At 35.9% G+C, this 63541-nt stretch overlaps 7 protein-coding genes and 1 non-coding gene across 14 annotated transcripts; 3 read left to right on the top strand and 5 right to left on the bottom strand.

Annotated features, from left to right (window-relative positions):
• Window positions 1-5488: 5488 nt before the first annotated feature.
• Window positions 5489-7737, bottom strand: ENODL17 (early nodulin-like protein 17). The gene is made up of 2 exons (XM_086636453.1): window positions 7460-7737; window positions 5489-6103 (listed from the first exon to the last, which is right to left on the bottom strand). Exons 1-2 carry the CDS (start codon window positions 7641-7643, stop codon window positions 5781-5783), a joined length of 507 nt encoding a protein of 168 aa, XP_086492579.1. The 5' UTR covers window positions 7644-7737; the 3' UTR covers window positions 5489-5780.
• A 9904-nt stretch (window positions 7738-17641) lies between these two features.
• Window positions 17642-21716, top strand: LOC147543145 (Tetratricopeptide repeat (TPR)-like superfamily protein). 2 transcript variants are annotated; one of them, XM_086636985.1, is made up of 3 exons: window positions 17782-20162; window positions 20569-21079; window positions 21184-21716. In XM_086636985.1, exon 1 carries the CDS (start codon window positions 17861-17863, stop codon window positions 19649-19651), a length of 1791 nt encoding a protein of 596 aa, XP_086493111.1. In that variant the 5' UTR covers window positions 17782-17860; the 3' UTR covers window positions 19652-20162; window positions 20569-21079; window positions 21184-21716. The 2 variants fall into 2 exon arrangements, with proteins under 2 accessions (XP_086493110.1, XP_086493111.1); XM_086636984.1 differs by having other exon boundaries at window positions 17642-20162; window positions 20569-21716.
• LOC147543146 (xylan glycosyltransferase MUCI21-like) lies at window positions 20200-22823 on the bottom strand. Of its 2 annotated transcripts, none has more exons than XM_086636986.1 (2): window positions 22344-22823; window positions 20200-21633 (listed from the first exon to the last, which is right to left on the bottom strand). In XM_086636986.1, the coding sequence occupies exons 1-2, from the start codon at window positions 22531-22533 to the stop codon at window positions 20321-20323; spliced, it is 1503 nt and encodes a 500-aa protein (XP_086493112.1). In that variant the 5' UTR covers window positions 22534-22823; the 3' UTR covers window positions 20200-20320. The 2 variants fall into 2 exon arrangements, with proteins under 2 accessions (XP_086493112.1, XP_086493113.1); XM_086636987.1 differs by having other exon boundaries at window positions 22461-22780.
• A 752-nt stretch (window positions 22824-23575) lies between these two features.
• On the bottom strand, window positions 23576-23649 carry TRNAE-UUC (transfer RNA glutamic acid (anticodon UUC)). The gene has a single exon. It is a non-coding gene; the product is annotated as a tRNA-Glu (tRNA).
• A 3065-nt stretch (window positions 23650-26714) lies between these two features.
• On the bottom strand, window positions 26715-28786 carry LOC147543148 (uncharacterized). Of its 3 annotated transcripts, none has more exons than XM_086633874.1 (3): window positions 28693-28786; window positions 27169-27362; window positions 26715-27039 (listed from the first exon to the last, which is right to left on the bottom strand). In XM_086633874.1, the coding sequence occupies exons 2-3, from the start codon at window positions 27343-27345 to the stop codon at window positions 26947-26949; spliced, it is 270 nt and encodes an 89-aa protein (XP_086490000.1). In that variant the 5' UTR covers window positions 27346-27362; window positions 28693-28786; the 3' UTR covers window positions 26715-26946. The 3 variants fall into 3 exon arrangements, with proteins under 3 accessions (XP_086490000.1, XP_086490001.1, XP_086490002.1); XM_086633875.1 differs by having other exon boundaries at window positions 27169-27365; window positions 28695-28736; XM_086633876.1 differs by having other exon boundaries at window positions 27169-28021; window positions 28081-28720.
• A 760-nt stretch (window positions 28787-29546) lies between these two features.
• On the top strand, window positions 29547-31167 carry LOC147543149 (large ribosomal subunit protein uL6m-like). The gene is made up of 2 exons (XM_086633879.1): window positions 29547-29626; window positions 30536-31167. Exon 2 carries the CDS (start codon window positions 30568-30570, stop codon window positions 30874-30876), a length of 309 nt encoding a protein of 102 aa, XP_086490005.1. The 5' UTR covers window positions 29547-29626; window positions 30536-30567; the 3' UTR covers window positions 30877-31167.
• A 353-nt stretch (window positions 31168-31520) lies between these two features.
• Window positions 31521-36426, bottom strand: LOC147543150 (uvrB/uvrC motif-containing protein). 2 transcript variants are annotated; one of them, XM_086633877.1, is made up of 9 exons: window positions 36201-36426; window positions 35449-35916; window positions 34688-34747; window positions 34398-34492; window positions 33987-34159; window positions 32631-32743; window positions 32257-32302; window positions 32009-32049; window positions 31521-31918 (listed from the first exon to the last, which is right to left on the bottom strand). In XM_086633877.1, the coding sequence occupies exons 2-9, from the start codon at window positions 35782-35784 to the stop codon at window positions 31763-31765; spliced, it is 1020 nt and encodes a 339-aa protein (XP_086490003.1). In that variant the 5' UTR covers window positions 35785-35916; window positions 36201-36426; the 3' UTR covers window positions 31521-31762. The 2 variants fall into 2 exon arrangements, with proteins under 2 accessions (XP_086490003.1, XP_086490004.1); XM_086633878.1 differs by having other exon boundaries at window positions 35449-35937; window positions 36201-36376.
• A 7086-nt stretch (window positions 36427-43512) lies between these two features.
• Window positions 43513-50971, top strand: LOC147543151 (SNF1-related protein kinase catalytic subunit alpha KIN10-like). Of its 2 annotated transcripts, XM_086632709.1 has the most exons (13): window positions 43513-43856; window positions 43956-44024; window positions 45195-45388; window positions 46332-46516; window positions 46587-46769; window positions 46886-47017; window positions 47575-47760; window positions 49162-49251; window positions 49324-49407; window positions 49602-49742; window positions 49829-49984; window positions 50235-50366; window positions 50701-50971. In XM_086632709.1, the coding sequence occupies exons 3-12, from the start codon at window positions 45199-45201 to the stop codon at window positions 50346-50348; spliced, it is 1461 nt and encodes a 486-aa protein (XP_086488835.1). In that variant the 5' UTR covers window positions 43513-43856; window positions 43956-44024; window positions 45195-45198; the 3' UTR covers window positions 50349-50366; window positions 50701-50971. The 2 variants fall into 2 exon arrangements, with proteins under 2 accessions (XP_086488835.1, XP_086488834.1); XM_086632708.1 differs by lacking the exon at window positions 43513-43856 and having other exon boundaries at window positions 43902-44024.
• Window positions 50972-63541: the final 12570 nt, after the last annotated feature.

Here is a 63541-nt window from a genome sequence, read left to right on the forward strand (position 1 = left end):
AATTAGTACTCATCATTTATATGCCAAAACAATGAAATCAAAATGATTTTTTATACTCACGAGTTGTTCTGTTTTGGGCAGTTAACTTTGATTATCTTTGGACTTGATTTCAGTGGTTGTTTAGTTAGTCCAGCTTCATTGATCATGTCAACCAACATGACTGCGAACTTCTTTGCATCTTTCGCACTTCTCATACTTAATTTTGGAGTTTTCTTCAAAGAATCATAATGATACCATACTGCATCAACTCTATCAAAAACAACAAGATGCCAATGGTAACCTTCCTTACTCTTGTCATCAATACTTGTGTTTAATGGGAACAGGAACCAGTCACGTTTCTTCTTAAAAGCTTCTTTGAGTTTCTTAGCAAGTAGTTGTGACATGTTCCGTTGCGAAGCTTCAAATTGCATTAAAGTCTACATGTAAATTAACGTTCATCTAATTAGATAAATAATCCAAAACTAAATACAAAGTATAGTAGTCTGAAATATCTTACCCATATTGTTGAGCTGAAAACTGCCATATCCTTGACTATTCCCACTCTGTATTCTAGATACCAATCAATAATTTGACTATCAACAAATTCGTTCATAATCAAACTCTCGATTTGTTCTCCACAGATCAACAACTGTTGGTTTTTATCCCAAGCAATTGAACTACAAAAAAATATTCAAACAAAATCACTTATTTTGCAACCACTTGCAACACTATTTTGCAACTATATGTTTTGCATCCAATGAGTTGCAAACAACTGTTTGCAGGAAAAAAGATGCAACCAACTGTTTGCACATACAGAGTTTGCAACTAATTGTTTGCAGATATATGGTTGCAACTGCAAATGCATACAATTTGCAACTCACTGTTTGAAGAAATATAGAGTTTGAATTCACTTTGTAAAACTTAAAAGTAATGTACTTACTTCTTGTCTGCCAATGCATAGAATCCTTTAATTGTTTTGAGTTCCTCTCTAGTGAACAAATTCCATATTTCAGAACTTTCTCATTTTTCGAAATCTCCACTTCCTTTCTTACTAGATTCAATTTCTTTGTTACTAGTTTCACTTCCCTTTTTACCATCTTCAATTGCTTTCTTTTCTGCACTTTCCTTTGTTTGAACACTAATTTTCTCAACTGATGAAGCTGCTTTCTTTTCTGTACTTTCATTAGTTTGAACACTAACTTTCTCAATTGATGAACCTCTTGATTTGTTTTTAACTTTTAACTTCTTTGTCTTGACTTGATTGGTTGGTGTCACGAAGTCTGAAGTTTCATTGAACTTTCTTTTTTGATACTTAGACGTATCAACTTCTGTGTTCAACTTAGTCATTTCATGACTAACAGTAACATTCTTCTCCATACTGATTATATTTGACTTTGAAGCCACATTTTTTTCAGGGCTCTTCATTTTTGATGTGTTCTCCTCAACCTCCTCATTGCACTTAGCTTCTATTGCAGTTTTTAGTTCTTCAATATCTTTATTTAGAATCATGTTTGATTCTCTTACACAACATATTTCCTCCTCCAACTTCTCGATTTCTTCATTTTTTATCTTCAAATCTTCCTTCAACTTCTCGATTTCTTCATTTTTTATCTTCAAATCTTTCTTTTGATCTTCACACTGAACTTCTAACTTTTGAACTTTATCTTCAAGATGTTTCAAATTAGAAACATCAATTTCATCAGGCATAGTCAATATCCCACCAGAAATTAGAAGTTCTTCACTTTCTGAAAGAGGCACAAAAAAAATCTTCGGAGAGCTGAAATTCAAACAATGTATTTTGCAAATTACAAAATGCATTCAACATCGCAAACAATCTATAAAAAATACAGTATGTAACCCTAGTACACAAGTTAATGATTTGCAAAAGTAAACATAATATACCTGGTTAGTTGTCACATCTTCCAGAGCATCAAGAAAATCTAACTTCATGTGGTCAAGACTCCATCTAATAATGTGAGGACATCTATCCTTCTTTTGATGTACTCTTCTATGAAGATTAGCATGTTCGCAAAACCAGAACTGCATAATTTGAACACAAACATATTAGGAGGAGAAAACTATGTAAATTTGCATAATGTGAATGAAGATGAACAAAAATTAATTTACCGATAAAAGAAGAAGACATCCTGAAGCTTTTGCTGGTCTGTCGACATTCTCTTCAATCGACCTCATCATGTAATTATGTATTACAGTAGGCCATGAAATTGAGTTTATACCTTCCATTGACCTCAACAAGTTCGTGAATGATGTTTGTATAGTCGTTCCAGCTTGTGTTGCAAACAGGAAAGAGGAAGAGATATGCATGATCATTAACTTCACAAAATCTTCTGTGTTCTTGTTTTCTTCTACAAAGAAACTTTCAATTGCTGATTCTATGGTTGTTATAGAAACTTTATACGCCTTCCCGAAATATCTACTAACAAATTCTTCATCCTTTTTTCCTTCAAATGGTGAAACAAGTACACCTTCTTTTGGCATTCCTAGCAGAATAGCCACATCGTCTACCTTGAACTCTATATCTAACTCACCAAATTCAAATTTTCCCTTTTCTACTTTGTATCTTTTGACCAACTCATAGATAACTGATATTGGTCGTTCTAAATTGGCTGCTTCTATTTCTTCATTATAGAAAGCTTGAAAAAGTGAACCAAAAGGAGTTTCCGAAAGTGAATTACAGTGTTCAAATTTCATTTTACCACCTATCTTTTTCATGAACATTGCTGTTTTCCTCATTGTGCTCCTGTAGTTGTAAGTGTGATATTCTTTTTTCACAACTTTTTTACTAACTGTTTTCATCACTTTTGAAGTATCTGATATCACAATATCTGTACTATCGGATTGCATAGGCTCGGTACTATCTGATTTCATCATCTGATTTCCTGCTATTTTAGCTTTCACCATTTTCTGCATAATCAATCAAGAGAACCAATTTTCAGCAGTAAACAAAACTGTTTTCAGAACCATTTTTGCAGTTTTTATTAATGCAAATAGTGTTTGCATAACTCATTTAAAATAGTTCTAAGCAACAATGCTCAAATACTTCAGTATTCATTAATGCAAATAGTGTTTGCATAACTCATTTAAAACAGTTCTAACCAACATTGTTCAGACACTTCAGTTTTCATTAATGCAAATAATGTTTGCATAACTCCTTTAAAACAGTTCTAAGCAACAATGTTCAAATACTTCAGTATTCATTAATGCAAATAGTGTTTTCATAACTCCTTTAAAACAGTTCTAAGCAACAATGTTCAAATACTTCAGTATTCATTGATGCAAATAGTGTTTGCATAACTCCTTTAAAACAGTTCTAAGCAACAATGTTCAAACACTTCAGTATTCATTGATGCAAATAGTGTTTGCATAACTCATTTAAAACAGTTCTAAGCAACAATGTTCAAACACTTCATTATTCATTGATGCAAATAGTGTTTGCATAACTCCTTTAAAACAGTTCTAAGCAACAATGTTCAAACACTTCAGTATTCATTGATGCAAATAATGTTTGCATAACTCATTTAAAATAGTTCTAAGCAACAATGTTCAAACACTTCATTATTCATTAATGCAAATAATGTTTGCATAACTCCTTTAAAACAGTTCTAAGCAACAATGTTCAAACATTTCATTATTCATTAATGCAAATAGTGTTTGCATAACTCCTTTAAAACAGTTCTAAGCAACAATGTTCAAACACTTCAGTTCTGCCACTGCAAACAGTAAATAGTGTTTGGAAAATCCACTTAAAATAGCACAAACAATAAAATGTTTCTAAACCAATTGATTGCAGTTTTATTAATGCAAATAGTGTTAGCAAAGGGTTTGTAAGCTCTAGTTGCAGATCTATTTTTGCAAATCATGATCTCAAAAACCACGATCAAATATTTTCGGTTTACAAACCCTATTTGCAGATCTACAACTGCAAATAGGGTTTGCTAGTCAAAGATATATTAGGTTTTAAAGACATTAGGTAAATCTGCTACTTTAAAAGTTGTTTGTAAACAAAATTCATAAACACAAAATCAAATAAATAGGATTTACAAATCTAAAGAAATCGGAACAGAAAGTTGGATAGAACCAAAAGAAATCGAAACATTTAGTGAAGATATACTTACTTTAGTGTTGATTTAGTCGATTGTAGAGAGATTATAATCTTTAGAAACCCTAAAATTCGAGGAAGAATATGAAGAAGAACGAAGATTTTCGAATGGGAAACTGAAAAGTCGCTGAATCGCGAGGGAAAGAAGAGAGATTTGATTTTTTATTTCTGAAAATCCCTTTATATATGTTGGATAGGCGCGTCATTTCCAAATTTGTTAAGGGCAAGGATGACAATTCAGAATTTCGGGACACTCTCGGGATCTTTTTGACCTCTTTGATAATTTCCAAATGTTATGTGTCTTTCCAACTATTTTGCATATTTTTTTGACCTAAATAGTTATTACATCTAGTTACATTAAGATAGATTGCATGTCAAGTACATATATATATATGTACAACATTTTACCTTGAATTTGAAATGGCTTGCATTGCCTTGAGAAACATTTAAAATTATATGCGAACTTTTACCCAAAAATGATATGATTTGTCATTTTAACAAAAAGAACGAGAAAGACCACTTTTCCATTTTGAAATTCGAATTGGTATCACTTTCGAGTATGAGCGTGAGTCGTGTACACGGAGATAAAGGTACAGACATGTTGATATCATCAGTAACAATTTTTATCTTTGTGTAAAATTTGAAGTGTTGAAAAAGAGATTGTCCTAACCAAGTAAATAATATGTCTCGCAAATCGTCCATATTAGTTTTCAAATATAAATTTATGACATTTCTAAAAAAACATATATATAAATTTATGTGAAATTTTCTCTTTTCCACGTTTGATACAACAATCATTGTGGTAGAAATAAATGTCCCGTTCTCAGTTTTCATTTTTTTGTGAAGGGTCCCCTTCTTAGTGAAGCTTCATAAAGATTGGGATTTTATGCTGCTCATTAACTTCCTGAGGCATGAGACAGCCAAACCGTATTTGACAGTGAACATTCAGCAATGTGGGACTTTTATGTCCCTCTGCTGAGAGAGATGGTCCTAGTTACTCGAGGTGAACTCCAGAATGTTCTCCTGCGGGGCATTACAGAGAAAATAGCCAAGCAACTCTCTCCTGTGTTTGAGATTCCTGTTAGGAGGAATAGTATCCTCCCTCAAGGTGATTCCTTTTCATTACCGTTTAAAAACGTGTAAATCATGTTTTCATCAAGTGTTCGAAAAGAAAGCGGAAAAGTGGGGCAATTCAGCTCTAGTCTACTGAGTGAAAAAGAAGCACAAAGTAATAGGGCTAACGTTACAACCCAGTCTTATTGCATAAACCTAGAACTAGATATAAACGTCGAAGAAGTTTCTACGATTTCAATTCATGACCTATGAAAGACGATCGATCATGTGGGAAACCTAGAAAAGATCAATATGAACACAAAACTATGAGAGAAGTTTTAGTAAGAAATTCACATTCACAACATCAATCAATTAAATGTTTAACATAAGAAACCTTCTCTCTATCGGATGCATCCGTGGTAGTCTCACATTTCATCACCATAATAAATAACTAGGTTGGAACACATAACGAGTGCCATCCTACTTCCCATCAACATAATTCTACTAAACAAGTACAATAATGGGGTGGCAAAAACCCTTACCCCAGACAAAAACCTTAAATTGTCAATCAACAAACTGAAACCCCAATCGATTTGCAATGGAAGACGAGTAATCACTTCGGGATTAGCTAACACATGTGGAAAAGAAAGGTCCATACCGCCACGAAAGCAAGAGCAGCTCGAGCAGAAAGGGTTGGAGAACCATTTTTGTGAGTTGAGGGAGCTGCTTTTGGAGGTGGTGGTATTTTTTCTACCTTGACGGCAATCTTCATTCCGCTAAAGCAAAACCCTTTTCCGCTTATGAAGTAACGAGGCTTGGTTACATTTAGTGGAACAACATCTCGACCTGCTCCGGTTGTCCAACTGTGGATCGGGTCATCGGAATTGCATGTTTCGTAATTAGTCTTGTTCACCTCCAAAACATTGTTTTGGTTCCTGTCATACACAAAAACTGAAACATGGAAAGTACATAAGGTTACAAACATTCAAGAGAAGCGAGATGAAACTTGTCATTATCACAACTTAAACAAGAGAATGTCGACGGGGACTTTGGGAAAATATTTCAGTCCGTTCTTTCACGAAAAAAAACAGATAAATATGTTTGGTTAGGCTGAGGATAAGTCTTCGTAGCTTAACATCAGTTTCTTGCATTGTTCACTGACATAATAACAAGTTTCAGATTAACAACGATTTGATAATAGATAATCCACATAAGCATATTCCGTTATATTACTAAGAACACATTGACATATCATGAACCAAAAGCTACAAAATCCTAAAACAATTGGTTATGCAAATGCGGTTTTTGTGAAAATGCTTATCCTGACGGAACCCGAGATAACTCGAGGTTATATGTATATACTAACGGTGTTTCATACATTACGCATTAAAATTAACAACTCGCCTTAGGATAAAACCTGCTCAACTCATCATAGTTTGGTTAAGTAGTTGGTTGCAATCCTTGACCAAGTCTGATGGAACAATGAAGTATTTAGTAAGCAATAACAAATTGCTTGGAGTTAATCGATGCTAGCTATGATATAGAAAAATGATAACTAAAATGGTCAAGATCTAACTCCAGTTCCAAATTTGAAACTAAAATAAAGCGAAGTACTTCAAAATGCTCGGAAATGATGAACCCCTCAAGTAAATAGATCTTTACCACAAAATACAAAGTTGAAACGACTGTCCAATACAATAAGAAATGGTTAGATCAGTTGCTAGTTACTTGAATCGGACGAGAGTGGAGGGCAACCCTAGTTTTTAGACACAAATCTAGATCAATAAGTTGAGCATTATTTCTAGCAATACCTAAATGCCCATCTACCTCTTGATTAAAACAGAGATCCAGATTGGTTTTGGTTAAGAACAGATTAACTTAATGCAGAAACAGGAGAGGTTTAACTAGAAACCTAAATAAGGATCTGTGAATTCGAAAACATACTAGTAATTATTAAACAGTATCAGAATAAAAAAAGAAAGCTAATTGCATTAAGCGATCCGATTTATAAACTAATATTGATCATCAAAATAGAGAACAGCAAAGATTATGACAACTTAACTATTCAATCAACTTCAAATCCCTAGATTGAGAATTACTTAAAGTAGTAAAAGATATATAATACTAGGCATTTTAAGCAAAAAAACAAAATAAACCCCAGACTCAAATCTACTAAATAGAGAAATCAAGAAATATACATCTAGATCTGCTGGTAATGAGCTAAAATGTTGGTAAAAAAAGGTCAAAGAGAAGTTAAAATTGAACAAATAAGTGAGGATCTGAGAGAGAGATTGATGATGAACTTACAAAGCCAATCTCCAAGATAGAAATGTATATCTTGAGCCCAAATAGTGTAGTTGACATTAGGACTCCATCCTTTATTTGATCCGACGATGTATCTTTTAGCTGAAACTTCAGCTGGTATCATCAATAGTAAAGCACAAACAACCATCAGAACTAGCTGATGAGGTGAACTTCTTGTGACCTCCATTGTTGTTTTTCTCTCTCTCTCTCTCTAAGACTTTCTCTCTCTAGAACTCTCTCTTTCTCTCTCTAAAACGGAAAACGCACAGCTAAGAAGTGAGGTGGGGGATTATTTTCTGGAACACTCTTGATAGTTTTATTCTGGAAAAGGAAAAGGATTACGATGATGACATGTCAATCTTTGAATACCAGAAAAGGAGAGAAATAATTAGTACTAGTTTAACACTTAACTCAAAAGAAGGGGTTAACTGTTAATTAATTAATTAATTAATCACCATAATCAACGCCTTGAAATCTCCGTCTTCATTCAAAGATTTAAACAGATAAATCACAACTAGTTTCATTTCATGTGTCACTTTTCAGAAAAGTGTGGAGGTTGTTTTGTATAATCACGTGACTGGGTCCCCGCCCTTTGATAGAATAATGCCCTAGATCTAACGGCTCTATATTTACATTTTATCCATATCCTCTCACAATTTATATATGGTCTTGGAGCAACTCCAAGTCCAACCCCAGTCTGTCTTAGGCCGAAAAAATCACTTTTTCACCCAAAATTTTTAGTCTCAGCTCAATCTAAAAAATTCAGCTCCAACCCCAGCCTCTCTTGAGGCCGAAAATCTGTTTATATAGGAAATGCGTGTGTGGCGTTTTTGTTGGTGTGCGAGAAACTTGTGTGGTTTTGTGTCTATACAAAACACGTTTTTGAACTATTTTCGAAATAATATTTTTTTTCCAAAGTCGAAAAATTATTCGGAGACCGACACTTTCGTTAATGTATTTTAATATTTTAATGCAAAAGTCGGTTTGTATTAATATATTTTTATTATGGGTTATTCCCTAATGGCCCCCAACTTTGTGACCAGCTTCCCGCCTGGCCCCCTACTTTAGGAGAAATACTCATATGGCCCCCTTCCGTTATAACACCGTTACTCTCTCTCCTCCATCTCTTTTTCTCTCTCTGCCATGTCACGCCACATCATCTGTTACGCCACCTCATCACCTTCTCCGGCAGAGGTCGTCGGCCGGCCAAATTTCCGGCCGACGACTTTCAAACTAAAAAAAAAAAAAATTATCTTCTTCTTCTTCCTCTCTCTCCTGTTTTCTCTCTCCTATTTTCTCTCTCTTCTTCTTCCTCTCTCTCTCTCATCTTCTTCCTCTCTCTCTCTCTCTCTAAAATGGCCGGCGAAGGGGGGAACCCTTCGCCGGCCGTCGGTCTGGTTTCCCCAGACCTTCAGATCGTCGGTCTGGGATAACCAGACCGACGGTCGGCGAAGGCTTCCCCCCTTCGTCGGCCATTTTAGAGAGAGAGAGAGAGTGAGAAGAAAGGGGAAGAAATAGAGAGAGGAAGAAGAAGAGAGAGAAAATAGGAGAGAGAAAACAGGAGAGAGAGAGAGGAAGAAGAAGAAGAAAAAAAATTTAGTTTGAAGGTCACCGGCCGGCGACCTCTGCCGGAGAAGGTGATGAAGTGGCGTAACAGATGATGTGGCGTGACATGGCAGAGAGAGAAAAAGAGATGGAGGAGAGAGATCTAGTAACGGTGTTATAACGGAAGGGGGCCATATGGGTATTTCTCGTAAAGTAGGGGGCCAGGCGGGAAGCTGGCTACAAAGTTGGGGGCCATTAGGGAAATAACCCTTTTATTATTAATGTTGGTTTTGATTTTTAAGTTATTTTTAATTTTATATTTAGATTTGTAGTTATTTTTATTTTACCAAAAAAAAAATTAAACAAGATCTGGCTGTTGGATAATCCAACGGCCAAGATCAACCCCCAACATGACCGTTGGGTCCCCAACGGTCATGTTAGGGACTGCTTCAGTCGCCCCTAATGTTAGGGGCGACTGAAGCATCGCTGGGCCTCCGCCCCAGCCGGCCCGTGTTGGAGATGCTCTTAGGATGAAACCACCATTATTTACGGAAATTCAAAAGTCACATGTTCGATTATTAGTAGCATAGTTAGACTATTTGAATATCAACTACGGTAAGAATGATGTAAATGTTATTCCTAATCCTTAAGTACGAGTATAGGTCTAGACCGTCTAGTCATCTAAATATTCACTTATAATGGCTAAATCTAAGAAAAATAATCTTTCTCCGCAAAAAAAAGGGTTATTTCTCAAATGGCCCCCAACTTTGTGACCAGCTTCCTGTCTGGCCCCCTAGATTAGCAAAAATACCCATATGGCCCCCTTTTTCAGTTATCTTTAACTTTCCGTTACTCTCTCTCCTCCATCTATTTTTCTCTCTCTGCCACATCATCTGTTACGCCACCTCATCATCTTTTGCGGTGAAGGTCGCCGACCCGCCAATTTTCAGGTCGGCGACCTTCAAACATAAAAAAAAAAATTCTCTCTCCTCTCTCTCTCTAAATTTTTTTTTTTAGAAATCTGTACTCTCTCTCTCTAAAAACTCCGGCGAAGGGCTTTCCCTTCGCCGTAGTTTTGAGAGAGAGGACAGATTCTTTTTTATTTTAAAAATGAAATTTTAGAGAGAAAAAAAAAAGTTCATGTTTGAAGGTCGCCTGCCGGCGACCTTCACCGTAGAAGATGATGAGGTGGCGTAACAGATGATGTGGCAGAGAGAGGAAAAGAGATGGAGAGAGTAACGGAAAGTTAAAGATAACTGAAAAAGGGAGTCGTATGGGTATTTTTGTTAATCTAGGGGTCAGGCAAGAAGCTGGTCACAAAGTTGGGGGCCATTTGAGAAATAACACAAAAAAAAGAGAGAAAAACAATTGAGAAAGGAAAGAGAGAAAGAAAGTTAAGATGGGGGAATAGATTCCAATGTTTCATTTTAAAATCAACCAAGTGAAACCAAGTTAGCAAGTTTTATGGCTTTATATTGTTAGGTGGATTTACTTGTTGGCATTTCTACTTAGAGATGTTTGGTTGCCAATCTACCAAATAACAATTAATTTTACTTCTTAATTGCTCCATTACTTGTAACTAGTCAAATTATTTTGGGTTTAGTGAAGCTTAAGAGAATTAGGGCCTACCAGAAAACAAGAACACCTCTTGACAAGAAAAAAAAAGACTTAACAAAGCACAGGCGGTATTTGAGTTTTGATAGTTAAGACCGACAGTCTTTTTTTTTGTATATAAAAATTCAGTGTCTTCTTTGATGTGATAAAAGTCGAAGTATTATATCTCTACAGGAAGAATTTACATGTATGCATATCAATAGATAAAATCCTCTCCCCAACAAAACTATGCTTAGTTGTCCAATGTAATATCATCTTCATTTGTTTAGAGTTCTCCTATAATAATATATTTTAAATACACACATTAAGCACTAATTTCTTTCAATCTCAACAAGACCATGATTGACGTGCAAAAATAGAGCATAATTATGAAAAACGTATTATTTTAAAATAGTATTTGATAGGTAGAAATAAATCAAAAATTGCGACCTAAATCGAAAGAGAATCCATCTAGTAGGACAATATTCCTTATGTTGTAGAGGTAGGCAAATCATGTCATTATACTATTCTTACGCGGTCTTGCCATCTCATCTTAGACCAAATATTGTCGACCCTTTGATTTTGAAATCCGTCTTTGGTGGGTGGATATGATTATAAATACTTAAAATTGGGAGAATGTTAAGATCAGCCAAGGGGTCGGTGTTTGGTCCAGCTGGGGAATGCATGATAATAGGGGAGGATTAATCAGTAAATGTGGAGAGACAGATACCTAATGTTGGACTGACTGCTCTTTAGTATTTTAACAATCCCATAATATAAAACTGATAATTCCACAGACCAAACAAATTTAGGATCATAAAAATCTTGATTACTAGACTTTGGACTGAATCAACATTTTGTTTGATTCAACTTAACTGATACTATATAGTTTCTCATTATCCCGAAACATGAAACTAATGCGGGCTAGATCTAATTGATGGTTAAGTCGGTCCAAATTTGGGGTTCGAGATAACGAGTTTGAACCGAAGCTGAGAGCAAGAAAACTCAATCAATAATGTTGAGATAACTCTAACATTACTTGTGGAACAGCATGGTTGGGTGTAGAAGTGTCAAATGTCAAGGAAAGTTTCGCCTTCTCGTAAACTAGTATTTTGGGGTGAGAGAAGTTAATATGTTACTGATATATGTCCCGATAATAACAAATGGGTAGTTTTAAAGGCGCCCTCTTTAAAGTGATATTGGCATCCCCAACGGCGGATCCAGAAATTCCTTCCAGGGGAGGTTAAATATGGTGGTCAATACGTGGACAACTGATTTACTCATATGGACAACTATTTTTGGGCCGGTACAAATCAACTATGCTTGACTTCAATGACTTTGATTTAATAGGCGGACAACTCTATAAGGTCTTGATACTAAAACAGAAATTAATCTGAGGACCTAAAGAAATAAAATAGATTAAAAATTGAAGTAAAGTTTTCAAAAATGATTTAAACTAAAATCACTTATAAATGAAAAACTAGTATCTTATTTGACTAAAAAATTATAGATGAAGTCTTAAAAGAATTACATAAATAAATTACTCTCAATTCAATTCTAATTTAGTCTTGTATTTGTTACTTCATATTTATTTAAAATTTAATTATATTATGTATAACAATGACGAACAATACAAACTCGAATTTTCATCCTAAAGAAGAAGAGGAAGTCTAGAAAGATGGTGCGGTATATCCTACAACAATAATTACAACAATTAAATTTATTTAGGGAAAACACTAAAAAGTATAATTGTCAAACAAATTTATTTTAGTTGAGTAATCTTAGTTTTAATTGATAAAATAAAATCAAGCTAAAAAAGATTGATGCAATAAGTATTTTTTGTTTCTGGTAAATAAAAATATTGATGGAAGAAGAGTAAAAGAAAAAAAATGAAATTTTGAGAGAGTTTGGAGCCAAAAGGATTTGAACCCGTACCAATGGCACCCCGAATCCAACATCCTTTTATTGGACTAAACACCAGTTTTGTACATAGTCTTCAAAGCGGTAAATACTATAATATTCAAGACAGTATAATCATCTTCCAACACTAAACAGTTTGGGCTCCGTATAGGGGTGAGGAGGGTGAGGGGGGTGGCAATAGACTCCCCTCACCCCTATGTGGATCTGCCATCAGACATCCCCGTCGAAGCGAATTTTAGAGTGAGATTATGAAGGGAAATGGACGCCAATAACACTTTATAGATGCACCTCTAAAATTACCCGTTACCCATCGCTTGGGAAAGGCGTGGGGTTTGGCTTACATGAATCAGGGAATGTTCCACCTCTTAACCAAACTTTTAAAGTGAGAGAGAGAAGTTCTAAGACCACCTAACAGATAATACATGGTTGAGGTTGAGATAATGAGCCCGCACCAAAGTCCAAGTTAGCCCATGACCGGGTAAGAAAACTCTTTTGATAGTGTTGTTTCTTATTTAGTAAACAATCTCTGTAAGGGGGTTATTTGTTCAGAGGTTTTTATTGAGCAAACCCAGTAGAGGCTCCCAAATGAAAGACTCTCATCTCATTTTGGGAACCTCTAAATTTTTGGGAGCCTTTTGAGTTCTCAATTTCAAGAGTTGTCCACAAAAAAGGGATTCACGACTTAGATTTCATTTGTTTTTATACGCGCGTGATGTACATGCGTGACATTTTCAACTATAAATTATTGATTCCAAATTAAAATTTTGATTTGTTTGCTTTTCATGAGGTTGTCTTGGGAATCCGTTAAAATTAAAAAAAAAATGGAGAAGAAATTTTGGCAACAAACTAATTGTTGACAACAAACTAGTTGTTGGGACTTCTCAACACGTAGTTGGGGAGCATCGGGGCTCCCATAATGGACAAACCTAGCTAGGGCCTGGTGTCACGGGGCAAGTTTTGGCACACGAATTTGCCTTAAATATATGACCATTTCATTCTTTGGTGAAGGATTTTAGAATATTCTAGAGGACGGGACAATTCAAAAACATCTGAAATCTTATGGAGAACTTTGGAATGTGAAGGAACATTTTGGAAGATCCAAAAACATGTTGGACTAATGTAGGGTCCTCTTGTAATCTCTTAGGTACTTTGAGATAGAGTGTTCCTTGTATGATTCTGACACCAAGGAACTAAACTGATTTGCACGAGTCAGTGTGTAGTACTTGGCAACTTAAGGTAAAGACTACCTTGTGCTCGACTTAGGTCGGTCTTGAGCATAGTCTCGCGCGGATAATTGGCGTCAGTGTCGAGTCAAACTTTACTTTGTTACACTACGCTCCCAAATTTTTGAATTTGGGATCCCAACCCTCTACTATCGAGTTTGCTCATAGAATTCAAAGTTATTATCAGTTTTAGAACTTTGAGACTCGAGAAATTTTCTTCGAATTTTGGAAAATCAAATGGAAGTCATAAAAATCAGTGGTTGACATTAAAACCAAATCTAGAAAATAAGTTTCCTAAGAAAATTGGATTTAATTTCTTATTGTTATATAAAATATTTGACAACTCAGACAAAAATCAAACGTTTTATATCATGATCCATGATTCTATTGCCCTTTTTGACATCACTAAATAGTTAAAGCTAATATGAATTTCCCAATTCAAATATCACTTATTCTTATTTCTTCTTTTTATAAAAATTCATCTTCTTCTACCGTTTGATGTGAAGTTTTTTGTTGAGATTGTTAGATGTGAAGTTGGTTTCGGTTATTAGTCAGACGTGTATCTGTCTGCTAGAGAAGGGAAAGTTTGAATCTTATCAATTAAAAAAGGGTTATTTCTCAAATAGCCCTCTATTTTATGACCAGCTTTCCGCGTAGCCCCTTACTTTATCGAAAATATCCAGATGGTCCCATTTTCGCCGTTAACGTTAAATGGTCGTTAAATTCCTTTTCCCTCTCCCGAAACTACCCTTCCGCATCGTCAGTCACATCTGACAACACCTCTGACCAAAGTCGTCCTGTCCGTGCCTATTAAGTATTGCAGACGTCATCAAGGTTGCCTCTTCCTCGCGCCCGTCGTTTCTCGATGGGACATTTCATCCGTCGTCACCTTCTAAAAAGTCTAAAACGAATCAGTTAACACCAACTCTTTTCCCAATTTCTTTCATTCTCTCTCTAACTCTGCTTCCTTAACCGAACATTCTTCTGATCTGATTTTTTCTTCCATTGACGACGAACATCATCATCATTATTCTATAGAAGATCTGATAGATGTTCAAGTTCACTATGGTGGTGGTTTTCTTTATAACACCGATTTCAACTATGTTCAGTACGCACAGTACATCAGTGAAGATGTAATCATATTCCAAGACACCGATGTTCTTCTCACGAAGGAGTGGACATACTTAAAGTTCCTTGACGCCACATGCAAGGGGTTTAAGTTGCCGGAGGGAAATATTATGCTTTATTTGTGGGCAATTATTCAAAGTGGGGAATGGATTGGTCTACTTTCAGACAATGAAACATTAAACCTGATGTTTGCGCGGGCTAGAACTTATAGAAGAGAAGAGGTTCAAGTCGTGGGATGGTTTAGGATTGATAGAACGATACATGGGTCTATATAGGGATTAAGGAAAGGGAAGAACAAAAGAAGGGAAAAAGGAAATTGTTGACCAGGTGAGAAGAAAGACGAAGACCACGTCTGATTATACTTATATAACTAATAATTAAAAATAATATATATTTTTATTTTTTATTTACTATATATCAATATATATTATTTAATATTTATATTAAAAATATTAAAAAAATAAAATATTATCATTAATATTAAAATAATAATATATACTATTTATATTTCATTTATATAAGTATTATCATTTATATTAATATATATATATATATATATATATACATATTATATTAATAATAATATTTTAGAGGTGTCAATGACTTGGTCAACTATTTTTTTAACTTAAATATGTCTAAAGAAGCTACTAATTTGGTGGAGACATTTAGGTAACTTTTTGTTGTATTTAATTTTTACACGTAAAGATAAACTTATTCACAACAATGACTCGTATGGTTCCATCCAAGTCGTTAGAAAGTTGTCGGACCACAAAATAGTTGAGAAACGTATTCATCACAATGACTCATATGGCTCAATCCGAACGGTTGGAAAGCTACCGGCACACTAAATAGTCATTGCAACCTGCGTGAGTTTAAACCTAGTCACAACTAGGACATTTTGAATTGTCATCACCCATCTGTTGCACTTAAAAAGAGTTTGAAGGAGGACATATTTTTAGATTTAATTATGTAATGAAGAAAAATATGAAATAGTATATATATACTACATCATTAGATAATATAACTATTATGCAATGCAACGATAAATCAAGGTAATATTACGACCAAATTCATTTATATTAAAATATATATTATTTGATTCTAACAATAGATTAAAATATTATCACTTATATTTATTACATATGATATAAAATATATTTATATGTATAATATGTATATTAATATGTAATATTACTATATATATATATATTACTTAATATTTATAATAAAAAATATATATTAAAATTAAAATATTATCATTTATATTAAAATAATGTATATTATTTATATTATCATTTATATTAAATATATTTGATATATATATATATATTAAAATATATATTTGATTCTGATGATAGTAACTATTTTTTACTTATTTGTCTGTTATTATTATCATTTATAAATGAAATATAAATAATATATATTTTGGTGAGAGAGAGAATTGTTTGGCCGGAAGGTTGTCGACCAAAATTTTCTAGTTGACGATCTTCAATTCAATTTTTTTTCTTTGTCTCTCCTCTTCTTTTTCCACCTTTCTCTCTTCTTTTCTCCATTCTCCTTCTCTCCTTTCTCTCTCTTCTTTCTTTATCTAAACACTTCGACAAAGGGGTTCTCGTTAGCCGGAGCCCGGAGGTCTGTTCACTAGATCCGAACCACAACTTCGAAGGTCTGAGTCAACACCTAATTTGATGAAACCACAACCTCAACTGTCAATATCTATATTTTGATTAGGGTTAACTCCATTTTGCCCCCTAAAGATGACCAATTCACCAAATGGGCTCCTAAAGATGACCAACTTCAAGGTTGGCCCTTTTTTTCATTTTTCTGACTACTTCTCTGTTAGAAGTTAGTGCCTCATCATTTTCTTACCCGTTTTGCCCCTCTGACTAAAGATTTTTGTCTGCTCCAAATTTAATTAGTTGGTTCATCAACAATCATTGAAATCGAGATTAGGAATGTAACCACCAAACTCTTTGTCAACAACTACTTTAAGAACTCCCACAATATTATCTTTCGTTTTTTGCATGGACTTCAGTTAATTGTTCATTGTACTTCTCAACTATTGTCTCTTCAGTCGAAATCGGTTGTTCTCTTATAATAAATTTATCAAGAGTTCTTCTTTGTGACTGAATTAATATTTTTTTCTTACCTCTTCTTGGAGAAGATAAATTGAAGTTGTAAAATGAATTTTTTTTCTAAACTGAAGTAACAGTGTAAGAGAGAATTTGATTGTGGAAAAGTAGAGAGAGAGAGAAAAAAAAACAAAATTTAAATGGGGAAGTAGTGAGAGAACGAGAAATAAAATTTAATTTTATACACAGTAACGAAGGAATCACATTTATACAACATACAACAAAGAGAAAGGAATAGATTAGTAATTGGTTGCATCCATTTTTGACTTTTCAAACACTATTACGTTAGTTCCCCATTAAAGAAAGAAATTGTGGGCCATATGTGGTGGGAACCCAATGCGGGCGCCCAACCTATACATCGATTCAACCGCTCAGCCTATACATTGACATGAAATCCACAAAAATCTATACAATGTCAATGAGAAGTACATTAAGGTTTATACAACGTCAACAAAAATATTATTGAAATAATAACAAGAGTCCATGAAAGTCCATGGAATTGTCAATGGAAATGTTCCTGGTGTCGCTATTGTCAATGGAAATGTAGAGACATAAAGTCTATGAATGTCTGCCAATGTCCATATTGAATACCCCCTCCTAAATTGATTCAAAATCTTCATGCCCCCAAAACAACGATCTCGCATTCTTGTGACATCCTTTTATGACTTTCATCAAGCTTCTCTCTTCTCGGGCTAGAACCGGGTCAGTTTAGAACCCGAGACTCAAATTCTGATGCGCGGGCAGTTGCCGATAACCAGGTTGAGCTACCACTGTAGTTGAACACACCACTAACCTTATCGTCTCTCTCTCTCTAAAACTCTTTCTCTCTCTCTATCTATCTCACAGTTGTAAATACACAGATAATGTGCACAACAATTAGAACACCAACATGGGTCTCAAGTCGAAGATTTTTCGAACAAACTCTATCAGATCTTCACAAATGTTCAAACCTCAGTTATCTAAAGCAAGTTCAAGCTCAAATATTCAAAGCCAATTTGCATCAAGACCCATTTGTTGCTCCCAAACTTATTGCAGCTTACTCTCTCTGTCGTCAACTGACTTCAGCTATCAATGTTTTTAATCAAATTCAAGAACCCAATGTTCATCTTTACAATACCCTCATGAGAGCTTGTACCCAAAACTCTCAACACTCTCAAGCTTTCTCTACTTTCTTTGAATTACAGAGAAATGACTTGTATCCTGATAATTACACATACCCAATTCTTCTTAAAGCTTGTTCTGGTCAATTGGTACTTCGCCAAGTTCAAATGATTCATACCCATATTGAAAAATTTGGTTTTTATTCAGATATATTTGTACCCAATTCTCTTATTGATACTTACTGTAAGTGTGGGAACTTAGGTATTGATGCTGCTAAGAAGTTGTTTGATTCAATGACTGAGAAAGATGTTGTTTCTTGGAATTCTATGATATGTGGGTTGGTAAAATCTGGGGAGTTATTAGAAGCTCGAAGACTGTTTGATGAAATGCCTCAAAGAGATACTGTGAGTTGGAACACTGTTTTGGATGGGTATGTCAAAGCAGGAGAAATGAATTCTGCATTTGAACTATTTCAAGTTATGCCTGAGAGAAATGTTGTGTCTTGGTCGACTATGGTCTCTGGTTATAGTAAAGCTGGTGACATGGATATGGCGAAAATGTTGTTTGATAAAATGCCTGTCAAGAATTTGGTTCCTTGGACTATAATGATATCTGGGTATGCTGAGAAAGGACTTGCTAAAGAGGCGTTTACTTTGTATGATCGAATGGAGAAGGCAGGATTAGAACCTGATGATGGTACTTTAATTAGTATATTAGCTGCTTGTGCTGAATCTGGTTTACTTAGTTTAGGTAAGAGGATTCATTTCAAGATTGAGAGTAGTAAATCAAGATATCGTATTCAAGTTTGTAATGCGTTGATAGACATGTACGCGAAATGTGGAAATTTGCATAAGGCATTGAATGTTTTTGATGGGATGGTGGAGAGAGATGTAGTTTCATGGAATTCAATGCTTCAAGGCTTAGCTATGCATGGAAATGGTAAAGAAGCACTTGATCTTTTCGCTCGAATGATTCGAGAAGGAATGGAACCTGATGAAGTCACTTTTATCAGTGTCTTGTGTTCTTGTAGTCATGCAGGTCTTATTGAGGAAGGTCGCCATTACTTCTCAATGATAGAGAAAGATTATGGACTTGTTCTTCAAGTTGAACATTATGGTTGTATGGTCGATCTTCTTGGACGAGGTGGACATTTAAAAGAAGCATTTGAGTTTGTTAAAGTTATGCCTATGGAACCAAATGCAATTATATGGGGAACCCTTTTAGGAGCTTGTCGAATGCATAACGATGTAGAACTTGCAGAGAAAGTGGTTGATCGATTGGTTAAATTGGAGACGAAAGATGCAGGAACTTATGCCATTTTGTCTAATATTTATGCATCAGCTGGTCATTGGGAAGATGTTGCTAAAGTAAGGGTTCAAATGAGAAGTGTTCAAAAGCCAGCAGGTGCTAGTTCGATCGAAGTAGGTGATGAAGTTCATGAATTTACAGTTTCAGATAGATCTCATCCTCAATCGTCGAGGATTTATAATATGATAGATAGACTAAGACAGCATCTCAAGCAAGTTGGTTATGTTCCACGGGCACATTATTAGTACTTCATGCATCTAGGGATAAAAGCTCAATTGAATCATCTTTGGGATTCTTATCGATATTAACAACTGAATGGGAATCATATAGTGAAACCACTATAAAACATATGAAAATAGAGAGATCATGTAATGTATAGTGCAATCTTGGCGCAAATTGTTCTTCTCCGTGTTGTGAAGAAACCTTTTTCCAATATTAATACAATTTTATGGATTTCTCCTTTCAAATTCTCAGTTGGGTTTGTCAAGTTAAAATCATTCTATTTCCTTCACAATGTTATGTACAGGTTTTGATAAAACTTGGTGAACCAAACGAAGAGAGTCAAAGCTCGATAAAGTGAAGTTGTCAAGGGAAGTTTCAAGCCAATGTTAAGGAGCTCCATGAGCTAAATTTCTGATTTTATTAAACTTAAGTGGGTGAAGTTGCACTAGGCCTTAAATTTCTTTAATCCTAACTTGTTGTCTTGGCCTATTTGTTCTTTGCAGATCTTCTCATTGAAAGAGGAGAAGCTAATAGGTATATCTAATTTCTTCATCAATTTTTCGACTTTATATTCTTCAAAATAGTTGAACAGCTCTTATACATGTTAGAGTCTTTGTACTGATTCTTTGTATACACTTTTCTTAAAATAGAAAACAATAGTTGGATCAACTGTTTTTCATTTGAAAGAAAGCCTACCCAACCCTATCCATGAAACACTTGGCCTTCTTATAGGCCTTCTTCAAATACTTGCCAAACCTAAACAAATCAACTATAACATTTTGTCCTTTTAGATATATTTCCTTGGTATTTGACCACTTTTCCTTGTTAACTTCCCACGGCTTTCTCATTACCAAATGATCCTTCCCATACTTCTCCACCAAACTACTCTCATTCACTTTAATAGTGTATTCCATATACTCTAATCCCATCTCTTTTGCAGGTTTTCCAAAACAAGTCTCAGCAAGCCATTCTGTTCCTATTGGCACCACCTGCATAAACACCGACTTCGGTCGCAGGAAGAGAAAGTGTGTTAATGCAGCTCCATGAACACCCACCATTACATGACTTCTACTCAATAACCCATAAGCTTCTCTCAAGGATGTTAATCTCGTTGGCTTGAAAATCGTCACCTCAAAACCTACCTCCTTTGCTAACAGTACTACTTCTGCCTGATTCACAATGACCCTTCCTACATGTTTACCCGTTCGACTGGCCAGCACCAAACGTGGTCGTTGACTCATCGGTATAATAGGAGACAGTGATGGAACACCAGAACTTAATTTCCGACCCTTTCTATCATATGCGGCTTCAAGGAACCCCCGAAAATGTTTGAATGTTTCATTGTTTGGTAACAGAGTAGGATTTATAGTCATGAAACCATGAGATATTAGACCAATTGTTGCAGAAGGAAAACAATGAGTTACAAGTTGACTCTCAACACTGATGATTGGGTAAGGAGTAAAGAGTTTAAGTAGTTCTCTGTACTTACTAACCCACCACTTGTGACATTCAGAAATGACTAGAATAGGTTTTTGGTGGTGATTCTTACTGTCAGGGAAGACTGTGCGAAGGGTGACATAAAGAGGTACAAATCCATCGGCGAAATCATGGAAGAGGTTTCCTGTGTACCCACCTGAACTGAAAACAATAGCTGGAACTTGGTGATGTATCTTGCAAGGAACTATTTCAGAAGAAGATGAAGTGAGCACAGTGAACTCTTTTACATGAGAATTCATGATGTTTGTTTCCCATTTGCGAGGGTAAGGACGGATCTTTTGTGATGATGGTGTTGTTGAAGATGATGAGATGGCCGAGTCCAAGAGGTAGAGTGTGGATTTAGTTGGGTCCAAGGTAGTTGGGCCGTTGAGTGAACAAATGTCGTAACGACTGTGAGATCGGTCACATAGGATGAGGGTTGAGTTCCGTGGCACCGAAGGTTTAAATGGTTGTTCTACAGCTTGTTTGATCTTCAAATGAGTTGTTTTAACCTTCGAAGTTTCTTCCTCTGCAAATAGTTGAAATTAATGAAATCATTTAATAAGTGGTGAACACAAGATTTGCATAATGAATTCACTTTATCGTTAAGGATATAATCGGCTTTCACCCATGCAGATAACTGGCTGTTGTTCAAACTAAAATTTTCAATTGGGGTAGTGTTTATTTACGTAATGTTACCCTAAACAAAAATCTAATCGGAACGTATTAATTTTACAAAGTTAGATGTTAATATTAATATTCATGGTGTCGCAAAATTATCAAATTTTATATCAGCTGGCGCCTATCCAATAGCACTCATAAAAACCACTATTGTTTCAATGGTGAGACCGTATGCCCCGAAAAAACTGTCAGATGGGTGGATTGAGTTTGCGCGATCACTCCTTAGAAAGAATTGAAGGCGAAATTCGATCGTCTACCTCAGAAATTCTTTAAGATTTCGGCCCTCTTTTCGGGCTTAATATCATTTTTTGCTATTGATTTCCCCAAGTTATATTTTAACAAAACAAAAAAGAAAAAAATTCCCCAAGTTATGTTGACACCCATTAGGCTTAAGATGAAAGATACTTGTAACTACTCCTAACATTTACCAAAAATACCTAAAGTGCCCTTCTAATTGCATAGTAAAACAAACAAAGCTTCAAAAATAAGGTAACAAGAAGAAATATTTTCCCAAAAAGAATCCAAGAAAAGTAAAAACAGATTATCAAGATGGCATACCTTCTTGAGTAGTTTTTGTTGATTTTGGATAAGATGATGATGAGATTGAAAGTGAGAAGAAAGTTATGTGAGGAATCAAGAAAAACATTATGAACAGAAACAAAATGGTGGCCATACCCATTGAAACATCTCTTTTCTTCAACTTCATCTTCTTCTTCTCTTTTGTTACTGATTTCAAACTAAATTTCATACTATTATAATTCACAATCTGATAAAAGTTCAATTAGAAATGCCAATTCTCCTTTGATTGTGTATATAAGATTTGGGTTCTTCCTCAATGCTCTGTTTTCCTCTGTTCATCCAGGAACATTCAATCCAAGAACAAGAAAGAAATTGAAAAGTTTTTCTAGAGAGAGAGAGAGAGAGGGAGATAGAGAGACTAATGACTAGATAATGAGTAATGAGAGATAATGTAATTAACCAGTAACAACAAGTACATGATGAGTTTAGTTGGAGCACCATATATAGTAAATGAGCAAACAATACTTTGTATTTTGAACCACTTTGACTAATTTAATTACTAATCCTCATAATAATGCTGTAAATACCCAAAATGCCCTTTTTCGGATAAACACTTGTGAAGTTTTATAGGGGCCATTCTTTTAAAGGCCTCTCTTTGTGAATTCGGTTCACAAGAAAATACTCGATACGAGTACATCGAATTCACAAGAGACTACCTGGAACGAGTCTACCGAAATTCATTCCAGTAGCCTATTTTGTGAATTCGATCAACTCGTACCAAATTGTGAATTCATTGCACTCGTACCGAATTTACAAGAGGGGCTTTTTTTAACAAGAATAGGGGAACCCTACAAAACTTCCCTACACACCTTGCCACTCAAATACGATTGTGCTTAGTTCAACAAAAAAAAAATACAGTATTTCCATAAGGTCTTTGAAGGGTTTGGAAAAAAAGGGGGTTTGATTCAAAATGAACCTCATGAGTTTATTAAGAAAGAAGTGTGTCACATATACTCTGAACTTGTGGTTTGTAATTTACAAGTTGTATAGTTATCATTAAACTTTGGGTTCATAGGTTTGATGAAAGGGACTAGAGCATGATATCATTAGAAAATGGCATACAGATTGTCTCTATAAACTCTCTCCTGTCCTTCATCAAAAAAAAAAAAAAACTCTCTCCTGTCCATTAATATGGATGAAGATAAAATAAAAGCTTATTATTTTGTAGGTGAAAGCAAATATTAATTTAAAATGAACCAAAAAAGAATTGATTCCATTGCCGGGATTCGAACCCGGGTCGCCTGGGTGAAAGCCAGGTATCCTAACCGGGCTGGACTACAATGGATTATTTGTTTTCTGTCACCTTTCCCTTTATAACTATTATTTGGAATCTCATTTTTTTTTCCAACAACTAGCAAGTTGTTATTACCTATAATCCCTCACTTAATTTGCAGCTCATCTGAACTAATCTGATACTGCACTTTTTTAGTAGATTATTTTCTTGAGCTTGGTTTTGATGGATCCTATTACGACAGGATATTACTTCAACATCAAGGGAAGGAGATGTTACTACAAATATTCATTGGACGGGCACCGTCTCAAATAATTTGATAACGTTCGACGGAGGCTTCCAAATGACTCTTTTACCCGGAGGCATGTACATGGCATTCCCATCTGATTTGGCAAAGAACGTAGCGGAATCAACTTCTTTCCATTTGTAGTTCGGTTGGATGGAGTCACCTGGCAAGAGGCAACGCCTTATACGTATATACGATGTTGAGGGATTAGCAGTTTCATCAACATATATTTCGGAGTCCAGAGTATAATGTGCTCTTATTAATGTGTGATCCCATGACATTTGTTTTATAAGCTTAACTAATGACCTTGTACTTCTACGTAGAAAAATGAATTCATCGAGCCACATTTTAAGGCCCAACTCGACAAAGGTTACTTTTTCAATATTGAATCATGGTGAGGCTTATACTATTGAATCTTTTCATTTTAATGATCGATAAGCTTAAGAAATATGCAGTGGTAGTATTCCCATGAAATGGTTAAACAAAATCAAGTATCAATATAACATTTCCAAGTTTGAACTTTAAAGAGTACAGGAAGTATATAAAAGACGAACGAATCATAAAAAGCAAAGAATCAATACTAATCAGCTTGTTATGAAAAATATGTCTTATCGATGTCGATAGCAAGGCAAAGCTTGGAGCCACTCTCAGCTGGTAATCTAAAACACCAAAGAAGAACTTGATCCAGAAATGGTACCATATTCAGTTTCTCAACTATCTTATTCCAGTCCTTTGTGAGTACGTATTGACCGAGACTTTCCCAAATTTTTAAATTGACTTCCCATTGTTCACCCTTACGGTCAATCACTATAACACTGAGACCTTTCTTCCTCTTCTTGTTGTTTTGATCAGTAGTAGTAGTAGTAGTAGTTTTGATCATGGAGACTAAAAGTTTCTCCTTCTCTTCTGTTGTCATGAACTCTTCTAGTGCTTCACAGTGAGGGAGAAAGAATCTGTTTAGTTTGGAATTCGTATCGCTTCGGGTAAGCCGTTTTGACGTAAGCCACAAAGGGTTTGTACCATTTAGTACTTGAGTAATAATATGTTGCATATTATGAGACATCACTGGTGGTAGCAATAATAGTGATGATGGTGGTGGTGGTGGCGGCCGCGTCTTCTTCTTTGCCGATTTCCTCCCTTTCTGGTTTGTATCTGTTGTTGGTGTTATTTTCTTCTGTTTCTTTCTTTTCCCTTGGACGGCACATTCTTCGTCATTGTCAGACAAATCAATCCTCCTCTTGAAGTTGGTGGTGGTGGTGGTGGTTGTTGGGTGGGTTAGTTTATGATGATCAGCAGAGATATGAGATTGTTTTGTGAAATATTTATCGTCTAGAAACCCATCCCTTATGAGTCGTTTCAGTAGGAAAGTCCTCATAGCAATTAGTCTTGCCATTCTATTTCAACAAATTAATGGAAACTAATTCAGAGAACAGATTGTTCTGTGAAATACTATTGTTTAACGAAAATTAGGGCTCAAATATAGTCAAAACTGATATAAACCCAGAAATCAAGAAATGCTCTCTTGCCAAATAGTGAGAAATTGAATCAAACTCAGAAAAAGAATCACCAAAAAAAACTTGGAATGAATAGTACCTAATCGATTCACCAAAACCCAGAAACTTGAAATCGCTTAGTTCAACAAAAAAACTCTATCAAGATTCTTCTTCTTCTTCTTCCTCTTCGTTTTCTTGGTTGAACTGGAAAGACTAACAAATTATCAGATGAAGAATGTAGCTAGAGATAGATAGACTGTTCATTTATAAACTCAAGATTTCTCTCAACTAAAAAATGTTTCTAAATTTTCTCTCTTCTTAAGAAAGTTTCTGATCTTATTTCTGTTTTTCTCTCTCTAGGGTTCCACTCCTTATGTTGAACTCTGTTTTTAGAAACTTGGATATCAAGAAATCAAACGGTCATTTTATCAATTTGAAATCCCTAACGGCATTTGGGTATCTATTTCCCCCAATTGCCCGCGTGTTTGGAGTCATTGGTTTCCACGGCTAATGAGAAGGCGGTTTAATTGGGACCCTTGGATGCAAATTGATGGAAGAGGAACTTTTAGATCCCTTCTCAATTTAGTAAGAGTGAAATAGTTTTATTAATGATTAATCCAAAAAATAATGTTCAATCTTAGTTGTGTTTGGTGGTATTGTAGAAATTTCTATTCAAAAATGAAGAAGAGGAAAGTATGTTTCCAAACTAAATTACGTATAATAAAGATACAGTGATTCAGTATTAATTGTTGAGGCACTAAATAAATAGAGTGATGTTGGGAGGCTTTAGGCTCTTTGATATCGGACTTTAGACATCTTTAATTATCGGCTTAACTTAGGCGATTATCGTGCTTATCACATCTTAATGATATATCAATGTCTTGTAACGACTAACATAGGTCGTAGTCGACTTCTCAAAAACAAAAACAAAAACAAAAATTGTTTTATTAGAGGGCATTCTTTTTTTGTTGTTGAAATAGAAGAGGGAATTGTTATTCACTGTCTTGACCCGTTTCCATATCAGAGAGAATTTAGTATTAGAAGAAAAGGATATATACACTTCCCATGACATGTTTCAAAGTGTCAGACGCAGAACAAAAGACATGTTGAGAACAACCCAAATAGGGTCTTTAAAGAGTCAGATCTGAATATGGCAAAATGAAAAAAGAGTCAAGGTCTTTGCAGACAAAATTGAAGTAAGTTTTAGTTGTCTTCCGTTTATGACTAGCTAAAAAAGGAAGTATAGAGAGCAAGTAATTAGATTCTCCTATCGTTCTTTCCGACTTCCTTAGGACTATACCATCTAAATTAATAAAGAGTTTAACATTTTGCACCAGAAGAACCATAAAAGAACTTATGAACTCAAAACTCTTAATATGTAACATTCAACAAGTCATTTGAGTTTTTCATTACAAGCAAAACCCTAGAATAGGATTACTATAACTATATCAAAACCCCCCAAAACTAAACAGGTAGATAGACTGATACCCTGGATTACTGGAACACGTCGATCATGATCAAATCCGACTAACTCATTCTTTTTCACTACTAACTAAAGTACTCAAGCAAGACCTACTCGGAGATTGTTGTTTTAAGGGGAAGAACACTTTCCACTTCTTGAGCACTTGCGTTCTTCTCTGCAACAATCTTCGACATTCCAAACATCTGAAATGCATCAAAGTTCAATTAAATATACTCAGAAGGAACACCCAAAAAAAATATTCAAAAGTCGGTAAACATATAAAACGATGTGTTATCTACTTCTGCTTTTGAGAGATGTCTCTGTTTACTAACCTTTTGAATTGTTTTCTTAAAGCAAGTTTTGTGTTCATCCATTGAAGCATTAATGAACTCGTCGATGTGATCCCTTATATCGGACACGAAACTTGCGTCCTCTGATTTCTTCTTTCGGCAAGATGTTATGGCTGGGGGTGCTGGTTGAGATTCTGATTGACTTTTTTGAGACTCCATTTTTCAGATTACTACTGGACCTGTAACAGATATTCGATTGTTAATTCAACCCTTCTTAGATAAACTTCTAAATTATTTAACACTTCTATCTCTTACTCCCAAAATCAATCTGGAAAAGCAAATGTTAATGTGCGGCGCTAAAAGTTCATGAAAACCAAACGCAGAACTAAGCTGTAGAGATGCAAGAGAAAGGGATGATCAAAGGTAGTGATTAAGGGTGGAGAGCGAAAACAGAAATTTAGCCATCAAGAAAGATGTGTTAAAGAGAGAATGAGATGAACAATAAGACGTGTGTTTATACGAATTACTGGTTGATCAAGAAATAACAAAGACGGGCGGTAAAGTCTAGTGAAACCTGAAAAGGGGGCTCCAACAAAAAATAAATTTATGTAGTAAAATCGAAGTTTGGTCAAATTCTTGAGTTGTCCGTCATAAACCATTGTTTGAGCCTCTAGTCTTTCAACTTAAGAATCAGACTATAAGTTTATCTATGTCACTATGTGTATAGAGTCCCAATGACATACAAAAATCTGCCTCATGAAAACAAAAATTGGAAGCAAAACCAAAATAATACTAGCTCTAAAATGAGTACGAAAAGGTAAAGTAGATGCCACGATTCATGGTCAATTTTTTCCTTAAACAAATGTAGAAGTATCCTAAAACCCCAAACTACAATCTAACAGATTCATATCGGCAGCACAGCCCAAGTGATCTTTTTTTCTGTCTAAATCTGACACGTCTAAATCAAATTTACCCAAAATCAGCTTGAATCAGCAATTCGAACCACACACGAGTCAGACAAAGACAAACATGCGAAAATCAAACTCAATAACGAACTTGTTCTAACCAAGAAGAAACTGCCCTAAACCTAAATAAGAAATCAAACTACTAAATTTATAGGGTAAAATCTTTGTAGTTATCATGACAATGTGACATTTTTCGATATAACCCCAGATATATCTATAATGCATGTATCATTCATTAGCCGGTACGAACAAAAATCTGATATATGTCTTGTATCATCCCCTAGCCTAGCTGGTATTCATCTCGAATCAAATATCTACTACCTAGGTAAATTTAATATTTCGAATAAAAATTCATAGAAGATGATTGTTATTTTTATTTGCTTCTATGGGTTTTCATCTTTAAACCCCAATATGACCTAAAAATTGAACAGGATAAGCATATATGGTAGTATTAGATAAAGCCAATACATGAATTAGTTCAATGGTAAATACAAGTACCCTAATAATTTATCATAAGAGATTTTTCTTTAAACGAAGAATATATGCATCAAATAATTGAATTAGAGAAGAGAGAGAGAAAGATAAATAGGATAGAGAGAGAACCTTCTTCAACTGCTTCAACCTTCAATGAGATAGACGAGAAAGAGATTGAGAGGGTAAATAAAGAGAAGGGTTACTTGGGGGAGACGATAAACAGTTGGAGATTTTCGTCATTCCACTTTTGGTTAATTTGTTGGGTGGAAGGAACTTGGATGTGGCACTGTTGGGCGGAAATATCTAATCGATATTGGGTCGGGAAAGAGCTCGTTTGTCAGGAAACCGGTCAGAAATGCCCATGTTTGTAGTGCTCGTGGAGCCGTGGGCACCCGAAACCCGACTTGGGCCTACATGCGTCTCGCACAACTACCAAACTCATAAGTCTCAAACTAGTGCTTGGTATGATGCAGGTCATCTAAGCTCTACTGATTTATGTATGTCGTGTGCAGGCTACAGCTAAAACTAATCCTAATTATTGTTCGCAAGTATGACATTATGTGTATTTGGCAGACTTGTAAGAAACTGTTGTTTCTGCTCGATTTGTTTCACGCACATGTCTGTAACATTATTAGTCTATGATCTAGATTATTTTGTTGCTTTGTGTTGTTACTTTTTTGAAGTAGATAAATTTGTTTCGACAATATCATCAATGGTTTGGTCTGGTCTCCAGTAACCCAATACCTGATAGTCCAAGAAATTTGATGCCCATGAGCCGTAGTAGACGACTAATTTTAACTTGGACCATGCTCGAGCCCATCCGGTAACCCTAACTTGCGATTGGATTTGCTACTCCGGTTGGAACCGGGCCGGATGGGTGGAGTTAGTAGTCACGGGTACCCGGTTCAATCCGTCTCCGACTGAATTCGTTTCCTATAGGCTATAGCAGTATAGCTTACTAAAAAGTAAAAAATGCTTTAGCTATCCCCAGTAAAACCCCCTCTCTCTCTCTCTCTCTCTCTTTCTGTCTAGGTCACGGAATCGGCAGTTGGATCTCAAAGGTATGTTTGCTTGTTTACTTATCTGAGTTTACTCCTCATTTAACATTAGGGTTTCAACGTCTAGCAACATTTGATAATCTGAAACCTAATTAACTTAAGAAGATCAGCAGATATGAGTAGGAAGGTGGGAAAGTAATGCTAAATAACATTGATCAAGTTCAAACCATCTCTCATAATTTTAATCCATTATTCTTAATCAATTGGAAGTGATTTTGGGTTAGTTATTTCATATGTATAATTTGGGGATTTAGTTGTGGATAGGTATCATTCAGTTGGTGTTTGAAATTAAACAATTTCTGAATAAAACTGTTGAATGTGTATCTCTACTTGTTTGAAACCCTATCTCTATCTATATTTACTTTTCAACTCATAAGGGTTTTTTCTGCATTTATTTTGCTAAAATAAAAACTTATGCTTCTTAGTTCACTTCATTTGAATCAGCTAAGTAATGGGGAGGATTTATATGTGTATATATTTTATATTTATATGTCACGCCCTAAGCCCTAGCAGCTATCGACATTGTCTCCTCTTAGACACCCAACCCCAAGCCCAACTAGTACGGGGTTGATCCTGGCGAAGATTCCACAAGCCCGCCCTAAAGGCCTTGGTATTTATTAAGCTTGACCTCGCACTTATGGCCAGGCTTTGGACACTCTCCCAAGCGATGTAGTTGATGTGGGCATTTAGCAGCCTCAAAGTTTGGAGTTGTCCAACAAGATATCAAAACCATCGCATTCGAAGGTTGGATGCTGTTGGTAGTCCAATGACTGTCGATAAGTTGCAAAATGGGGAAATTTTTGTTCTAAAATTAGTCCACGATATTTAGTTCTTTTCTACTTTGTTGCTGTACTGAATTTAATCTGTTTTGATAGATGTTCTGTTAATTTCTTTCTTTGTTTTCTATCTCAGTTAATAAGAAGCATAATTTTGAAAAGGTGAAGATGGAAGCTAAATTCTTTCGTTTTCTCAAAATCGTGGGAGTTGGATTCAAGGCCAGAGCTGAATCAGAAGGCCGTCTCTTGTTTCTTAAATTGGGTTATAGTCATGAGGTGGAACTGACCGTTCCACCAGCAGTTCGTGTCTTTTGCTTTAAACCAAATATTGTTTGCTGCACTGGTTTAGACAAGCAAAGGGTTCACCAGTTTGCCGCTGCAGTTCGAAGTTGCAAGCCTCCTGAAGTCTACAAAGGCAAAGGTATAATGTACACAGACGAAGTTATAAAGAAAAAACAAGGAAAGAAATCGAAATGATTCTTTCGGGTTGTAGTTTTATATTACGAACAGTTTCTCTCTCTAGGGGTCAAGAATCAAGCGAGTTCATAGTGAACGGAGATCACTCCTTGTTGCAGGGCCTTTTTTGTAGCTTAAAGACATCTGTTGAAACATTTTATAAGTTCATCAAGTAATTGTCTCATTATTGGTTTAAGTAATAAGAGAAGAGCAACACTAAACGAAATGTTGGGTTGATTTTTTTTTTTCCCCTTTATGAACTTAGGCTGCATTTGAGCTAATTGTGATCTAACATTTTGGGTTCTTCGTCTTCGAGCAATGTGTTGTGTCAGCTTAATTTACATATCGAGCAATGGGGATTTGTATTCTCATGATAGGTGGTGTTTGCTTTTTATTTTCTGAATCTCCCTCCCTTGAGTCTGACTTGTCCAAGTTATTTCAAACAACACTCTTAGTTGTACTTGTTTTGTGTTTTACTCAAAGGGATCCAATATTACTGAGAGCCAATTATTCGAACGAGTTGGACAATTGACATGAAAAGACAAGCATTTTGAAATCTGACTCCAGTCTATTAGAATCACATTAGATCCTGAGACTTAATTTGAAAGAAACAAACACCACCACTTTAATCTGAATAATGTCAAAGGGCCTGATATTGCAAGGTGTTTACTGGGTTAAGCAGAACCCATCATCTTCAAATAGAACTCTCCAAAATCAAATGATTCATATCGAATATATCAAGTTCCTATACAAGTAAATGTTGAATCCATGTTAGGAGAAAAAGACAGAATTGTGATTCCATGATACTATGCGTCTCTGAACGGCTGGCTACAACCTGAACGTTTCATAGACAAACTCAATCTTGCTCTGGTCCAGATGTATCTACACTTACAATTTACAGCAGAAGCTAACGATCTTCTGTATTATCCTCATCTTCATCCTCTGTAGGTACTTCATAGCGAGGCTTATTGTACTTTTCACGCAGCTGCCTTATTGGGATGAAATCTCCTGCTGAATCAACTCCGTAAAATAAAAAAGAAATATATGGATGATCGAATCTTCCCTGCGCGTATGTGAAATCGATTATGTTAGAAACAAAGTTCATTGACACATTAGGCATCCCCAAGAACTCTGTAACTCACTCACTACTCACCATATCTGGTTTCTCAGGCGCCACCAAATTTTCTTCTGGAACTACAACACAGAAACAATGAATGGAATATAAGGTTGATAGTTACAGAATAGCGAAAAATAGATTAGTAAGGAATTCTACAAAATGAAGACGAGCCCTTAGGTCATAATCTTGAAGGGGTTAATCCACGGAACCGAACTAGTCAAGTGCAAGGTGCTTGTGAAGAAACAATCGAATTATAAGAATAAGCCAGAATTTTGTGACTTTACCATAAGTTACGAGTAGGTTTGGATCTCCACGTACGTCAACCAAGACCTGCTAACAACTATGATGAGAAATCGTGAATAACTTTTTTGAGAGGTTGAATGAATTATATTAAGAGGAACCGAATGCATAAATACTGTATTGCAACTTTGTTTGATCTTTCATCTTTGAACTTATTGTATTCAATGTTAATTTTGTTCCGTAACCAACAAGCGGGATAACATAATAGATTCGGTGGTTAAGTAGAAAATCACTAGATATAGTAGATAAATTGGGGCATCATAACATCGTAATGACCAAATAATAGCAATAATCTTAATAGAACGAATGTACACAGACAGTAAACTGAGAAAAGAACGCCAAGAGACACTGATATGACCTGATAAAATGGCTGATTAGACCCTCGCTGCAACTTCTCAACCTGAGCAGTTTCCATCCACGAATTTGATTCACAGCAAACAGGATCCATCCCACATATCACAGCACGGTAACCTGAAGAAGTTACAAGACACACCCGACCAAATTATATACTTACCCATCATTAGCTGTTTTAGCAGAGCTTCACATAAATTCTGATCCTTCTAAGCTACATGAACAAATGCTGTATGCAATTAATTGTAGGGAAATTAATTAGGTTGGACAAATAAGCAGGGGCGAGCCCACATAGGGGCCCGTGGGGGCGCAGGCCCCCACGACCCTAACGTGGCTCGTTAATGTTATGCAACATTTGTCACTATATTAGATACATATATCTATATATATAGATATATATATATTTCCGTTTTTCAAACACATTTCTACCCTAGCTTAGTTGGTGAAGCGATTATGTTTCAATATTGAGGTCAAGGGATCGAGTCCCACGCACAACATTCTTTTTTTCTAAAAAATTTCTACTACTTACACTTTTTTTCTAAAATATCTACTACTTAAGTTAGTTGAAATTATTGTTGGCTTAAGATGACTACTTATTAAAAATACATTATAAAGGACATGTTTGGCTTAAAATTGTTCTTAGTAATTGAGATAACTCAATTTTGACCTCCTCAAAGTGTCCAACTAAATAAAATGGCCTCGCAGAGATGACGAGTTTTCTAAACGTCCCTCTTAATTTTGATTTTGTATGATTTTTCGGTGACATGTATTTTGAATTTCAAAATTGTCTTTTTCAGACTTTTGTTCAGGTAAACATGTTATTAGAAAGAAAACTTAATCTTCATCTTTTCTTCCATTACGATCACTTACTCTTCATCATCTAGCATCGTTCTTCTTAATCTTCACCATTATCTCTTCATCCCCTCCTTTGTTTTTTATTTCAGTATATTTTGGGAATCTAGTCGGAGGAAAGATCCTTGATCCATATTGAAAAAATTAGAGATTGATTGTTATACATCAAAATTACCACGGAATATCTAAACTATAAATAAAATTTTGTTAAGAATTTGCTTTTCAATTCTAGCTTGATTGTGTATTGTGGAATTCTTTCATTAACTATAACAAAGAGGTGCCCCCACTCATAAAAGTTTCTGACTTCGCCACTGCAAATAAGTCATTTCCTACTAACTAGCCAGTACTGTCATCACTACCGTTTCTTTTGAGACAATGGGAAAGAAAAGAAACCTATAATTTATTAGTACACGTCCACACGCCTGGAATCATATATGTGCTGAGTGCATGCACAGTCATTCACTTCTATCCTACATACGAAACCAATATGCATGGAATAAGAGATACGCACCAAACATCTTATGTCTCACTTTCTCCCCCAGGCGAAAAGCGTATTCAACGTTCTCATATACCAAAGCTTTTGCTGATACAGCAAGAGACTCTGACTCCAGTTTTGAAATTTGATCACGCAGTTCAGCTGCCAAAGCATAATTCTCGTTTCCAATTGCTTTTTGCATATCTGCTCTGAAAGGAAGAAGCAGCGTGATCTTGGAGGTTCCAGTTACTATTCAGAAACTACTCTAGACTTTATCAAATCTATGTGTTTAACCAAAAAGGTAAAGCAATCCCCATAGATTATAAAAATGAAAACATGTGGCCCCACACCCACCGAGTTTCTTCAGAGAAATTCATTAATATAGTACATTTCTCCCAACCTACGACTCTACGAGTAAATAAGGATAAATTGTACTAGCAGTCTCACCGTAAACGAAGAATGCTTATAGCTTTATCTTGAGCTTCACTTTTTGAACTTGATCCCCTTTTGGATTCCCTCTGCTTCATTACCTCTTCTTCAATCTTCATAGAAACAACATATTCAAATGGAAAAGTTATCCGTTTTCATGCTTCAAGTACATGCAAAAGGAAAACTAGAATGTGTATCAACTATGAACTATCTATAGAGATTTTCATAGCCATAGTTGAATAAGTAGTAAATAAAATCTTTTCATAGTATAATTGATGTGATATGAAGTATTTAGCTTGTGGAAGTACCTCAGTGAGCTTGTTCCTATACTGTTGTGCAATTTCATACTGCTCCATATTCAATGCACACTGCCATTAAATTAACCCGACGAACAATAATTAGATGAGATAAAAGCTTAAACTGATAGCAAGGGAAGTTCAGAAATCGCAACCTACAGTGAATATCTTTTCAGAAAGAAGTTCATGAGTTCTCGTGATAAATGCTTATAGAATGAGAGATATATCATGAATGCTGTTTACCCTTATGCACACGATTCGGATTCAGCAAACTGAATTAAATTAGAAAGATAGAACTCTTGTTTTGTGTGCATTAGAAAGATAGTAGTTGGAACAAGTGTTTCGAGGGAAAGCCCGGCCATGGATATTTCTCCTCTCTTTTCTTCGTGCGAGTGTTTGAGAAATAATTCAAATATTTTATCTTATAGGTTTGACTAGAAGGATCTGCTACTTCAATGAATCTTTAAGCCACAATGATATTTCTCCAAGCTATCATTTCAATCTGCTTTCTGACATCAATAAAGAGAATACTAGCAGCAAAGAATCGAAGGACATGAATACCCTAGACTTCATTGTCTTTGTTTGGGAATTTGATTGATACTTTCTGTTTTTCATCAACCTAGAACAATCTTTTGACCTAATGTCGACAATTGAATAGCTGTCAAACTAATCATTTGTGCAAGGGATTTCATTTCAAGAAACAGATCAAAACAATATAAACTTGCTAAATCACTCAATGTGCACTAGAAAAGACTGCATAGAAGGCTGCTTACCTGAACTCGTGTTGCCAAATCGAGCTGGAAAAAGAATATCAAGACATCCTCATTAGCACTTTCACTTCGCTCAGAACTCGCGTCCGCCTTCTGACCATCCCCTTTAAACCAACCAGCACCAACCCTCAGACTCCTTTTCCTTGTTCCATTTGATCGACTTGTAAGAAACAGACTCGATATACGATTAGGACAAAGACATAGTGTTTCTGAACCAGAGAAAATCTGGGTATTGTTCATTAACTTGAAACCACTTCTACATATAGAATTCAGTCCATAAATCCCATTGTTCACCGTCAACGGGCTTGCTGACATACCATTCACCATTTTCACCGGCATTCTGTTATTATTCGCAATCGACTCTCTCCAACAATACAATCCAAGAACAATGAACTTGATATACTGTCTATTCTCTAATTAGGTCAAACCTTCCCTTGAAACTCTTCTAATTATTAAACCAACATCGATTTCCTATACAAGAATAATCAGAAACTGTTTCAAATATGAGAATGTCTAAAAGGGTATAACAGGATTTCAACTAATCAGTCAAGGGCTTATTATAGAGTCAGTAAGCTCTCCATAAGCTTATCAAATTTGGAATTGACTAAAAAATGACAAGTCTTTAGGTTATTAAAACAAGAAATCACAAATTCGTAGCTTAATTTGAGGGAACAAAGAATCGATGAGATTGAAAGTTGGGGAATTATGAGAATTTATAGTGTAACAGAGATGCTTGAGATTGAGATTAAAGTTACCTGGTTGATGTTGAAATGGAAATATTTCAAGGACCAGAAAGAAACTAGGGTTTCTAAATGAACACTCGTAGGAGTGGCTGATGACGGTAATAGTTCTGTAAACCAAAAGCTTTGGATATTGATCTTGTGTTTTACCAATGTAATGTAATTTCCGTCACCCACATGTAGTTTTAATCAATTGGAGCAGGACAATCCATCTCAGATAAGATTTTAAATGTAATTTCCGTCCAACAAAATGAACTAGTGTTGCTGAAACTATAAGGTCATGTTGGACAATCTTTTTTTCTTTTTTTTTTTTTTTTTTTGTTGAAAGTCATGTTTCCACACTCCAAAACTATTATGGCAAAGGTGTTTCCTTTTTCTTTTTAAGAATTCCACTGCCATCTAGGTTAGTCGTTACAAGGCATTGATACATCATGAAGATGTGATACGCACGATAACTGTCTAACTGAAACCAAGAATGAAAGAGGCCTAAAGCCTAACAACATGAAAGAGGCCTAAAGCCCGACAAATTTGTTACATTATTTATAGCGTAAATTACATAGAATAAAAAATCTTGATAGCAAATTGCTTCCACCGAGACTCGATCTCACGGCCTCATGGACTTAAGAGGGATGTCCAACAGCTGCACCAAATTGAGTCAATATAATTTTCAAAATAAGTAAAAAAAAGAACTTTATAACTATTATTCAGATTAAATATTTATAAAGAGTAAATTATCTTTTTAAATAAATAATTTTTTTGATATTTTTAAATTTTCAAATACATAATTTTGTAAATAAATGTCAGATTTGACAAAACTTATACGTTTAGAAATAAATTTTGATTATCTTTCTAACAAAATCTACTTCGAATATATTTTTCTCGAAAAATATTCGGAATAAATAACAGTTTTCATCTTTTTTGCATGTTGAGTTTGCAAAATTCACAAACTCGGTGTTTAGAATGCACACTCAATTTGCAAATCTTGCAAACTCAGTTTGCAGAATGTAAGCTCAATTTATAGATCTCGTAAATTTGGTTTCTAGCATGCAAACTCGATATGCAGATCTCGAAAACTCCACTTACATAATGCAAATCCGATTTGCAGATTTTGCAAAGTCCATTTGCGGAGTGCAAGTTCAGTTTGTAGATCTTGCAAACTCGGTTTGTAGATCTCGAACAAAAAACTGAAAGGTCCTTCTTCAAATCTGACAAACTTATTCTTCTTCGTGACCTAATGTTAATAGACATGGAAAACATTATCTTATTCTCTATCTAATGACCACATGAACAGCTGAAAACATTACTTCATTATCTCTCAGATGGCAGAGCAAAATTAAACCTAAACAATTAAAAAATTAGTCCTCAAAGAAGGTACTATAAGTTTGTGTTGGTGGTGGTGAACTGGTGATCTATGTTCACGACCTAAAGAAAATGTTTAGAGGTCCAATATATTAATCATACTCCTAATTGTGACGAAACTATTGAAGAAATCATTGGATTGGCGATGAATTAGAAAACCCCTACACATCTCTTGAAGCTAGTCTGCTTTAATTCCGCTTTGAAAAGTTAGAGTTTGCCACGATTTATAAAATTGTCAGAGCTTCGACTTTGTCGAAGTTTACTTACTGTAGGTAGATAAGAAAGTAAAAGACAAATAAGGGGCGAGCTTGTGCTCTACAGGTCTTGGGATGAAACTTGTGTTTTACGATTCTTTAACAAGAGGGTTGGTGTGTCAACTAAAGGCTTAACCTTCTACGCACATTAGCTAGAGCCTTTAGTTTCTGTATGCGTGGGTAGAGGCCTCCCCTTTCATGGTTGTCACTTAGAAGCTTCATCTGAAGATAAACGAAGAAGAATAGAAATAAGCTCATAATTGTAATGTCTCGAGCCTCTGCAATAATCGATATTGCTCCCGCTTTTATAACCCAGATCCAAGAGGTACGAGTTTTTGGTTCTTGGTGAAGGCTCAATGAGCCCACCGTAAAGCCCTTGATACTTACTAAGCTCGAGCGTGCACATATAACCCAGACTCTGAACATTCTCGTGAGCGACATGAGACTATTACAATTCCCCACCCTCGGCAAAGAGTCGCCCTCGACTGATATCGCTTGTGACGCCCCAAGCCTTAAGAGTTATCGATATTGTTCTTACTTTTACCACCCTAGACCCAATCCCACAAGTATAGGATTTTTTCTTGGCGAAGGCTCCACAAGCCCACCAAAAAGACCTTGGTACTTATTAAGCTTGAGCGTACACCTACAGAGATCATTTCGTTCTAAAACTTGTTATCCATTCTTTAGAGATCATTTCGTTCTAAAACTTGTTATCCTCGTTTGTTTTGTATGTGTTGAGTTTCTCTTTATTCCATGCTCACACATTAGAGTGAACTGTATTATCTATTTTTGAGTGATTTCATGTTTTTGAGTGCATGACCGTGAGGCTAAAGTCGAGGCGAAATGTACTAAGATAGGAATCGAGGTTTTGTGACTTTGAACTTAGATGATGCTCATTATGATTGGACACTCACATTTTCGGATGAGACTACTAGTGAGGAGACTTTTAGCATATATATGCGTTTATCGATTTTGATTCGTTTGTTTAGCATGCTTGAGTGTGTCATTAGTTGTCATTATCTTATTTACATCGATGTTGAAATCTTTTGTGTCTTTGGAATCTTGAATTTTGTGGGTATATTAACTGGAAACCCTCACGAGACGACACTCGTCCACTAGGGGTAACATAGGGGTTTAACGGCTTGTTGCATACGCTAAATGCAACCGGGATTCCTCCGAAAGTGAGTTAGGATTTTACTTTATTGTTTTGTTTTGTTTATTTGCTCGAGGACTAGCAAATTCTAAGTTTGGGGATGTTTGATGTGGCGTTAAAATACCACTTTGAGATCACTTAACTTGGATAAGTTAGTTCGTTTCGGGTTTTATTTCTAATAATTTATGTATTTTTCTTGTTAGGACGCTTATTTGGAGTTTGGCATTACATTCGGAATAAAACGAAGCAATTCGTCACATTTTCGTCTCATGTAGAAGAGATCGAAAGGAGAGGGAACTAGGGGTATTTTGGTCATTTTGTGAAATTTAGAGGCTAAATGGAAAGTGGAGCCAATGGTGAGTCCGACGGCGAAGACGGAAGTCGAATCGGAGTTCGGACGAAAAGGTTATGGAAGAAAGAAGTTGAGGGTCATTTTTGTCTTTTCTGAAAATTAGATGAAGTAGAGACAATTATGAAGGCACCTCCTTGGTTTCTAATGAGATACAAGGCCCAGCCCAAAAGTCTAAAGAAGAACAAAGAAATTCTGTGAGCACCTCCTCTCTAGGGGTCAAAGTCAAAGTCTATGGAGGTGGTCAAGTTAAGGGTCTTAATTTTAGTAAAGGAAAAATAAAATAAAAAGAAAAAAAGGCTGGGGGACTTCATCTTCTATAATCAGAAATTAGGGTTTAGAGGAGTTTAGAGAGAGGGAGAGAAAAGGGAAGCCGCCGGCCATAGCTTGGCCGGCCGGGAAAACAGCAAGCTCTAGGGTTCTATCACCGGCCGGAAAGGGACAACAGCACGGGACGGCAGTAGCTGCTCGGGAGCATCTCGGTAGCAGCTTGGAGCAGTTGAGGAGCTCGGGATTCATCACCGGCACAGCTAGAACGCGGCACAGGAAGGAACAGACCTGCTCGGGCTTTGCCAGAGAGCTTCTCGGCAGCAGCTCGGTTTGAGCATCAACCAACAACAGCAGCTCGGTTTGAGCATCAACCAACAACAGCAGCACGGGAACACCATTAGAGTTGCAACTCGGTCGGAACAGCAGCTGCTCGGGTCCAAGCCTTCAAGGTCAGAACAGCAGCTGCTCGGGAAGGACAGACAGGGCCGGCCCTGACCTTTCGGTGGCCCGAAGCGAGGTCTGAAAATGTGGCCCCTTCTATTAAATTGTAAAATGTATTACATGAAAACCGTAAGTACTGCAAAATATTTTCATCATATTTATAAACAAAATACTCCTAGTTTTTTTGATGATTACAATCACTGAAATTTTGTTCTTCTGAAAATTTTCGATGCAAAGTCACTAATAATCGTCGAATAATCAAGACTGCCAGACATATCCTTCTTATTAGATAATATAGCTACTCCGTTTAACCTTTCTTGCGACATAGTAGATCGAATATAAGACTTAATCAACTTTAACTTAGAAAAACTTCTTCCTGCAGAGGCAACGGTAACTGGTATAGTCGACATAATTTTATATGAAACCCATGTGTTCGGGTAACAACCTTTCTTATCTTTAAAAAAATCTAGCACTTCAATTGGTCTTTTGACCTCATTTGGTAAAAGACGCTTCAACACTTTCAGTTCAGAAAATAAGTCTAGTGTCTATGTCATATGACTCGTTATGCTTGAAAAAGGTTTCAAGGCAAACACATGAATCTCTCAAATCACCATCATCTTGGGAGTTTAACTTTTTTAACTCAAACAGAAAACCAAATATTTCTTTGTACTTCTGAAATTGCTTGAATCTGCTCTTAAATGAACAAAGAGCATAATCTAATATGTATATGAAATAATTAACTCTAAATGGTTATGCAGATGACATTGATGGATCTTCACACACATTCTCGTCAAACTGTTTCTTTCTTCGAATAATACGTTTTTTTCCTAAATGTTGTTTCAACTCCCATTTTAATGGCAATCTCTTTAGCTTCAATCATGTCTTCTTTAAACCCCACTTCTCTATAATCTTCAAGATAACGAATGAGTCCATTCAATTTCTCTAATGTAACATCAATATTTGTATCTTCAGTTTGAAGTGTTTTGCTAATTGAGTTTACCGAAAACAATATATTATGCCAAATAACTATGCTCAAAAGGAATTCAAAATTTTCAAAATCTTGTTCTAATGTATTTTCGGCATCATGAACTATTTTTGAATCATCACTTGTCTCAACCAATTCTTTTAAAGCTTCTAGTAATTAGGATTAAAGATTAGATTTTCATCAATAGTATTTCGTTAACATAATAAACCCTACACCATCTAGATATTGTCAATTTTGTTATTATATATAACAGGAAAGAGAGGGAGTAAATAAATAGAAATTTAGATTTAAATGAATTTAATAAACTCTACAACATCTAAAGATCATATATTTATATATAATAGGAAGGGGAGAGAAAATAAATAGTAGAAAATAAGATTTGTTCTATCTTAAATAAGGCAATAACTCAATGACTTTGAAGAATCCAAGAAGGGAAGGTGACTAGGTGACTTGGTGAGATGAGTAGATGATATTGGATCTCTCATCCCGTAGTGGAGAAGAAGAGGGTGTTCTCGGGTCCGGTTTGACACTTTGGCTTGGAGAAAGAAAAGGATATTGGGATTTCATGATTTGGATATTCAAATTTCAAAAAACATTTTTTTTCATGTCAAACAAACTGTTGGGCCCACTATTCATTTAAAGATCATCAAATTTGGTGGCCCTTTTTACTTAACATTTGTTAAATGGGGCCCTTATAATTTTTTTAGCGAGTTGGGCTTCTTGTATATTTCTTAAAGAAATTAATGTCTTTGGTGGCCCCTAAAAGTCGGTGGCCCGAAGCGACGCTTTGTTCGCTTGTGCCCAGGGCCACCCCTGAGGACAGAGCTTGCCGGATCTTGAATCTTCACTTGGCCGGATTTTATCTCACTCTTGTGGCCGGAAAGTTTTGGGGTCTTACTTGAGATTCTCTTGGGTTGAGTTTTATGTGATTTCTTTGCCATTTGATTGAGTTTTGGTGTTCAAATTCTAGAGAGAGAAAGCTTGTAAAGCTTTAATGGTGGTTTTGTAATTTGAGGAAGAAGAAGACTGACTACTAAGGGGAACTCTGGTTCTGCTGAGAGGACACTTAGTGTATTCTGTTAAAGGGACTCCTGCATTCTTTTACAGGGAGGTCGACAGCACTTCAAGACATATATTTCCCGTCGATCTTAGTCTCGCGCCTCATCAAATAGGGAGATTCTCATCTTAACTCGTGTCTTTCTTTATTTTCTTCTCGTTTATTATGTGCTCCACCATGTCTAGCTAGCTTTTGTAGTCGGATACTCGTGATACATGTTTTGATGTGACAAGAGTTTTATTGCTTTTAATGATAAAATCTTCCGGATTTTTAGACCGTTCATGGACTGGAATCTGAGTTAAACCAAGAGTTCGTTGACCCATCCAAGTAAATGGGTGAAGTTAACTAACTTTTCATGCTTATAGATCATTAGTACTAGTCACTATCGACTTTGTGGATTGAAGTATCCTCCTCATTCGATTCTTGCTCGACCATTTTTCCCGAATCACTCTCACCTCTCACTTTTAGATTAGATCATTTTATTTGTTTATTTATTATAAACCAATCAAAACCCCAATTATCATCTTTTCATTTTAGTCTGAGTTAGTGGTTGACACCTAGACCGGTGGGCTAGACTTTCTCGATATTTTTATTACCTTCCTATCTTCGTGGATCGATCCCGGTCTTACCGGGTTATTACTTGACGCCCGTATACTTGCGGGTGGAGACCTATTTAGGGTAACCTTTTAGGCCCATCACAAACATCAAGGGTAGCGTAACAAAAAATGAGCACTTGAGTGATTTTCGCAATAACTAGAATGTTGCAATGCTTGGGGGTTAGCCGGTTATGGGCGATCTATGTCTGGGTGAAGTTCGTAAGTTATGGGCGCCTTCTTCATTGAGGGTCGAGAGCCGGATGATCTATTGGCCTTTTAATCTGGATCATTAAGATCTCAGAGCCTTAGGTGGACAGAGCATGTGAGCTACATGGGTCATGGTCGTTTGCTAACTTTACCCATAAATTAATCGTGGGCCTTGGTTGCTAGCTAGCTTCACACGTAGGTGGCCCGAGTTGTTTGTTAGCCTAGGTCGGGTGAAGCTGGTGGACTATGTAAGTCGTGACAGCATGTAATCGGGGAAGATGAAGGTGAGTTGGAGAGAGAGAGAGAGGTGAGTTGGAAGAGAGAGAGGTGAGTTGGAAGAAAAAGAGGTGAGTTGGAGAGAGAGAGAGAGATGGGTGAGTTGTAGAGAGAGATGAGGTGGAGAGAGATAGAGGGGTGAGGTGGAAATAATGTTTTTTAAATGTTTTAAATTTAAAATTAAGAAGGGTAGTAATGACATTTACTTGAAAATAGGGGGTCATATTTGAATTTACGAAAAAAAGGGGGCCATAAAAGAAACTCGTCACAAAGTAGGGGGTTATATAGGAATTAACTCTAAAATAAAGTACAATAAGGAGAAGTCATTTTTTTTTTGTTTAGGACAATAAGGAGAAGTCACATTACAAAATTGCTTTTTCCTCAAAGTCCATTTTGTTTAAACATTCTCCCCGTGTGCGCCGATTATGACCTACTAGTATTTCTCAAATAAGGGCAATTGTGTTGTAATAATTATCTGCCCGCTCTTTGCAATAATAAATCTAATTAATTTTGCCACTCTCTCTCTCTCTCTCTCTCTCTCTCTCTTAAATTACACCACCTCTAATTAAATTATTCTCTCCCTCTCTCTTGCGAAGCCTTTTCTGGTTTTCCCCAACTTTCGATCTGGTTCATGGCGACTGCTTGTACGAACACATCTGCCCTTTCAAACTCCGTCTGAATTCTCCCACCCCACCGCCAGTTTTCTCTCTCTGTGAATTAATTCGTACTTTCTTTCTCTCTCTCGATCAATTTATAGGGTTTCAAATTCATTTTTTTGTATCTTCATCATTTTATAATTGAGCTAGTTTTCTTCGAATTCTAGGGTCTTGGTTCTTCGATTGTTTATATCAAGCTAAAGATACAAACTTTAACCGCGGATCTCAACAGGCAGGTTAGATTACATATCGATCCATGTTTTTTACACTTTCAATAGTTAAGTTTGGGGTTTTGATGTATTTGACTTCAACCTTTTTCTTTAAATGATTGTTTGATATTTGTTTTCGTGGTTAAAAGATGATTTATATCTCTTCTTGAGCAGGGCCGGCCCTAGTATATCGGTATATCGGGGGCCCCAAGCGAAACCAAAAATTGGGGCCCCCATACAATGGATATTAGAAAAAAATTAAGTAAAATTTAAACAATGCAAATGGTAGGAATCAAACCCTTGACCTTTTATTTAAGATCTAAACCCTTTATCACCAAGCTACAACTTAAATTGTGTATGAAATTGATTTAAAATATAATTAGTTTTTCGAAAATTACATACAAAATATGAAACATGAGGCCCTTGATTATTTGGGGCCCAAAGCGACCGCTTTGGTGGCTTTGGTCACGGGCCACCCCTGTTCTTGAGATCAATTTGGGGAGTCAACTGTTATTGTGTTTCCTAAAAAAAAAATCTGTGGGTATTGATTTTGAGTTTTTAGTATACAGTCATTGAATATATCAAAACCTAATCGATTAAACTGATATTATCATAAGTTAATTAATGAAGTGAAGTGATAAAAAAACTGAATTGGACAATTCCGAGGACGGAGAAGGTGGGAAAGTTGTTATGAACCCGAAAAAGATTTCAGGCACCACTATTTTTTTTTAAAATTCACAAGGGATTTTTTTGAAATAGGGAATAGTTAATTGAAAGAGGGCATTGAAGAGTAAGTTAATTCTCTTCTATTGGATTCACACCTTTGCCACTATTTACCCAGAATGCATTACCTGAGTCTAGAAGCCTGAGTGGCGAAACTCCACTCTTCATGGTTTCCTAGACATAGGGCAACGAAGCAACTAATTCGAGGGTTGGGATCTGTTTGCTGGGGCTACGTAATTGCACCTTTGGGTATATGTGATCTCCCATGACAACATTTGGGATCCGTTGATGGTTACGGCCATCTGAACATTTTGATATTAGATATGAATATTTTCTTACCAATCAAGTGATGGGTAACTCCTCAGATATCTTGCTTTATTCCATGTTTGGCGTACCTGGAGAAATCATATTCGTTATATAAATATGTTCTAATATGCACCCCTTGATTTGTTTGTCACTATTCTTCTACATCAGGAAAATGGACGGATCTAGTCATAGAGGAAGCGTTGGCACCGACGCCATCTTATCAAATTATAAACTTGGAAAAACTCTAGGCATTGGTTCATTTGGTAAAGTTAAGATTGCGGAGCATACACGGACTGGACATAAAGTTGCTATAAAAATTCTCAACCGTCGTAAGATAAAGAATATGGAAATGGAAGAAAAAGGTGAGTTTCATATGCCTACATGAGCACAAATTTTCTTTAAAACTCATGCTATATATGTGTTCTTAGTGCATATGTAGGGTCTCTATTTAGATGCTCAACTTTATCAAAGCCTATGTAGTTGGCTTACAAGTAACTCATGAGTTGATTCGAGCTCGGTGGTAGTGTTTGGGAAGCATGGCTGATTTCATCCTTCCGCTTTTTCTTTTCTTAGTTTTTTTTTTCTTTATTTTTGTTAATTTTGTGTACAGAACTTATGAGTTATGATGGCTAGTAAAAAGTGCATTCAATATTATATTGATGTATAAGTTTATATTTTAAAAAAATACTTGGGCAAACTCCTTTGATCAGTGTAGAAATTAAAATTTGGTTTCTCTGTCTTTTTCAACTCTCCGATCACGTAAACAATTGACGGTATTGTAGACACCATAGATATTTTTGTTGTTTCAATGCTACCCCAGAAATCGGTTTGTTGAGGTATGTTGACTGCCTTTCCCGCGCAATGCAGATCATTATGATGTAAGCATTAACCTAAGCATGTGTCTCCTAAGAGACATTCACTCTATTAGAGTTGTCGAGATATCTTTTTCACTTCTCAATAGTGTCCACTTAGTTCTTATAAACCACCTAATAACCTGGTAGGTTTGTGTGTTATTTCTTGGTTGTCTACCATTTTGGTGTTACAATATTTTTGACCTGTATTTGGCTTCTCAATCTCTTCTTCGTTATGAATAATCCTGGATCTGACGGTTGGCTTCATTATAGAAAACCCTGGATCTGACATTTTCATTACTTACTGTTACGATAATTTCCCTCCATATTTTTTAAAAGAAGTCCCTCTGCAGAGGTACACAAGGCATTTAAGTGTAAATGACGAATTTTTTGCTTGTTAGAAACTTAGAATAGATTCTAGTTAAAAGAGATTGATGTGCTTATTTCTTTGCAGTTCGACGAGAGATCAAAATACTGAGACTATTCATGCATCCCCACATTATACGACTTTATGAGGTTATAGAGACACCCGGTGATATATATGTTGTAATGGAATATGTGAAGAGTGGAGAGCTGTTTGATTATATTGTAGAAAAGGGAAGATTACAGGAGGATGAAGCCCGGAACTTCTTTCAGCAGGTACAGGACACTCCTTCTCGAGACATATTGGTGCTTCTGCTCCTTTATTTATTTGTTTATCTGTGAGCAGATTATCTCTGGTGTCGAGTACTGTCACAGAAACATGGTGGTTCATCGCGATCTTAAGCCTGAAAACCTGCTATTGGATGCAAAATATAATGTCAAAATTGCTGATTTTGGCTTGAGCAATATTATGCGTGATGGTCATTTTCTGAAGACAAGCTGTGGAAGCCCGAATTATGCAGCTCCTGAGGTTTGTAATGAGTAGCCAAATCTAGAATGTTTTTCGTAACACTGGAGACTGCACATAAGCACAGGATCTTTGCACTAAATGCTGAAGTTTACATCTGTATGCATGAGAAATGGCAGGTTATTTCTGGGAAATTATATGCTGGACCTGAGGTAGATGTTTGGAGTTGTGGTGTTATCTTGTATGCTCTTCTATGTGGTACCCTGCCTTTTGATGATGAAAACATTCCTAACCTGTTCAAGAAAATAAAGGTATCTCCGACTTATCTAATTTGACCTGAGAATATATCTATAAGCAAGTTGCCTAACTCTGTAATTTGACATCAGAATGTATCTATTAGCAAATTGGATAAACTTGTTATACTCGTATATATTTACATTTTGGGGATCTAGCCACATTCCTGAAGGAGAGATTTGAGGTTAAAATAAGTTTCAAGAAATTTTGAGCCTTTGAGGTCAAAACTTCAATTTATGTGTAGTCTATGTTTTGGGGAAGCTTCAGAGAGTATCTATATTTCGTGTGTAGTCAATTTCGTAGCCTAGACCAAACAAAACTTCAACGGGATAAACATTAACTCGGGAAGCACCTTGTTTAATCGACACGTTTCCAGAATCAGGGTTATCTATTTTTGGCAATCTAAACATTGGATGGATTATAGAGATGATATGTGTGTTGTGGTAATTCCCTCATGTTTTCTTTGGTAATCCTTACCGCACTATGTTTCTGCAGTAGCCCTACCGAAATTACTTTTCAAATTTAGAGTTTACAGTTTACACTACTATGTTGTTGATTTAATTTTGTTCCTCAGGGTGGAATATATACTCTACCAAGCCATTTATCAGCTGGAGCAAGGGATTTGATCCCGAGGATGCTCGTAGTTGACCCCATGAAAAGGATGACTATTCCTGAGATTCGGCAGCATCCATGGTTCCAAGCTCATCTTCCACGTTATTTGGCTGTGCCGCCTCCAGATACTATGCAACAAGCGAAGAAGGTAGGATTCGTATGGAACTCTCTCAGTTTTTGTTGACCAGGGCCTTCAACAGTAATTTAAGGATTATCTTTTGAATCTAGATACCTCGTGGATAGTTGCTATTTAGTGTTACGGTGAGTCGGTGACAACTATGTGTTCTCAGTTTTCTGTCAGAAACTCAACAATTGTTTGACATTTTTACCGCGAACTGATAAGGCCTGGTTTTTCATAGTTTATTCCTTGATCTTAATACTTGAAAGTTATACTCCTAGATTTATGTCAATCTACAATCAAGGTCGCCATAGTCTGGGCTGGGTGAAGGAGTTTGAAATTAGTGGGGCGAGGCAGGCAGGGCTTCCTCCAATTATATTAATACGTATAACGGTATAAGTATGTTCTTCAATAAATGTACTTTGATCTACCTTAGACTTAGACACCGTGAGTTGGTAAATTAAATCAACAAATAGACAATAGTATATCATAAAATGTAGGTATTTGAGTGACCAAACCACTAAGGTTCTCTGTGGTCATATAGCGCTAAGTCAGAAGGCCGCACACTGAGAACATCAACTTGACAACATTGTTTACTAGAAAGGTAATTCTATAAGTTGTTTGCAGTAAAGTCATACAAGCGATGTACTAATAAGACCAACAACGGACAACTCTGTTTGTGACGAACAATTTTATTGAAGATAATGTGGTCGATTTATGCTCCTAACGTAGGTAGTTTCTAGCATAAGTTTTGTATATATGACGAGTGATACTGATTGGAAGTGTCGCCACTCTATATGGAATGTATCCAAGTTCAGATCTGGTAGACGTAAGAGTTAGCATACTTCATTGGTTTAAAACTTTAGCTGCATAAAAATGATTGGTGAATTTTTTTTTTTTTTTCCTGTTGATATTTGTCATTGAAATGGAAATCGAAGACTCAAGCCAATACGCATACACATGCATTTCTTGATTGATAATCATCTCTGGTTAACTTAATATTGTACCGGTAGGGTTAATAACCAACATGACCAACGTATCAAGGGTAATACTGAAAAAAGTATTCAAGATAGTACCTGCTGATGTGTTGTTGTTGTTATCACCCAAATCAATATCGTTTGTTTTTTAGTGTATCATATGTGGTTCCATCCTATATATTGGATATCAGTTACTTCATGTGTAGCCCAAAAGTAACTCAGGACGAGGGTATCCATAGTAAGAAACTCACAAATACTTCGTGATGATCCGAAAGTTATACATCCCCCTGTTATATACCAACTGTGTATGTCATCTGCAAGTTTCTTTCCTTTTCTCTCTTTTTGTCTAACTAGCTTTCTCCCCTTCATTGTTGGTATGCGGAGATGCAATACAGTTGTATAAGAAGTGTATCAAATTACATAATCAACTATTATTTCTATGCCATTCTTGCAGATTGATGAAGACATCCTTCAAGAAGTAATTACAATGGGATTTGACAGGAACCAGCTGATAGAATCCCTTCACAACAGGATACAAAATGAGGTATCTAGCATCTGGTTTATAAACTTCAATCTTCATTTAGTTTTCTTTGGTAACATTTTATAACTTTTGCAGGCTACCGTTGCATATTATTTGTTATTAGATAACCGGTTTCGTTCTACTAGCGGTTATCTTGGTGCAGAATTTCAGGAAGCAATGGTGCGTTTTCTTTCCGTTGTTTACATGCAACCATCTATTGGGTTTTATTTCCTAGTGTAGGACTATTTGCCACCTATCGAAGTGTCTTGTAATGTTCTTCGTATTTGGTTTTCTCTTTTCCTTATTTACTCAATTGCAGTTGCACATTATCATTTTAAGTTTTGTTCATTACAAGTCGGCGTGTATTTTCTTAGGAAAGTTGCCTCACTAGTATGCAATCCAGTGGAGCTGCAACTTCAGCTGTTGGGCATCGGCCGACAGGATATATGGATCATCCAGGAGTTGGTTTGAGAACCCAATTTCCCATCGAGAGAAAATGGGCTCTTGGACTTCAGGTATATCCGCACATCATACTTTGTTTTGCTTGCTTATATTTTAGTCAAGTACATTCTACCCATGTCTACTGGTTTTACTTTGGCAGTCTCGTGCACATCCTCGTGAAATAATAACTGAAGTTCTTAAAGCTTTGCAAGAACTGAATGTAGTTTGGAAAAAGGTTGGACCTTACAACATGAAATGTAGGTGGTTTCCTAGCTTTCCTGCCCACAACGATGGCCTGGTCAAATTTGAAGTTCAGGTTTGTGCTTCTTCTATATCTTTACATACCGGTACTGTTTTTTTGTTTTCAAAGTCAGGTATGAGACTTGGCTCGAGTCAGATTGCAGAACTATTGTTTTTGCCCGAGTCACCTGAACCCCTGATTCTAGTTCATAATCCCCTGACCTTCTTCATCTCTTGGGTGTTGGTATTTCTCATGGTCTTTCGAAGTCTTCTTGCAAATGAAAACCAATTTTTGCTTACTGTATTTGTTTATCGTATATTGGCAGTTATACAAGACTCGTGAAGAGAAGTATCTCCTTGATCTACAGAGAATATCCGGGCCACAGTTTGTATTTCTGGATCTTTGTGCAGCTTTTCTTGCGCAACTTAGGGTTCTCTAATTTACAGGACTTCTGAAGGTGAGAGAAAGCTTTGTTCACGAAGTCCATAACAGAATGCTCGTGAATAAAGGGTTCCAGCCACTTATGCTGTACATAATAAGTGTCACGGTTTTGTTCTGTTTCGAGCCCCTACGTTTTCCTGGGTTGCCAATCTATAACTCAAAGGGACCTCCAAGGAACTCAGCTTGAATGCTTGCTGGAATTAAGGTGTCATTGTTTTGTAGTGACTGTCATGTCCTTTAAGTTACAAATGGAACTTTCCCTAAACTAGAAGCAAGAATTAGTCGCACGTTAAGTTTTACCGTTATATACTGTAAAATGCTACTGATGTTTTATCCGCTTGACTTGTCAGCTCTGCTAACTATATATAGAACAAAGGAGCTCGACTTTCCACGCCTCAGCCTGTGTTTGGAATAATATGAACTTCTGCATGTTAGGAAAACTATGTCAGTTCTTGAGTAAGAATTGTTCAATGGTTGCTTAGAAATGAATGAATTTCTTTTGTAGGGCTTTCAATTATGGTTAAGTTGTGAACAGTGGAACTCATATGTGACGAATAAATGTGATCTTTAAACACCGAATACAATTATGGAATTTGTAGAAGTAAATATGCTTTCAGGGTATATATTTTCTGCTAGTCTGGACCATTTTTTTCCGTATTTTTTTTTAGTGATTGGTAAGAGTTTCTTGATTCTCATTGTGACCCAATTGCTCAACCAAACAAACTGCCTTTTATTATTATTTATAGCTTAATAAGTAGGAATTACAGTCCGAAGAGTCGCAATAATGTTAAACTCTTATATGTTGAAAGTGACAATCAAGCAATCAACAAACATCTTTAAAACCTAAGTAAAATGATTTACCGGTAGTCGAAGACTCATCTTAAAGCAATCAGAAACCATCTTTCACACTTTCATGGCGTCAAATTCACTCGTATAACTCGTAAAGGAAACACTCAAGCCCACAGTCTAGCTAAATGGTTTCGTATTCATAATTGTAATTTTATTTGGAATATAATTCCGTCTTTTATTTCGCATCAGTATTGTAATAATGCCCTTGTTTATTAATTTACTCAAGGAGGCAACCTAGCTAGATGTGTTCGTACTCATAATTGTAATTCTATTTTGACTATAGTTCCGTCTTTTATTTCGCATCAGTATTGTAATAATGGCACCTGTTTATTAATTTAGTGATCTTTTAAAAAGAAAGAAAAAAAAGTTAGAATTGACCATAAGCTACACCTCTTGTTTAATGCAAAAAGAAGAAAAAAGCTACACCTCTTGTCAAGAAAGATCTTTTGTTATTAAAAGGTTGTTTTGTAAGAGAACTTTGTTATCAAAAGGTAGTTGTGTTACAGGGTGGGAATCGGTCCGGGTCGGAACGGTCGGGTTCATGTCATTCATCGGGTCGGGCTGGTCGGGTTTTTAAACACTCTGTTCATTCGGGTTTTCGGGTTTAATCGGGCGGGTCATTTAAAAAATCCTAGTGTCCAAAACCCGTCTAAGTCCGTCAAATTTTTCGATTTTTTTCAATATCGGACGGCCGAGTATCGGGTTTTCACCAAAGTTTCAAAATATCTTGGTCGAAATGATCAAAATATTTCTATTTCAATGGTACCGAAATTTCTATCGAAACTAATTTAATTAAGTTTCTCTTAACAATGTTGTGTCAAGGGCATTCCGCACTTGGACACCAATATATGTATATATATCTATATTATATACTTCAAATACTTTAAAAATATATCTATTTAGATGTTATACATGCATACATAGATGCATAAAGCAAGCATACATATAATGTGCGTAGGTACTATCGTATAAATGGATGACATTATTAAGCGGGTTATATCCAGTAGAGATTATCGGACAGGCTCGGGCGGGATGTCGGGTATCACTTCAAAACCCGTACCCGACCCGTTGATTACATCGGGTCGGTCGGGCTAAACCCGTCTTCGAATTTCGGGCACCCGCGGACTCTAACGAACTCGGGTACCCGTGACGGGTTTCGGGCCTGCCCTAGTTTTGTAGGTCAGGAGTTTTAGGTACTTGAGTTAAAATAATGTTTAAAATAGGTAAAATACTTACAAATATTTTAGGATTATTATTGAGGTCAACATACAAAAACTAAACCACTTATGTTTTTTTTTGATGAAATAGATAAACCACTTATGTTTGTAAATAATTTCTTAATTTTCTCTTTAAATATATATTAAATAGAAATTTTTCCTAAATTTTGGATTCACATAGATTATGGGAAATTGGGTCAAATGACCTTTGACCCAATTGACTTTGGTGGCATGACCCTTATTTCTCAAGTTCCTTGAAATGACCCTATTTTTGTCATTTTTTTCCAAGTTTGCCCCTCAATATAAATCGAGTCTAGATTTTCTAGACACCCGATTTTGATCCAAACCGAGAAAACCCCCCTCTCTCTCTAGAACGAAATTTGATGGGTTCTTAAAGTTTTCAAAATCATTCTACCCTTCCCTCTTCAATTTATATGGCATTAATCAATGTAATTGAGTCTAAATCATGAAACATCTTGAATCTTCTCTCCCATCTCTTCATCATCGGAAATTTAGCCCAAATTTTTACTTGGTTAGGGTTTGGTCGATTTGTTGAGGTAACTTCATCTTTGTTATGGTTTTTACCATATTTCATCTTCATTGTTAATTTGTTTCATATTATAGGTCGTTTTGTTTGGTTTTGTATGAGTTTTGATTTATTTATGTATTGTTCGTCTTCCTAGGGTTTACCTTGTAATAAGTACATGATTACATTGTTTTATGTTATGTTTTGGTTGTTTATCTATTGTGTAATGTTAAATTCATCTTATGTGTTGCTTATTTTTCAATTTTGGCTTGGGTTTGACCTTAATCTTATGGATTGATTACTTTGCTTGACAATGTTCACCATGTGTTTGTTAATAGTCTTCAATGAATGAAAGTATTGTTAATGTTGTTGAAGTTTGTTCATCATTCATGTGTTTGATAGTTGTCCTCAATGGCTATCATATTCATATCTTTAGGTATTAATGTCTTGCGACACATAAGATAACCTTTTGTGAATGATCCCACTTAAAATATTTGCAACGTGACGAATAATTGAAAGAATGCTAGACATAATTTGCTAATAGTCCTCAATATTAGTAACCTATACTAGTTCAGACTCAGTCTAGACTGTAACCTATACAAGTTTACTTTCCTCGATGAAATCGGTGTTACATATATATAGCTTCTAAATGTATCTATTTTTTGTTGATGTTTGACCTTGTGTTTCCTTGTACTACTTAATAATTTTCAAGCATAAAATCTTGTTTTGTATGTATTTTGGAAGTTGGTAGTACTTTTAATACATGCAAATAATGAATTTATCTTTGTTTTGTAGGATAATTTCTAATGGAATCCGTTAGCGGTTGGTTATTCCATGGTGGTAGATTGTAAAATGTGAATGACGAAATAAAGTATATTGGTGGTAAACACACCGAAAAAGTTCTATCAGACGGGAAAACACTTAGAGAACTTCGTGAAGTTTTTAATAAAATAGTATGTGAAGATAGGAAAAATAGCTTGACAAAATTGAGTTTTATGGTTCCGGGGACAATTCAAAGTACTTCACCTATGGAAATACTTCGACTTATTTTACTTTGATATCTATTACAATTTAGTAATATTAATTTGAATGCTTAAATTTCTTATGGATTTGTCCACACAGTGTGAGAGTAGACATTGAAAGACTCCTTGAGACGGTCTGTCTAGACTGAGACGGTCTGAGTCTAGACTCCTGGAGTCCGAGTCTAGACTCCTGGAGTCCGAGTCTAGACTACTGTACTCTTGTCATATAATACCGTCTAAGTTTTTTTACAACCATGGAAGAACATAAATTTACGTCTTGGAATAGTCACATACATACAATGAGTTCACAACAAAATTAAAAGTGTACAAAGTAAAAGGTCATATTACATTAGAATATATTTCATTGGAGATACATTAAGAGACTTCACAAATAATTTTTCTTCATCGACACAACAATCTTTGTGACAATATCTCTAAATCTTTCTTCTTTGTTATTTGGGTCAAATTTTCAAACATTGCAAATCAAAAATACAAATTCATTCACCATGTATCGAGAAATCGTGGCATACTATAAAAAATAACCGTTTAAGGTCTGAAAATTTTGTAGCTTTTGCTTGCTCTAAAAAATAACGAAAGGAAATCATCTTTCTTAAACTTTGCCTTCAAATTATTACTAAGGTGATAAATGCATGCACCGTGCATTGCATCAAGAAATACAGTTTGAACTCCTTTTCTAATCTACCACCATGAAATAACCAAATGCTCACGGATTCTATTAGGAATTACCCTACAAAACAAAGATAAATTCATTATTTGTACGTACTAAAATTACTACTAACTTCCAAAATACATACAAACATGAGATGAATTCAACATGTAAATTGACAACACATAAGATGAATTCAACATGTAAATTGACAAAAGCGAAGTACCAATTTGAAAAGTAACACTCTCCCACCCTAAAAGTGTTTCATCCAAATTTTCAGGAATTATGCTTAGCACCACATGCATTAGTGCAGAAAAGGATGACCATAAACAAAAGAACTTTATACACATTATTTTTTAGTTTTAAGCAGCAACTTGCATTAACCTTCATTACAAAAGTCAGCTTCTACACCATATGCAAGGTTCCCAAGTAAAAAACAACAGTTCTGAAGTATCAGTTTGGTCGTGGAAATGTTGTGAAAATGCTGAAGATAAATGAAGAACTTTTGTTTTGTGTTAAAAAAAGTAACTTCATCTTATAAATTCTTGTAAGTTCTACCATTTGTCATGACATCTATATTATTTGGTTCTGGTCCAAGAATTAGGAAGATGTTTGTTGTATACACCAATTAAGGAAGATGAATTCAAGATGTAAATTTACAATCAAACAATACATAAGATGTAGTAATGAAGATGAAGTAAGAACAAACTTCAACAAACATGAACAATATTTTTATTCATTGAGGACTATTAACAAACACATGGTGAACATTGTCAAGCAAAGTAACCAATGCATAAGATTAAGGTAAAACCCAAGCAAAAATTGAAAAATTAACAATATATTAGATGAATTTAACATTAAACATTAGATAAACAATCAAAACATAACCTAAAATAATAGATAATCATGAAGTTGTAAAACTCTAGGAAGATGAACAATAGCTAGATAAATCAAAAACAAATTCAAAACAAAACAAAACAACATATAGTATGAAACGAAATAAAAATCAAGATGAACTAAGGTAACTATAACAAAGATTAACTTACCTCAACAAATCAACCACCCTAACCAAGTAAAAATTTGGGCGAAATTTCCGATGAAGAAGAAGAGATTTAAAATTCAAACCCTAGATGGGAGAGAAGATTCAAGATGTTTCATGATTAAGACTCAATTGCATTGATTAATGCCATATAAATTGAAGAGGGAAGGGTGGAATGGTTTTGAAAACTCTAAGAACCCATCAAATTTCGTTCTAGAGAGAGAGGGCGGGTTTCTCGGTTTGGATCAAAATCGGGTGTCTAGAAAATCTAGACTCGATTTTATATTGAGGGGCAAACTTGGAAAAAAATGGCAAAAATAGGGTCATTTCAAGGAACTTGAGAAATAAGGGTCATTCCACCAAAGTCAATTGGGTCAAAGGTCATTTGACCTAATTTCCCATAGATTATGTTTATCATGGAAGGATTTTTAGTTATCTTTTCAACAAGATCTACTTTAAATACTCTTTTCTAAAAAAATGAAATGTGGTAACATAATATTTTTTCCATAATTTTTTTTGTAAAGAGGGGTTGTATATCTTACAAACTCGGCTTGCAAATCTTGTAAGGAAAGTCTCAAAGGTGTCATTTAAAAGTGTTATTGGGCCTCAGATTATCGGTACTCCTTGTATTCTAGATAATAGTGTAAAGCGCTCTCTCTCAAAACAAACACTTCCACACTTTTTTTTAACGTAGTATCGGTGGATTCGAGCTGATTTGGTTTCAAAATCGGCTAAACCATACTGATCTAGAGGGGTCGAGAACAATTGAATGTAACTCAAATCGGTGGTCTTAGGACTAAATTGATTATAAATTTCGACTCCAGTACACAGAGTTCAACTCTAATTTGAACTCTACAACGTTGGTGTTGAACCCTGTAGGTTTTGAACCACATTTTGTAACAAAAATCGATCATAATCCACTGATTTTAACTCAAAACATTGAAGTTGAATTCAGTGGATCATGGGCTAAATTTTGTAACAACACTTAACCAAAAAAATAACAGATTTAAGAGAGATTATAACCAAATACAATCAAACTAGATTGCGAAGTTAAAGGGGGTGGGGGCGCCAATTACAATTAAAGGAGGCACCTTTAAAACTTCCAATCCTGCAAACTTGGTCCGCTAATGCAAACCGCGTGTGCAAACTGCATAAACCTGGTTTTGCATAATGCAAACTCAATATATACAGATCTTTCAAACTCTGTTTGCTAATCTTGCAACTCATTTTGTTCAATGTGAACTCGGATCTTGCAAAGTCGGTTTATAAAATGCAAACTCAATTTTCAAATCTTACAAACTCGTTTTGCAAATCTAGAACAAAAATAATAATCGAAGCCTTATTCTTCTTGAAACATGACGAAGCTTATTCTTCTTCAAACATGACGAAGCTTCTTCTTCTTAAAAACCTGATGTTAATTGGACAATGAAAACAAACTACGTCTTCACCAAATCGAACAGACAGATGCTTCATCCATAATCGAACAAAAAAAATAATGAAAACAAATCGATGTAGAAACCTCGAAAATTTTATCCATTGTCAAAACAATAAACAACGCGAAACTAACTGAAAGAAACTAACTCTTCATCTATAACTGAACAGAATAAACAACAAAACTAACTGAAGTAGAAATCTAAAAAACGCTAATATCATTGTCAAATCAAATCATCTTCATCCTAAAACCAAGTGGGTTGGAACATGTCTAACAATTACACATTTTATTATGAAACTTTTAGTTATTTGAGAAAACCCAGTGGTTTTTATTTATTATGTAAAATATTGTGATTCAAATTCTCAATTTCTATTTTTGTTACAGTGCCCTAAAAAGTTGCAGCTAAATGTTTTTTGTAACACCTTTGAATCTTCACCAACTTGAAAGGTTGCAGCTAAAAAGTTAGTTGCAAATGTTTTTTGTTTATCCGAAACTCATAAAATACTTAGTGACATTAAGAGCATCTCCAATGGGACACTCTAACAAACGCTCTATAATTCCTAATTGTCAAGTGTCGATAGAGATTCTCTTTCCTAAATGTCAAAATAGAGACGCTCTAATTTTTGTTGGTCTCTAATAAGGGTAAAAGTGGTACATAAGTCAAGTATTCCTACCCAAGATACAATCAAGGAAATATTCTCATATATATCTGATGCAGGCGCATAACACATGGGCCCACGTCCACGCTTGCCCACGTCCTGGCCGACCACAATAGTAGTCCTAGTTAGTATAGGATTAGGAAGTTACCTTAAATTGCTATTTCTTTTATTTAGGAGTTTCTATGTTTTAAGTATTTTTATTATTTAGGAATCCTAGTTTGAGTCTATCTAGGAAAGTCTATTATCCTATAAAAGGAGGTCTAGTCTATTTTGTTATGCATATTGAAGAGAAAAACCATTGAAGTTAATTAAGTTTTAGTTTATTTATCGTTTTCTTTACCGTTCTTCGTTTATTTTATTGTTCTTATTTTAATTCCGCTGCGTCTACATTAAGTGGTATTCAGAGCCATTTTTTTTTTACCAATCACAATGGTTAATACTACCGTTCCTGCTACAATAACTAAAGAAAGGACACCAACTTTTGCCTCCGAATGGGACAACATCAACAAGAAGTTATCCTCGGTTACAAAATTGGAAGAAGCTTTCGATAATTACAAAAAGGAAAACATGGAAAAATTTGACCATATCGATCATCGATTCGATCAAGTCAATGAATCCATCTAGAAGTTATCTAGACAACTCGAAAGCATATGTAAGTCACCCTCTTCTACCTCCACACCTTCAACCTCCACTACGATCCAAACCTCATCACAACAACCAACTCCAATCACCACCAACACAACCATTGGCTTTCCCGCACCAATCCCAACCTCCATATTCGGTCATACCATTACCCACCTGTGCCCGACAACACCACTTCCACCGGTTTTTCCATTAACATACACCAACCCCACAAACCTTCCAACCACACCACCCTTCTCCTTCACCGACTCGACTCTCCCAATTTTCGGTACACACCGACTCGACAACATCTCCTCACCACTCGAACACTATACACCAATCCGACCCGAAACCTTCTCACCTCACCAATCCATGTCTCACCACCCCACTCCTACCCGAGGGGCCTCTTCCTCAAACCGACATCTCGAACTCAACCAATCATATCAAGCTCGAGGACCGGAAACCTCCATCCACACCGATCACCGTCTTACCGAAACCCACCAACCTTCCCGAACTCGTACAACCGAACCCTTCAACCACCCCGTCACCGTCTGACCGACACCCACCAACCTATCCGAACTCGTCCAGCCGACTCATTCCTCAACCACCAAACCGAATTCCCATCTCCTCATCGAAATCAGGAATCTAACTTCACTCCCACCCGTATCCATTCTCATAACCGAGACATTGATCCCTCCTTCACCAATCACCATAATCGGGAATTAACTCACAATACTCACCGAACCACCTACCGTGAACCAGCCCCTCCTTTTCCTCGACATTACACACGACCAATGGGGAACCAAGCGACACTTCATTACCCGAGAGCTGACACCGAAATCCCTACACCAGACTACGACAACGATTACCAACAAATCTCTTCTTATCGTATCCGAATGGACGTTCCTACTTATGACAGTTCAATTAATATTGAACACTTCTTGGATTATATTTCCCGCTTGGAGATATTTTTTGATGTTATGCAGGTTCACGGACAAGAACAGGTACGTTGTGTTACCAGATATTTATCAAAAACCGCTCTTACTTGGTGGAAACATGAAACCGAACAACGACGACTGTTGAAACTGCCACATATATCTTCTTGGTCCGAACTTAAGCCACTTATGATGGCTCGATTCCTCTCTCCTGATTATGAGAACCAATTATGTTTGGAATATCTTCGCTGTCGCCAAGGCCGACGATCAGTTGAAGAGTATGCTTCCGATTTTCAACGTTTGAGTACACGGCTTAATCTTCCAGATACCGAAGCCATGAAATTGGAAAAATTCAAAGATGGTCTTCGAAGTGACATAAAAGATCTTGTCAACCTACGTCCTTTCTCTTCCGTCTCTGAATGTATTAGTGTGGCTTGTTCTTTTGAGTCCGATTCTCGATCAATCTATCGGGGAAACTACACTCGTTCCAATTATGTTAGGCCACCTCCAAATGACTCTGATCTATCAAAACCAACGGATGACGGATCTAAGAATATAACCGAGAATCCTTATAAAAAACCACCTCCAATTAAGTATTTTCGTTGTTTTGAAAAATGTCATTTTTCTAATAATTGCCCGTTACGCGGTAAGGCAAACTTAGTAGAGAAACATCCTCCCTTGGATTCGGACGGTGAGGAGGTCGATCATGTCAATATTGACCCTGATTCAGGTGAACGTGTTATGCTAGTGACTCGTAGGGTACTTTTTACTCCACTTGAACCCGATCGTTCTCAACGGAAAAATTTGTTTGTTACACGAGGTACGGTTTTAGACAAAGTTTGTACTATCGTTATTGATAACTGTTGTGTGGAGAATTTGATTTCAGCTAGACTAGTTGCTTACTTGGGTATTCCTACAATTCCAAAACCACATCCTTATCGTACTGCTTGGATCCAATCCGGTACTGCTACACGTGTTGATCGCATGTGTACCGTTTCACTTTCTATTGGCTCTTTCTATTTGTCTGATATTACTTGTGATGTTACCGACATGGATCTATGCCACATTATTTTGGGACGCTCTTCGCAATCGGATGTGGATGCTACTTACAAAGGACGTTTGAATGTTTATGAGTTTCCATGGAAGAAGAAGATTATCACCTTGTTGCCGATTGCAGAAGGATCTACTGAACTAACCTCCATCCAACAATCGGTTCGGGACGAACCTTCTGGGGAACGGGGAGCTGATGCAGGCGCATAACACATGGGCCAACGTCCACGCGTGCCCACGTCCCGGTCGGCCACAATAGTAGTCCTACTTAGTATAGGATTAGGAAGTTACCTTAAATTGTTATTTCTTATATTTAGGAGTTTCTATGTTTTAAGTATTTTTATTATTTAAGAATCCTAGTTTGAGTCTATCTAGGAAAGTCTATTATCCTATAAAAGGAGGTCTAGTCTATTTTGTTATGCATATTGAAGAGAAAAACTACTGAAGTTAATTAAGTTTTAGTTTATTTATCGTTTTCTTTACCGTTCTTCGTTTATTTGATTGTTCTTCTTTTAATTCCGCTGCGTCTACATCAATATCTCCATAATATGAATACACTAGAACTAGGATTATTTCTATGTTTACGTGATTTATTTCTAACCATTGTAATTCTCTTCTATTATAAATAAATATGGAGGTATATGGTTTTCCTCATCCAAAACCTAAATCTTTCATGGTATCTGAGCCTAAAAGACTCTAACAAGTAGAGTTTCGATCCTATTTAGCTTCCGCTTAACCGGCGGCGGTAGCCGCTTCTATGACTACCGTCCGCCGGAATCATAGTTATTTTTTTTCTCCTTTATTTGCTTTTCTAGTTTTTTTAATTAGTTTCGTTCGTACTTCTCAATAAATTTAGTCAAAGTTTACTGTCGAAGTTTTTTGATATTTTTCAATAAGGTTTCAATGATGGAGATTCTAGTTATCAATATTATCGATTATGGGTTTGGGAGGTTTTTGTTATCAATCATGGACGAACTATTTATTATGGGAAGGGGATCAATGGATGTTTCGAGGATTAAATTGGTGTTCAAGTAAGTTCAAAGTTAATTCAATTTTGGTGCACGATCGATATTTATAAAAGACAGTTTTCGCCGATCGATAATATCGGCCGTCATTGTTGTCGTTGTTTGGAGTGCAAAGTAGTTGCCTCCCCGTTGGTGTTTTTGCTAGGTTTGTCTTCACAAGGAAGACGTCTCGTGTTGTTGCCATGAGCCTGTGAACCCAGAGTGGTTATGCTCACTAAGTGCAACCTTTTTCGTTGTTATTACGTCATGTTTGTTCGTTATTACTGCAGTAAATCTTATTGATCTACACCAAAGAAAAGCTTGTTGACCAATCAATTCCATGATTACCTTAAGGAAGAATGTGTCGAATAATCGTCTCATCAAGTTATTTCCAAATTGAACTTTCGGTTTGATTCTCCGTTCAATTTGCCGGAGGGTAATAAGGGTAAAAGTGGTACATAAGTCAAGTATTCCTACCCAGGATACAATCAAGGAATATTCTCATATATATCTCCATAATGTGAATACACTAGAATTAGGATTATTTCTATGTTTACGTGATTTATTTCCAACCATTGTAATTCTCTTCTATTATAAATAAATATGGAGGTATATGGTTTTCTACACTCAAAACTTAAATCTTTCAGTCTCCAATGGAGATCTCTTAAGTCTCCGTACTTAATACACATGTCCTCTTCAATCCAATAGATAAAAAGTAGTTGAAAAGCAAAATTTTCTATTGATTGGAATTTTAAAGTAACACTTAGAGAGTCTCAAGTAGCCACTCTCATTTTAGAGTTTCTCTCTCTAGACATTCTATAATAAATGTGTCCACCTCATATTAGAGTGTCTAACAAAGTGTTCCATTGGAGATGAGTTTTTAACAAAAACTCCAAAAAGTCATATGTGACACTCTAAATGTTAGAGATTTGAGTGTCCCATTGGAGATACTCTAAGCTAAGCACAATCTAGAGGTAAGCAGACTTTACCCGTAGCCATCCACATGCCAGTATGCCACTGTCTCTCAGGCCTCTCTCACAGTCTTCCACGAAGACCAATGATAAAGAATAACCCTCCCTCACACATTACAATTTTAATCCTACTGTGCTATCCAAAGAACAACTCTTACAACCCCAAAAGGTGTTGACTTGGAATCCCATTATAACAAATCTTCGCCTAATATTTTGAGAATGAGTGATTCCCCCCTTCTCCAATCCTTATAGTGAGGAACTTCCAAAACATTTTGACTCTTCACTCATCTCACTATAAAGGATTAGTCAATCAAATAATAGACAGTGGACCGTTTTGCCACTATACGAGTTGCTAGTAGTAGAATATTAATCCGGTCAAACTTGAACTTAACTAAAATAACAAGGATTCAAATAATTTTTAATTTTGTCTCTCTTTTCACCAAATTAAACTGACCTATCAAGGGGTTTGATCGCATTTTTCCCATTCATATACCATAAATGGGTCGGCGGGCCATTTTCATGTCTTGACTACTGTTTTCAATACTTTTCATACCACAACAATTAAGAATAAAGGATCTATACCAAAGAAACGTTTATCTGTTGGAATAAGCACATTCCTTGTTGTTTGCTCTATTTTGGACAACGACGTTCGTGAATCAGGTGAAGGGACAAAAACGGGCTTCAAACTCTCGGTAAACAAAAGCCTACATAGCAGTTCGAATGCTACGCTTTAAACCGCTTGGCCACCACGTCTCCTAAATAGTCTTTTGATTATGAGTGAATAACGAGTCATTCGTATATATTGCATTATAGGTACCACTAATTGATTATAACAATTTTAAATATAAAAATAGACTTTTACTATTAACGAAAATTAAAAATGAATAGTTAAGATAAAATCGAACTTTTCGCTGTTCTGACACATGGGGCCTTATGAGTGAAAACATGGTTTCTGTAAAACCCATTGGATTTCATTCAAGAGAAGGTCCTCAGCAAAGATTTTTTTTTTTTTTTTTTTGTTGAACTAGGTCCTCGGAAAGATGCTATGGATTTTTATAAAATAAGGACAAGGTCAAGTGGTTAACTAAGGCTATTCAACATACGTAAGTCCACTAAAGGGGTAGGGTAAACTTCATGGTATTTTGGATTGGTGGAGCATGCGAATATGAAATCTCTACCGATCTAAGTCATATTTGAAA

This window comes from Eschscholzia californica, unplaced genomic scaffold (assembly GCF_041429995.1).
Source record: "Eschscholzia californica isolate CP2 unplaced genomic scaffold, dmEscCali1.0.p SCAF_4, whole genome shotgun sequence".
NCBI lineage: Eukaryota > Viridiplantae > Streptophyta > Magnoliopsida > Ranunculales > Papaveraceae > Eschscholzia > Eschscholzia californica.

Excerpts from the sequence above, each read along its gene's own strand:
- LOC147543148 (XM_086633874.1), bottom strand. The coding sequence starts at position 27,345 with ATGGAGTCTCAAAAAAGTCAATCAGAATCTCAACCAGCACCCCCAGCC. Across the intron at positions 27,040-27,168 it reads TTAAGAAAACAATTCAAAAG|ATGTTTGGAATGTCGAAGAT; the intron begins GTTAGTAAACAG and ends GATGCATTTCAG.
- LOC147543146 (XM_086636986.1), bottom strand. The coding sequence starts at position 22,533 with ATGAAATTTAGTTTGAAATCAGTAACAAAAGAGAAGAAGAAGATGAAG. Across the intron at positions 21,634-22,343 it reads AACAAAAACTACTCAAGAAG|AGGAAGAAACTTCGAAGGTT; the intron begins GTATGCCATCTT and ends AACTATTTGCAG.
- LOC147543149 (XM_086633879.1), top strand. The coding sequence starts at position 30,568 with ATGGAAGCTAAATTCTTTCGTTTTCTCAAAATCGTGGGAGTTGGATTC.
- ENODL17 (XM_086636453.1), bottom strand. The coding sequence starts at position 7,643 with ATGGAGGTCACAAGAAGTTCACCTCATCAGCTAGTTCTGATGGTTGTT. Across the intron at positions 6,104-7,459 it reads CTATCTTGGAGATTGGCTTT|TTTTTGTGTATGACAGGAAC; the intron begins GTAAGTTCATCA and ends TCCATGTTTCAG.
- LOC147543145 (XM_086636984.1), top strand. The coding sequence starts at position 17,861 with ATGTGCACAACAATTAGAACACCAACATGGGTCTCAAGTCGAAGATTT.
- LOC147543150 (XM_086633877.1), bottom strand. The coding sequence starts at position 35,784 with ATGCCGGTGAAAATGGTGAATGGTATGTCAGCAAGCCCGTTGACGGTG. Across the intron at positions 34,160-34,397 it reads ATAAGCATTCTTCGTTTACG|AGCAGATATGCAAAAAGCAA; the intron begins GTGAGACTGCTA and ends TCTTCCTTTCAG. Across the intron at positions 31,919-32,008 it reads CGCCTGAGAAACCAGATATG|GGAAGATTCGATCATCCATA; the intron begins GTGAGTAGTGAG and ends ACATACGCGCAG.
- LOC147543151 (XM_086632709.1), top strand. The coding sequence starts at position 45,199 with ATGGACGGATCTAGTCATAGAGGAAGCGTTGGCACCGACGCCATCTTA. Across the intron at positions 46,517-46,586 it reads CCCGGAACTTCTTTCAGCAG|ATTATCTCTGGTGTCGAGTA; the intron begins GTACAGGACACT and ends ATCTGTGAGCAG. Across the intron at positions 46,770-46,885 it reads CGAATTATGCAGCTCCTGAG|GTTATTTCTGGGAAATTATA; the intron begins GTTTGTAATGAG and ends GAGAAATGGCAG.